The sequence below is a fragment of the Bidens hawaiensis genome, unplaced genomic scaffold, assembly GCF_021521415.1.
Source record: "Bidens hawaiensis isolate Kalapana, Puna unplaced genomic scaffold, B.hawaiensis_p1.1 tig00021509_1, whole genome shotgun sequence".
NCBI classification, from domain to species: domain Eukaryota; kingdom Viridiplantae; phylum Streptophyta; class Magnoliopsida; order Asterales; family Asteraceae; genus Bidens; species Bidens hawaiensis.
In genome coordinates, this window is record NW_027493343.1 from 134,026 (window position 1) to 186,246 (window position 52,221).

Below are 52,221 nucleotides of genomic sequence, written 5' to 3' on the forward strand. Positions count from 1 at the left end.
AAAATTATGCACTACTGTTTGAATCACTGCTTAAAAACAATTAGTAGTTTACCGTACAAATTAAAATTCTTCGACAATAATGCACCTTTATTTTTTTAATTTGCAATTCCTTGTGACTTTCAAATTTTATTCTAACAAGTCTGCAACTTCAATTTTGATATTTCCTTATTTCACCATTAATGCTAATTACTAATTCAGTTATTATTTACATTTAATAAACATAAACTTAGATTCATATATTGAAATAATTTAAAATAAGGATTATATATGAAAATTTGTTGAAAAATGGTGAGGATGACTATGAGCTTGACAAGTGGCAAAAGTTGTATTCTTTTATTAGAATAGATAGATAACTATTTACTGATAGTAATACACTAACATTGTCCATTGAACTCCTAACTTCAAGTTTCACTGCCGATGCAATCCCACATAAAAGTAACTTCATGTGTCAATAATGAATGGTTGGTCGACTGATTCTCATCCAAATTAAAATGATGTAATTTGTTTTGAAACGACATAAGTGAAAGTTTGGAACAAAAAAAGTTACTTTCAACTTAGGGTAAGATTATCAAATAAACTTGGGAGTGTGAATAGATTACTACATTAGTTGTCATACATATTACTATATTAGTATCAGTCAATGATACATAGATTAGATTATTAAACATAATAGTCTGAGATCCTTTGTGATCTCCTTCACTTATTGAAGTCGCACGTTTTCCTTCTTTTGGATCAGATATCAATATAAAGATATAATATTTGTGGATATTAAAATATAGCATGTGACAATGTATTACTGGTTTTCTTCCCATCTACCACTGAACCTTTAATATATGACATTATCAAATTTTGTCAAAGAAAGCAATCATTCATAATAATAAGTGCTTCAATACCTAATTATTACATGATTAACAAAATTAATTAACTCAACTCCGACTTGTAACAAGTCTTATTTAATTAAAACTCATGCCAACAAGAAACTTGAAGCACCGATTAAGTCGATCAAGTCAATTAACCGATGTAGTACATGGGATCGGGCACTTTGAAGGTACGGTCGCCAGTGTTGGTACCAATTAGATCGCTCCATTGATCACCCATGTTACCTCTAATCCTGTATCCAGCCTCTTCTAATTCCTTTCTCTTGCCTGATTTATATTGAACCGCAGTACCATGATCATTAGTTCCCCTACACATATTTTCAAAATTTTAACATTAGGTTAGTTGCAATATCAATGTGAAATATATACTAAAAAAAATTTAACATAATGAATTACCAATTAGTTTTAGACAACATAATCTTAGGCCATTTTCTACTAAAATATATCATTTGACATTTTTATATTTTTAATTAAAAAACTTTTTGATCTAATCAAAAACTTTCACATGACACATATTATTATGTCGGCCATCATATTTTGACTAGCACAACAAATTTCCATCTGGCCTAGCACAATGGATTTGTTGCGTAAATATTGAAATTTGTTACGCCATGATTGAAATATGTTGCGTCAATATTGAAATCGGCTAATGTTCCTTTATATAAAAATAATTGCTTACTTTAGGATGAACTTCTCCCATTTAGTATAACCAATATTCTTCATATTTCTAATACGAGGTTCCGAGACAGCTTGCTTTGTTCCGGTGAGAAACACGATCTTAAATCCCAACTCTATAAGTTGGTTGTCATTCTTCGGTACCATAACGGGATTTGCAACCCAAGTTTGATACAAACTAACGCGTGTAGAACCCAAGTCAAGGAACTTCTTGACGCAGGCATCTTACGCGTTAGTAGATATCAAACTTGGGTTGCAAATCCCGTTATGGTACCGAAGAATGACAAACAATGGCGCATGTGCATAGATTTCAAAGATTTGAACAAAGCATGCCCCAAAGATTGTTATCCGTTACCTGAAATTGATCTTAAGGTGGATTCGTTGGCACCATTCCGCCTTAAATGCTTCCTGGACGCGTATAAGGGATACCATCAAATCCACATGGCCGTTGATGATCAGGACAAAACCGCTTTTCGGACGCCCGATGGCACATTTTGTTATCAAATGATGCCATTCGGACTTAAGAATGCCGGGTCCACATACCAACGCCTGATGGACAAAGAGTTTCATTCCCAAATTGGGAGGAACTTGGAAGTCTACATGGATGACTTGGTCATCAAAAGCCCTGATCCAGAAGCGATGTTGAAAGACATCGAAGAAACTTTCAACACGCTCAGGAAGATAAACATGAAGCTCAACCCGAGCAAGTGTGCCTTTGGAATGGAAGAAGGGAAGTTCTTGGGGGTCATCGTCACTAAAGATGGCTACAGAGCGAACCCTGAAAAGGTCGAAGCCATTATCAAAATGGAATCACCTACTACCATCAAACAGGCTCAGACACTGAATGGACGACTAGTGGCACTTAATCGCTTTTTGGCAAACCACGCGGATAAGTCGTTTCCCTTCGTGTCAACGTTGAGAAACTGTTTGAAGAAAACGCACTTCCGCTGGACACCAGAAGCGGAAGCAGCTTTTCAGGAGATTCGGTCACGCTTGATCGAACTCCCACCACTCACAGCACCAGAAGCGGGAGAGGAGTTAATCCTATACCTTTCCGCAACTGATAGAGCAACCGGGGCAGTCCTGCTAGTAGAGCGAAAAGGCATCCAGATGCCAATCTATTATGTCAGCCGTATCCTAACAGACGTAGAAACCCGGTACTCTACCCTCGAAAAATTAGTCTTAGCACTTTTACACGCCTCACGCAGGTTAAGACGATATTTCCAGGGTCACCCAATCACCATCCTCTCCAACTTTAAACTTGCAAACGTTCTAGGCAAACCCGAGTTATCGGGACGCCTAGCCAAATGGGCAATTGAGTTGGGAGAATACGCGATAAAGTATAAGCCAAGACCAGCCATAAAGGGCCAGGTTCTGGCCGACTTTATTGCAGAAGTGCCTGCATCGCGGGAAAAAGAGTGCCAGGAAGAGGCTCAACCCTCTCCAGCACAAGATATCAAGGATGTCTGGCGACTCTACACTGATGGGGCAGCTAATAACGAGGGTTCAGGCGCAGGGCTAAAGCTAACCAACCCAGCGGGCCAAGAATACACCTACGCTATTCGATTGGATTTTCCAAGTACGAATAACGAAGCCGAGTATGAGGCATTCCTGGCTGGGCTGAGAATTGCGCGTAAGATGGGAGTGAAAAACTTGGAAGCCCACGTGGATTCCATGTTAGTAGCCAATCAAATCAACGGGACGTACACGGCCGTGAACGACACAATGGCCCTGTACCTCGCACAAGCAAAATCCCTTATGCGCGATTTCAATGACTGCAAAGTCATACACGTCAAGCGAAGTGAAAACAAATCTGCGGATGCGTTAAGAAAGCTTGCTTCATTAACCTTTACCCACCTAGGAAAGGATATCCGCATTGAACTCCTCGAGACACCTTCGGTCCCGCACAAGGAAATTTGTGTCATCCAAACCGGCACGGAAACGTGGATGACACCAATAATAAAATACCTTGCGACAGGTACACTACCGGAGTCCAAAACACAGGCAAGAAAACTACGCTGTAAAGCACTGAATTATCAACTCATCGATGACATCCTTTACAGACGTAACTTTCTTGGCCCACTCTTAAGATGCGTGGACAACCAAGATGCTGACTACCTCCTAAGGGAAGTACACGAAGGCATCTGTGGAGTACACGCAGGTCCCCGCGCTGTTGTTGCCAAGCTAAACAACGCGGGATACTTTTGGCCGGGGATGCATACGGATGCGCTGGCATACATCAGAAAATGCAGGTCTTGCCAGCTTTACGCACCCAACACGCACCGCCCGAAGAATGAACTTGTTCCAGTCACTTCTTCATGGCCATTTCAGAAGTGGGCCATCGATGTGACAGGCCCATTTCCTACAGCAGCAGGAAATGTTCAGTTCCTAGTGGTAGCCATCGACTACTTCACCAAGTGGATAGAAGCAAAACCTTTAGCCCAAACAACCGCGAAACATATCAAAAAATTTATTTGGGAATTTATTATTTGTCGTTTTGGACTTCCACAGAATTTGGTGAGCGATAACGGCACCAACTTTGCTGACAAGAAGCTACAACAGTGGCTGAAAGAACTTCAAATCACCCACACCTTTACCTCAGTGGCACACCCGCAAGGTAATGGTGAGGTGGAAAGAGCAAATAAGAGCATCGTCGAAGGCATAAAGAAAAGACTATTGGAACACAGATCCGGCTGGGTGGACGAGCTTCCGCACGTCCTTTGGGCAAACAGAACGCTGAAGAAGGCCAGTACGGGAGAAACCCCGTTCAGCCTCACTTATGGCACTGAAGACATGGTTCCGGTCGAAATTGGTTTACCCTCACCAAGGGTCTTGATTCAGCCAGAAGACAATGATGCGGAAAGACGGTTGGATCTTATGCTAACCGAGGAACGCAGAGACTTAGCCGCAGTGCGTGAAGAGAACTACAAGCGACAAATGCAAAAGTACTACAACACGCGGGTAAAACTCTGCAACTTCAATATAGGAGACTACATACTGCGCAACAACGAGGCTACGAACCAAGAACGCCCAGGAAAGCTGGCCCCGGTCTGGGAAGGGCCATACATTATCAAAGAAGTCCTGGGAAAGGGCGCATACCGGCTCGAAAGGCTCGATGGCACTCCCATCCCAAGAACATGGAATGGAGCTCAATTACGCAAATGTTATATGTAGATCAATTCCAAAACTTGTAAAGAAAAGGCCTAGAGCCACTTCTAATGGAAATGATTCTCCTTTCATAGTGTTAACTTTACCTTTATACTTATGAACTTCCCACACTGGTGCCGGTATTCACCGCATAAATCGGGAAGAAGTAAGTCGTTACGTGTGGAAGGCGGCAAAACCCGCATAAACACAACGTTGAAAATAAGGGAAACCTACACGCAGGTCAGATGTAAGTAAAGTTTAGCCATCCTTGTAAGTGCAAGTGACGGTCTTACCCGCACAATCACGAACAAGGAAGCAAAACTTCAACCTATCATCTACCACGTTCATAGGTTATCCTAAAAAAAAAAAAAAAAAAAAAAAAAGATGAGGAAAACCTACACGCAGGTCAGATATGGGTAAAGTTTAGCCATCCTACTACGTGCAAGTGACGGTCCTACCCGCACAATCACGAAAGAGGAAGCAAAACTTCACACCTATTATCTACCACGTTCAAAGGTTAACTTATCCTCAAAAGATGAGGAAAACCTACACGCAGGTTAGATGGTAAAGTTTAGCCATCCTACTACGTGCAAGTGACGGTCTTACCCGCACAATCACGAAAGAGGAAGCAAAACTTCACACCTATTATCTACCACGTTCAAAGGTTAACTTATCCTCAAAAGATGAGGAAAACCTACACGCAGGTCAGATGGTAAAGTTTAGCCATCCTACTACGTGCAAGTGACGGTCCTACCCGCACAATCACGGAAGAGGAAGCAAAACTTCACACCTATCTACCACGTTCAAAGGTTAACTTATTCTAAACACTTGGAAAATTGCTAATTTAAACTAAAGCCATAACTTTTATAAAGCAAGGAATCCAATGAAAGAAGCGGTCTTAGCCGCACAAAGATTTACATTTCATAAATATTCGTTACAAGAATGGCCGGGTAACTACCCGCCTACAAGAAAGTAAATCTATACAAACTAAATCTATCCTAGCAGCGGGAAGGGATCTTCAGGATCAGGCTTCAGGGCCACTTCCACTTGGACCAGCGCCGTCAGTAGAGCGTGGTTGTTCAAGGAAAGCCTTAAGGATAGCTAGCCCATCATCAGCAGCAGCAACTTCATTCACCTTCTCCACCACCGGATGCGGGAAGGCAGCATACTGATTCACTGCTTGGTCGTAAATAGCTTCAGTATCCACATTATACAAAGGGAAGTTGGAAGGCGGGACGCCTTTCTCAACGAACCCTAGACCAAGCAGGAAGCCGACCCGTTCCCCATCCTCGTGAGAAGCGTTAAGGGCTGCGCTCATAGCATCGTCGTAAGATGTCTCTGAGAAGACCCGATGCACAACCTACATAAGAAAATATACAAGTGTCAACACCCTATTTACAAAGAAGAGCGTAAAGACATGAAAGTTTACCTGAGACAACGCTTCTCGAAGAAGCCATTCCTTGGCAACCAGAGCTTCTTGGAGGGCAGCTTGAGCCTCGTTACGGGCGCGTTCGGCTTCACTCTTGTTAAGGTTGGCAAGCAACACTTCTTTAGCCGCAGCCTCTTCGACGCCCTTTAGCTTCCGCTCAGTATGGTCAAGCACCCCCCCTCTGGTCCAAGATCTCCTGGAGCTTTTTGGCGTCTTCCATCGCCAAGGCATCATGAGCCTGCTGGAGAGCCTCTAATTTGGCTTTAAGTTCTTCATTCTCCACGCGCAGAGGCTCAGCAACAGCTTCAGCCTTGGTGGCCCTCTCGGTTGCGTTCCTCGCAGTTTCCTTAGCCAGCCGAAGCTGTTCATTAACAGCTTGGGCAGCCTTGGAACGGGCCTCGAGTCGAGCCTGAACTTCAACCTCGAGGGCCTTGAAGGCCTTCTCCTTCTCCGCAGCCACTGCGGCAAGTTTTTGGTTCTCCTCCCGGACAGCCCGCGCCTGAGCTACTTCCTTGAGGCGAGCTGCTTTTAACTTGTCGTTTTCACGACAAAGCAGCTCGACGCGCGGCTGCATCCGGGCCAGGAGAACCCGAAGCTCATTGGTTAGCCTACCCTCCTGGTAGCTAGCCATGGCTTGCCCCAACGCACCACTAGGAGCAGCGTGACGAGCCCATTCCACGCACTCCACAGGGGTGCGAAGGGTTGTTCCTCGGCGAATGTTCCATCGTGGAACATACACTTCATTGGAATCCGACACTGCAAAAAACACAAAGCAGTTAGGAAAAGATGATAAAATATGTATATAAAATGGGCCAGAAGAACCCTACGCACCTGTAGGGTCAATAACAGGCCGATAGCCGCCGAACCCATCACCTGAACCCAAAGGAAATCCATCCAAGAGGTCAGGCAGATGGGAAGGTAGCAAAGATTGGCGGGAAGCCCCATGCGTACCTGATGGACCGGCCGTTGTTGCCGATGGCGGGGGCATGGTAGCAGCCGCCGTGGTCGCCGCCGCGGTCGCTGCCGCAGAATCCGCAGCAATAGTAACCGCCGGCTCTGTGAAGGATGCTGTAAAAATCGCACTCACAGCCGGCGGTGACGTCATCTCGGCTGGAACAGTCGGCTCAGAGTGAGCAACTGAACCAGCGGAAGCAGGCGCAGGCGCCTGGGTCGACGCCTCAGGTAGGCTGACCAAGCCTACCGTCATTGGCGGAGAGGTACTACTCGGCGCCTCACCCTGGAATGCGTGAACATCCACGCCTGCGTAAAGAAGAAAAGTGTTAAAAGATCAAGCTATGAAGATAAAAGCTAAAGGAAAATTGTACTTACGGGTTTTCTTGAGCCTAAAGGTACGGAGAGGCGGGGACGGACCCGATGGAGCCGGCCTCTTCGCGCCGGTCACCGTCGTCTTCTTTGGCTCTCCGGAGGTGACAGTCGCAACCTCCGGAGCGGTGGTCTTATCACCACCGGGATTCCCCGCCACCTCTTCGCTCCCGGTCTCCGAATCAGACCGAGGCGCTGGATCGGCAGTGGAGGCCTTCTCTTTCCCCTTCCCGCCGGCAGCCTTTTTCTTCCGCACCAACGGAGGACCATCTGCGGATTCCTCATCAGAACATACGATTAGAGGAATTCCAGCAGAGGTTTCAACATTGAGGGGTCGAGGGTCGAATAACGCCTTACCTGGCCGACGGGCACTGAGGATCTCATGGCCTAGCGGATAGACCTCCACGAACCGATCCGCCGTTTGTTCTAGGACGGGCAACTCGTTCTCGTCTAGAGCGCGAGTACCCATCCGGGCGGGACCGTCAGCCTCCCGCGGATTAAGGAGCGACTGCAGGTCGTTCCCCTCTGAAATAAACAGGAAAAAAGTTAGAAGAAACTCAAAATCAACAAAAGGGAAAAAGGCATACCGTAAGGAACAGAGTTCGAACCGTATTCGAGGACGATCGGAATCTTGCGCGCATCAGCCTCCTTCCACACCCGGCTCATCCCCAGCATCACCATCCCGGACTCCGCAAACCGGTAAACCGGAGATTGGACCCGAGATATCTTTGCAAACCATTCCGCCTCCTGGTAGCTGGAGGCGTGAAGGCTGGGAAGGGCCTGCCCGTTCTTGAATTTCATAGCAATGGGGATGGCGCGAGCGGATATGAAGAAAAACTCCCGCTTCCACGAGCGAAGACTGCGCTCGGTCGCGCAGATCTTTAAACCCTTGATTCGGGTTGTCAAGGTGTACCACCCCTGGATGCACCTCCAAGTGTAGAAGGTCATCAGGCGGTCAACATAGGGCTCAACGCCCAAAATCCGGCACACCCACTCGAAGTGGCGAATCTTGGCGATCGCCATGGGGTGCAACTCGGTCAAATGAACACCGTGCCTCTCAAGGACACGGTAAACAAACTTTGTCAATGGGAACCTAAGATTCCCATAAACAAAGAATGCTGCATAAACCCCGATCTTGCCTCTGGGGGCATCGTACACAGTATCATGGGGTTCAGGAAACTCAGGCTCGAGAGACTCGAGCATGAACTTCCTGATGACATACCGGTACAGATCGCCGGGCAGAGCACACTGGCACTCGCCAGCAGTACTCTTGTCATCAGCTGTAGAATCGATATCACGAGACATCTTGTAAAAGAAGAAGAAAACGATTTCGGGAGAATGCTTGCCTGAAAAGGATAAGTATTCGCCGGAAATCGCAAAGAAGATGAAGAGAAGAGTGAAAGTGTGGATTACAAATAACCCTCTCCCCCTTTATATACTAATCGCAATTAATGCGATGAAATTAATGCGGAAGAGAGAGAAAACGAAGGTGCAATGAAACTACGACACGTGGCAAAAAGCAAGCTGGCAACAGCTGTTGACAGGACGCATACCATTAATTTCGCGGCCACGCGCCCGAAAAATCGCGCCCACGTGCCTGAAAAAGCGTCTGGAATGACCATGTACTGTCACGTCACCATAACTTCCTGCACGTCCTGACACAGTCAGAAGAAACCATCGCACGACGTTTCAGATGTTTGGACTGTTCCTATCTTTCCACCAACTCTTCGAATTTCAAAATTCAAAATTCAAAACGATTCAAAAGTGAGCGGGAAAGTACCCCTTACCTTGGCAACCAAGTAACCGTAAGACGGATGCGGGTACAGTGTTAAGTCAAAACCCTTCACATACCTAGCACCCGCAGGGAATTGAAGCCAAGAATAACTTGGCAACCAAGTAACCGTCAGACGGATGCGTGTACAGTGTCAAGGCAAAACCCTTCACATACTTAGCACCCGCAGGGAATTGACGCCAGGAAAACCTTAGAAGTAAAGTAACCGTAAGACGAGTGCGGTTACAGTGTCAAGGCAAAACCCTTCACGTACTTAGCACTCTGCAGGGAATTCAAACCAAGAAGGATCTTCTGGGCCATGCTTGCGGAAACGTGAATAACATTCCCGCACGACGGGAACGTCGAGAACTATATTGTTTGAAACTCCAAGATGGAATTGGTGGTTTTAGCATAAATGATCACTATGTCCAAAACCACCAAGACCCCATGGAGAATCAACACAAGTGGGACTCAACGCTCCTGACGTGCGAGGAGGTTACAAACCTACCCGCTTCACACCCAAAGATCAAGCAGAAAAGTCGGGAATTTCTGCGTGACATCAGGAAAACCGCGGGATGAATCACCACGGAAAACCGAAAAACTATACCCTTTTCAAAACCCCTTGCTAAGTCCAAAAGTTCACCTCACTTTATTAAACATTCATGAGAAGAACATTGGACTGGGGGGACTTGAAGAGGTAGGTCCCAGCAGAGCCCAGTTGGACCCGCAAGACTCACCTTGAACAGGGACGTTTGCGCAATGACCAACTGCTCCAGCAGGACACACCATGCTCAAAGAACCTTACGCGCAGTACGCCAGCTGTACCCGCAGGGAAAGCCTCCCAATGGTGAAGTACCCCGCCTGTTCCCGCAGCTGCGGATACAAGCCATCAGGGAAGGCTACCCGCACTAACAGCAAGGCTACACGCACAATGCATTCGTTCAGTAGTCACATGAAGGAATGAGCAAGGCGGAAACACTCCCGCCTAAATGAGCCAGTCCGTATGCTTCTGGAAGGTCTTTCGTACTATACCTACTAAGGTATGGGCGGAACAGACAGTTTGACCAGAGCAGCCCATGAACTAATCACAGGGTGACAGCTCACCGACAACAATACGAGGATGAGCACCCTCTAGTACTGTTTGTCACTATTAGCCGCTGCCTACTCACCAACCCTTACGATGGGACGTGCGCAGCCTACAGTTGGTGGAACAGTGCGTAGCCGGCAGTAAAAGGAACAGTATACGGCCGACCTTATTACTGTTGGCCGTAACCTATCCACCAACCAGCATGGCCTGTGCGTAATCCACTGTTGGTAGAACAGGAATACTATTCAGCCGGCTGTACCTGCTTGGAAACCTACCTTCGGCTATAAATACTCCAACACCTTGGAATGGTAAGGACATCATCTGATATCTCAATCTTATCTAGCAATCTCTTAATATACACTTATATTCAGAGCAATCTAGTCTGATTCTCACGCCGGAGGGTGGTCACAAGGAGGAACCCCCCATTCTCAGTGACGAGCTTACGGTGTCTGTTTTGCAGGTCCCCTGAAGAACAACCTTCTCTGCTGGGCCTCATTCGTGGGAAACATTACTTAACCCCCAGATTATCTATAATCTGCCTGTGGGTTCACTTAGTGTTTCTTCACTTATTGAAGTCGCACGTTTTCCTTCTTTTGGATCAGATATCAATATAAAGATATAATATTTGTGGATATTAAAATATAGCATGTGACAATGTATTACTGGTTTTCTTCCCATCTACCACTGAACCTTTAATATATGACAATCAAATTTTGTCAAAGAAAGCAATCATTCATAATAATAAGTGCTTCAATACCTAATTATTACATGATTAACAAAATTAATTAACTCAACTCCGACTTGTAACAAGTCTTATTTAATTAAAACTCATGCCAACAAGAAACTTGAAGCACCGATTAAGTCGATCAAGTCAATTAACCGATGTAGTACATGGGATCGGGCACTTTGAAGGTACGGTCGCCAGTGTTGGTACCAATTAGATCGCTCCATTGATCACCCATGTTACCTCTAATCCTGTATCCAGCCTCTTCTAATTCCTTTCTCTTGCCTGATTTATATTGAACCGCAGTACCATGATCATTAGTTCCCCTACACATATTTTCAAAATTTTAACATTAGGTTAGTTGCAATATCAATGTGAAATATATACTAAAAAAAATTTAACATAATGAATTACCAATTAGTTTTAGACAACATAATCTTAGGCCATTTTCTACTAAAATATATCATTTGACATTTTTATATTTTTAATTAAAAAACTTTTTGATCTAATCAAAAACTTTCACATGACACATATTATTATGTCGGCCATCATATTTTGACTAGCACAACAAATTTCCATCTGGCCTAGCACAATGGATTTGTTGCGTAAATATTGAAATTTGTTACGCCATGATTGAAATATGTTGCGTCAATATTGAAATCGGCTAATGTTCCTTTATATAAAAATAATTGCTTACTTTAGGATGAACTTCTCCCATTTAGTATAACCAATATTCTTCATATTTCTAATACGAGGTTCCGAGACAGCTTGCTTTGTTCCGGTGAGAAACACGATCTTAAATCCCAACTCTATAAGTTGGTTGTACAGTTTAAGAGACCCCGGTATGGCCACCCCTGCTGCTTCCGCCACCCATAGGTCAAACGCCGTCGAATTATACGGTAAAGCCCTGAATAATAATAATTCATTAAAATAAACTCATTAAACCACATATATACATATGCAAGGGCTAGATAATGTACAAATAACATTTACCGTACAAACAATATAAAGTACACAAAAAAAATTGTGTTTGTGGCATTTTTTAATTAAACTACAGCAAAAATAAAAACAAATAATAATAATTACGCTACACTTTACAGGTTGAGTAATTATTATTAATCCACTTTTATTTTGATGTAGTGTAACTACTCTGTTCATAATAATTACAAAAATATCATTGCGTCCATTTTTTTCTTTGATACATATTTTCCTGCATATGTCTATATAAATTATTTTTAACATGGTATCACGTACCCAAAAGCGACCGAATTTCTAGCATAATAAGGGAGATTAGAGAGTGTGGTTTCATCAATATCAAAAATCCAAATGTCCTTGCCATCACCAGTGAGGTTAAGGCTTTTGGCATACTTATAGGCTTCGTTCGCAACAAAATCGCAGTCCGCACGGTATTGTTTACCGAGCATGTAATGACCAACATAGTCCGCACATTCGTCTGGAACTAAGGTCCAGTCTTTGAGGTTGCTAGTCTCAACGGCTAGTCGCCAACTATTGCAGTTAAGGTCGGGGTGTTTGAGCCCGCCTGAGCCCGAATGCGGCATTAGTAGGTGGATTTGGTTAGGGGTTTGAGATGCAAAGGTGGTTGCAAGGGTTGCCATGAGGATAAGAAACGTGAAACCCATGTTTGGTTTTGAATAATGTTGTTGTGTTGTGTTAAGGTGTCGTGTGTTTTGGTTATATAAGTGAAGGTTTGGTAAAATGGGCTTTATGTTGTGATATATTACGAGTCTACCACTTCAAGTGTGTGTACGTGGTTAGCTACTTATTTTTTGTGAATGAAAAAAAGAAACAAAGCTTTATTGGTTGGTTGTTTGTTTGAACAAAATATGTGCACAAGTATATAGGTGATTTAAAAGAAGTGTTACCAATGTAAAAGTGCATAGTAGTCGGTTAGATTATGTGGCATGGACTAAAATTCATTAGTTTTCAAATAATGACACGTTAATGTTATATCATATCTTACTTTATTTCACTTTTTTTCTTCAATATTTAAAAAATACTTTCCAATTCACCGATTACTTTCTTTTACAAATAAAATAATACTCTCTATATATATATAATTAAAATTTAATGTAACTAAAGTTAATACAACATAAAACATTACCACTTAGAAAACATTAATTTATAACTAATATATATAAACATAAAATTAAAAATTTATATAAATTTGAGTCTTATCACCGTCGAGTAGTTCGAAAAACGTAAATATATTTAACTAAGTTTACTGGTTCAAAGTTCAAACACATGTCAAAGTTGTTTACGAGACCAAAATATTTGTTCTTTCGAAAAAAATTCGCGTTCGTTAAAATTTATTCCGGGATTTTCAAATATTTTTTTTTGCACAAACCTATGTATTTTTTTAGCTTTAACAAATGCAAATTATTAACCAAAAATTATTAATATACATACTTATTTTAAAAAGATGAAGATTTGTGAAATGGTTAGGAAAATTTCCCAAAACTTTTGCCAATTCACCAAACACAAACAGTTGAGGTGGTGTTCCCCAATATGCCATATAGCACACCAATTGGTGAATTGATGTCTATACCACATAGCACAACAATCGTATTATTGAGTTCACTCAATTAGATGTAAGATTTATTAGTGAAGCATGTATTTTGAACTACAAACTGTCATTTTTATATGTAATTTTTCTATAACCACAATGAATATTTTGTAAATGATAGTTTACGGGACCGTGTTACAATTAAATAAGCCATTGAATTCAGCATATGCTTTGTCCTATATCTACATAAGAATAGGGATGTTCATAGTTCGATTTAACTAGTTTAATGGAAAATTTAGTAATGCACTGCTAAAATACGATTTTGAAAAAAAGACAAATAAAGTTGCCGAGTTGGTTGGTCGACTGATTTGGTCGGTTTTCACGGTCCTGCGGTTTTACATTTGTTTTTTTGACGTTTAGAAGTTTTAAACTAAAGTAATATTTTTTTAAAAGCATAAATTTATAATAAATCATTTTTTAATAGTCAAAATTTTCATCTTTTATTTACAATTTTAACCACCTAAATATTACAATTACTTCATGACTCGAACATGGGTTCCCACCAAGAAGGATTGCCTCCTAACACTATGCCAAAGCCTAAGTGGCATAAATGTTCAATTTTTTTTGAACGACCAACTAAGTAACGCCGGGTACTCCGTACGCAACCCCCATTGGCTAATGGTAACCTGAGCCGGCCACTAGTCCGGACGGACGGAGCCCCTAGCGGTCCACCTATTGAGAGATTCACCGGATAAAACCCGACCCCACGCCCGCCAAACGGCACGACAGCGAGGAGCCGGTAAAACCGGGTGAGATCAGGACTCGAACCCTGACAAGCCAGGGTCATCCCTCATATCTCCCATATAAATTGGTGGTAGTGAGGTTTGAACTCCCTACCTCTTACTAGTAAAGTGAGTGCTCTACCATTAAGCCACAACCAATTTATGGCATAAATGTTCAATGTTAATAAATTACATACTCTTCACTTCATATTTCATGTTTCCCAATCGGATTTGAATTTTTGTGTCATCCTTCTCATGATGGATTAGGTAAGGATAATGGTTGGTATTATTTGTATAAAAAAATGCTTCACTCATTTAAGTAGATATATTTCTTTTTCCTCTTGTGGCAGCTTTCCTAATAATCCATATGGTTGTGATGTTGATGTTGTTTATTTTAAATTTCATTTAAATAAATGATAAAACAATATAAGTATCAACTATTAGAGTTCACCTATACATGAATACGAATATTGTAGCCAGATAATTTGCTGAAATAAAAACTCAAAATATTTACGTATTAATCTTTTATAATAACTCAAGGTTACTGAATTATTTTCACGATATTTGAACTATTATTAACCCGAAAGTCTTTTTAAACAAGCATTCCTTCAATATTTTCTACGGTAAGTTATTATTAATGAGAATTTATATTCAAAACTATAATTTTAATTAGAACACTGTTTAATATAAAAAAAACTAGTATATAAATATTCTAACCCGCAATTTTCTTTTTATCAAAATATAATTACTAATTATCAGGAAAAAGAAAGATTCAAAGCTAATATAAGAGCATCTCCAAGGCTCGTTTTCATACATTTTGAGCTCATATAGAGATAAAGGAGATGTAGATAATGTGAAGAAAAGAGATTAAGGAAACGTTTGGAGTAAAAACAAAGATACAATCAATCAGGTGTATGTGTGAAGACGACTTAAGCTATCTTCTAAATAACCGATTAAAGATTTTATCAGGGGTGTGTTATTATTACTCGGACAATAATCTAATGATAAATAAATAAAAAAAACAGATGTAAATTTTGTTCACATATTTTCAGAAAACTAGAATTTCAATTGTAAATATTGTGATCGAAATAATGTGAAGTATAAAATAATTCAGAACAACACGAGTACGATGGACAGTTCAATAAAAGGAGTATAATCCAATTTTATACCATGTGCTTGAATGTGACATGGGATTTTTTAGCATGTTAATATGTTATAAAAATGGTTTGTTACTTTGTATTTTTTTAGTTTATGTTTCTTGAACTTGTGGCTTCAATTGAGTTCATAATATGTAACAAATAAATCAGTTTATAAAAAATGTTATAATATTTCCTATTTTAAATACCGAAATGCAATAACTTTTATTTTTTTGGTACTTTAGTTTAACAAACAAAAATGTAAAAATATGGTACACCAAATACAACTTCTCAAAGCATAATATAACATAAGAAGCCTAAAGTACAAAGCTGTAAAGAGTTGCAAATAATATATATACTAATATGGGCACGAGTTATTGAAAAGATCACTACTTCGATCATGGTTTTTTCGGGTTTCGGGTTTTGACCGGGTAAAAGTGGAATCGGTTCCGGCAGGTCCGGTTCTGGGTGCATGTCATGGGAGACACCCAATACCAGGTTGTATCTGCGAGTTGGGTTTGAATAGGAACCGGTTTTGGGTCAGGTCCCAAACCGGATATTTTGTGCACCTCTCTAATTGGGCTAAGCTTGTGATTAATTGGGCCAGAAAACAAAGCTGGTAACAAAAACAAAAACACACAAAAAGCGAGGCCCAAACCCAGAAGCCTTACTACTTGTTATTTCGATATTAATACCCCATGTTCTTCATTTCCACTTGTTAGATTATTTGATTGTTTTTTATAGCTACCCTTTTTGTATTTTTTTTCAATGACCATCAAAGTCCAACCTTCGGGTATATTCATTGGCAAAAGTCTGTCCACACCTGTGATCACAGACAGCACTAGTGACCTAGCCGACCACCAATTCCAGAGAAACCCACCACCAGTTTGTTTGGCATAACCCCATACTCGCACATGACATTTTGTTGAGCAAGACTTGAACCGACAAATTTTAATAGAAAAAGTCACTGTGATACCACTAAGACACCGTTCATTTGTTCAGGGCCGACCCAAGAGCCAGCAAAAATAAGTTAGGGCTTTAGGCCCATAATTAATTAAGGCATTCAAGTCTAAAAAGGTATTATATTAAATATATTATAATGGTTAAAGTAAATATAATGTATTGGTATGGTGATAGGCTTGCTTGTGACAATAAGTTATTGTTTTCTTTCCCTACCCACTTTGGTACCTAGAACCATGCCCAATGCATGTTTTTTTAAAACGTTAAAATAACGGATTATGTGAAGGAGAGTTTAAACTAAGTTTGGTTTATTCAACTTAGAACAAGTCTTATTAGTACAAACTGACTCATAACAACAAGCAACTTGAAGCCCAAAGTTGTCGAGTCTACGACTAGGCGATGTAATAAATAGGATCGGGCAGCTTGAAGGTGCGGTCTCCAGGGTTGCTACCGAGTAAATCGCTCCATTGATCACCCATGTTACCTCTAATCCGGTATCCACCCTTTTCTAACTCTCTTCTTTTGCTTGATTTGTACACCGCCGAATTGCCATGATCATTGTCCCCCCTACACATATTTTCAAATTGTGTACATTATTAAAAACATGAGTTTTGATAGAACTCAAATTAAATTAGCGTGCTAACTATGAGAATCAGGTAGTGTAATTATATATACAACATACATAATTACACTACCTTTATATATAATTACACTACTTGATTTTCACAGTTAACACTTTAACTTAATTTGTACGTTAACTTTCCACTTAAATACATACTCCAAAGTCTAAATAATTAGTTAAAAAAATAAGTAAATGAATTGCTAACTACTTTAGGATGAGCTTCATCCATTGAGTATAACCAACTGCCTTTAGATTTTTGATACGAGGTTGTCTGAAAGCTTCCCTTGTTCCTGAGAGAAACACAATCTTATATCCCATCTTTATAAGTTGTTTGTAGAGTCTAAGAGACCCTGGTATCGCAGGAGCCGCCGCTTTCTTCACCCATTGATCAAACTTTGTTCCATTAAATGGCATGTACCTTAATATTCAACCCATGCAAAACTCATTATAACACTTAAGTAATAACACGAATGGACGATGAAATAAAAAATAAAACATGTTAACATGTCCTTAACGAGACATCCTGATGGTTAAGTTGTGTATCTTACAACCAAAATATTTTTAACGATTATTAGTTATACCCAACAGAGACATCGTCACGAGCATAATAAGGGATATTTGAAAGTGTAGTTTCACCAATATCGAAAATCCAAACGTCCTTGCCATCACCCGTGAGGTTAAGACCTCTCGCATACTTATAGGCTTCGGCCACCACCATATCATGGTCCTTGCGGTATTGGTCTCCTAGTATGTATTGCCTGACATAGTCTACGCATGAAGCGGGAACATGGGTCCATTCTTTGAGGTTGTTGGTCTCAACAGCCACCCGCCAGCTCAAGCAGTTGACGTCCGAATGTTTGTGGCCGGCAGAACCGGAGATTTGGTTGTTGTCTGAAGATGCAACCACGGATGTGATGGTTACCAATATAAGTATGAGATACGAGGAACCCATGTTTTGAAGTGTACTTGTGTTGTGAAGTGGTACAATAATAAATCTTGGTTAAATAGGTTATGTTTTTGTCAAAAAGGTCTCACTTTTTGAAATATTACGTGTTTACCACTTTAGTCATTTTTCTCATAGAATGTTATAGTAAGTAATAATTTCAAATTCGATAAAAAATCATAGTCACACTTTACATCATTTCTCTGACAATATTACACGTAAAACATCAATTATAACAAGGTGTTTTTTCTTTGTCATCTTTTATTGAGACATCATGAAAAGAATTTTACTAAAGTATAATTATACAAGGTATGTAAACCGAAGTAAAAAAGACTGAGTGTTATGGTTGTGGTGGGGGGCGTCATTCATGTTCACATTAAATTTTTTTATCATTACGAGTTTTAGTAAGGGTGTCATTGGTGGGGAAGCGCCACTAAGAGCGGCGAGTGCCAAAGGAAAGCGGTGCGGGGCCACCTAATTTATAATTAACAAATCATTTTCCATAACTTTTAAATATAAAATATATTAAATAATAATTGGGGTGTTGGTTAGTGTGATATGACAATTTAACTAACCAAATCAAAATCGTTATTCCTAGAACGTGTAAGGCTGAGGGGTGTGGGGCGCTAATCTAGGCGCGAGAGCCCCTCCGCTCGCGCCCCCAGGCGCTAACCCCACACCACCGGGGCGCGAACCGGGGCGTGAACGGGGCGCGAGCGCGAGCCCCCAGGCAGGCGTGAGTGTGGTCGCGGGAGAAGAGAGAGAAAAAGCTGGTGGGTTCCCCAAAAAGAGCCGTTGAGCTCCGAATTTTTTTAAAAAAATTCCTTAAAACCTCTATATAATACCTCAAATTACTCCCATTTCAACCATATCAAAACACAATTTCACCTTACAAACCCTTATATAATATCCCAAACTCCTATATAATACCCCATTTCATCTATAAAATACCCCATTTCACCCATATCAATCACCACAACTTCAAAATAAAACCCAAAATCAACCCATCTTCCCAATTTTTTTTTTTAAAATAATGTCGTCGTACTCGTCTGATTCCGACTCCTCCGAAGAGGATGATTTGCTTCTTCATGTAGGGGGAGTTTTGACCGCAACCGTGGTCGATCTCTTGCAAAATCAAGCCCATCAACCTCGACTCCCGAGGGTTAGAGCACCACCTCGTGATCGTGATCGATCGGGTGCTAACGATACTTTGTTTAGGCATTATTTTAGCCCTCAACCGGTATATGAGGAGTCGGATTTTCGAACTCGTTTCCGAATGAGCAGACAATTGTTCATGCGTATAGCAAGTGATTTAGAGGCACGGTATCCCTTTTTTCAACAAAGGGAGGATGCTAGGGGTCTCCCCGGTTTTACCCCGCTTCAAAAATGCACGACTGCTATCCGTCAATTAGCGTACGGCATCTCGTCGGACGCTTTGGATGAGTATTTACAGATGTCGAAAATGGTTGCACGTGAATCCCTTCATTTTTTCTGCCAAGGTAAAAAACATTAATTTTACTTTATATTAAATATTTATTACATTTTGTAATATATATTATACGTAGGAGTCATATCGACTTACGCTCGGAGATATCTGCGTAAACCCACAATGTATGACATCCAACGCATATATGAGGTGCACGCAGAAAAACATGGTTTTCCTGGGATGCTAGGTAGCATCGATTGTACGCATGTTGGATGGGCTATGTGTCCAACGGCCTGGCGAGGTCAGTTCCACCGTGGTGATCATGAAGGGCCGACCCTTATACTTGAGGCGGCGGTGTCACAGGATCTTTGGTTTTGGCATGCTTTTTTTGGTGTTGCTGGGTCAAATAACGACCTTAATGTTATCGATCAGTCAAATTTGATCAACGACCTTATCGATGGGGTTGAACCACCTCAATCTTTTATTGCAAATGGAGAACTCTTCAAGTACGGGTACTATCTGGTCGATGGTATTTACAACGAATGGGCTTTGTTAGTTCAAGCTTTTACAGATCCAATCGCCGACAAACGGAAGTATTTTACGAAGAAGCAAGAGTCTGCTAGAAAAGATATTGAAAGAGCTTTTGGAGCTATAAAAAAACAATATTATGTTCTGGCGAACCCGATACGTTATTGAACTTGGGAGAGGATAACGGACGTCGTCTACACGTGTCTGATCCTACACAACATGACGTTAGAAGACGAGGGCAAAGCTATCTGCCAAAACTACCAAGGTGACATTCCGCCACAACTGTCCACAATCAGTGATCAACAAAGACTTCATAACATAGCAAATATCAAGAGCCGTGAGATACACGGGGATCTTCGACATGAGTTGGTTGAACATTTGTGGGCGAGGCGACCCGATGATCTTGTATTAGATTAGTGTTATTATTAAGTATTATTGTTTGTTTAATTTTTAGTATGTTTTTTTTTGTAATTTGAATTTTAAAAAAAAATGTGTGTTTTTTAATAATTTATGAGTTTTTTTAATAATACGTTTTTTGAATATATTTATAAAAAAATAAAAAAAAAAATCCGCTGGAGCCCCTGCTGGAGCCCCTCCACACCAGGGCCAGGGGCTCCAGCGGGGGCTCCAACACCCCCCTTATCCAGTTTCTCTCTCTGCTACACGTCACAATATTATTGGCTGGAGCCCCCACTCGCGCCCCCGTTAGAGCCCCCCACACCCCTCAGCCTAACAAGGAGAAGACATGTGCAACTTGTTTATCTAAATAAATCAAAGGGTTGACAGGTTACGGTGTTATGCTTGACATATAGTAATTATATAAATAATAAAATTAAAATCATATGTAAAAATAAATAACTAATAGAAGACATTGGTTTGAATCATCTTCGTTTATGTAACGTTTAAATTACATTATTTGTAATTCTTTTTTATATAGATTTGTATTACAATTCACTACTAGAAAACAAGTCATTTTCACACAAAAACTTCATACAAATTTCCTACGACATGTAGTTTCAACAGATTTTCAACAAAAAAAATAAGCTCAAACTTTGCTACAATATTATCTATAAACATTATGAATAGTTTTTGTAGGAAAGTTGTAGGAAGTTTACAACCACATGTTTTTGTAGTAATTTTGTAAGAAAAGCTGTTTAAAAACGGTTGAAAACGACTTTAAGCATGTGTTTTTCCAACAACTTTTTTGTTAGAAAATTGTTAGAAACTGAATTTTTCCAACAAATTTCCTACAATTCGGTTGTAGAAATTCATCACTTTTTCTAGTAGTGATTTTTCATACGGATAGAAAGAGGATCTTTGCAATAATGTTATTACGAGTATTATTTTAATAAAAAAAAAGTGATACATTTTCTCTACGTCTTCTCAAGAGTGTGTTCATTTTTTTAACAAGCTCAACTTTTAACACTCTATACTTTCAGATTCGGTTTTCAGATTCGGTTTACGGGTTTAATTTTACCATTCATCAAATCATCTACGGTTTCACCATCATCAATATGCATTGGATTCATATGACTCACGTTGTGTTCGTATGACTCATGTCTTCTAACCGAAAAACACACGAAAAAAACATATTGTGTGACAATGTATAGAAGCATACAAAGTGCATGCATGTAACAAAACTACATAGTCTAGTGGTCCAAAGTAAAATACATGAATCCAACCACATATACAAAAACCCAAATATGTGTAAGAAACATTCTTGGTACACATTCTGCTATATTATATAAACTTACAAAGCATCCTGGTTCAACACCCTTAAAGCTTATAAACATAAACGGACGTACGTATTAAATTCTCATCAATTGAAATGTAAGGCAAAACTGTTTTGCTAATTTACTATTACTATTTTGTACTTAACTGACTTTATAAATCCACCACTAACATGTAAGATGTATCATATTTGATAAGTTTCGTTACAGTAAATACAAACAAATGAGTTCATAAAAAGTTACTAAAGTTGTTCTCTATGGTGAGAGTCATCGAAATCCCTCACACAGTGTCACGTCAGCGTCACATGAGCACTGGGGCTTCGAAGCCCCAACCTATAACATCCCGTTGTGGTTTAATGCCCCTTGAGCGCCCCAATATTATTGAGATATTAATTCAAAGTATTATTAATTATCTTTTTATTATCTTGTCCCGTAAGTTAAGTAGTTTGATATTTATCTTGTTATTAGAATTAAGGTTTTCGTGTTTTTTGTATTTGAGTAGGTTTGGTATTGGCTTCCCTATTTAAAGGGTTTGTTGATTAATGAAAGTTTAATTTTGTTTTGTTATTCTCCTGGTGTTCTTGATTTCCATATTCCAACATTGTGGTATCAGAGCTTCTAGGTTGAAGTCCAATGTGTCAATCGTATCTTTGACAATGGCAGGGAAAGAAACAAACTCGGTGCCTATTCCCGTATTCAAAGGAGACGGGTATGATTTATGGCAGATTCGAATGAAGACGTTGTTGATTTCTCAAGACTTATGGGAGTTTGTGGATTTCGGTTATGATGTTGCGGATCGTGATGCTGATCGATTGAGATTGAACCGAAGAAAAGATGCCAGAGCTCTTGCTATAATTCAGCAAGGAGTCCATGATGAGTTCTTCTCTCGGATCGCTGGTGTTACCACATCTAAACAGGCGTGGGTATTACTAAGGAATGAGTACCAGGTTATAACAAGGTTAAGGCAGTCAGACTTCAGGGACTTCGTCGGGAATTCGAGACAATTCAGATGAAGGATGGAGAAGCTGTTGGAGACTACCTTTCAAAGGTTATGAAACGAGCTTATGGTGATGATGTGTAAGATCAAATTGTGGTGGAGAAGGTTCTTAGAAGTCTTCCATCTAGATGGGATCATATTGCTGCTGCCATTGAGGAGTCCAAGGATCTCTCTACACTGTCTTTTGATCAACTTATGGGATTTCAATCCCATGAGGTTCGACTCAATAGGAATGTGCACCCTGTTGAAGAAGAACAAGCCTTTCAGGCAAAAGAAGATGACACAGGTTCATCTTATCGAAGAAGAGGACGAGGTACAAATCGCAGTCGCGTAAGAGGTCGAGGACGAGTTTTTGGTAGAGGAAGAGGTGTGCAATGTTATAATTGCAACCGTTTCGGTCACGTTCGATCGGAATGCTGGAATGAACCTCAAGCAAACCCAGCAGTCGAAGGAGAAGACGTAGATGAAGAGGGCCGGCTCTTCATGGCGGTATCGGGCCGCAACGAACAAGGAGAGGTTCTCATGACAACCGATAGCAAAGGTACGACGGAAAATAATGTATGGTTTTTGGACAGTGGTTGGTCGAACCACATGACAGGGAAAAAGAAACTATTTAAAAAACTTGATGATACAAAAAGGGTGATGGTTAGAATGGGGAATGGAAAAGGTATCCAAGTTGAAGGAAAAGGTGATGTTAAAGTCAAAGTCATCACTGGTGAATATAAAACCATCCAAGAGGTTCAATATGCACCAGAGTTGAGTTTTAATCTTCTAAGTGTGGGGCAATTGATGAGATCAGGAAATTCTATTTTATTTGATAATGGTACATGCACTATCACAAACAAGAAGAGATGTGAAGTCTTGTTCAAAGTTCCCATTGCAGCCAACAACACGTTTCCAGTTAACATTACTCAAGTACAAGCTGTGTTATCTACAATTGATGAAGAGTCTCTGTTATGGAACCTCAGGTATGGTCATCTCAACGAATAAAGTTGTAACAAGCAGCCTATGTTCTGTATGCGCGGGGTGTTGTTTTGGAAAACAAACTAGACACACCTTTCCCCCATGAAGCTTCTAGGGCAATACGTGTTATGCAATTAATACACACCGATGTTGTCGGGCCTATGCCAATAGCTTCATTAGGGGGTAACCGATATTTTGTACTATTCACCGATGATTATAGCAGGATGAATTGGGTATTTTTCTTAAAACAAAAGTCAGAAGTGTTTGAGAAATTCAAAATTCTCAAAGCAAAGGTGGAAACTGAGACGAGAGAAAAGATCAAAGCCATTTGATCGGATAATGGTGGAGAGTACTGTTCAAGAGAGTTCAACAATTTTTGCAAAACCAAAGGGATACGTCATGATCTTACAGCTCCATACACACCAGAGCAAAACGGTGTGTCTGAAAGAAAAAATCGAACGATATACGAGATGGCTATGAGTATGTTGCACGGAAGGGGCTGAGCAAACAGTTCTGGGGAGAAGCGGTAGCAACAGCTGTATATCTACGAAATTTATCACCAACCAGAGCTATTAATAACCAAACGCCTTATGAGGTATATTATGGGAAGAAACCCTCGGTCCATCATCTAAAAGTTTTTGGATGCGTGGCATACGGTCTAACACCAGCACAACAAAGAAGGAAACCAGATCCCAAGTCAGTTAAGTGTATATTTATCGAATATGCTCCAACATCCAAAGCCTATAGGCTGTTTGATCCAACCAAAAGAAGCATAATCACTAGTCGTGATGTTGTTTTAGAAGAGATGGCGGTTTGGCATGTAGATAAAGAAGGAAAACATGTGTTGCCATCAGAACTTGTTCAACCAATAGGCACTACAGATGATGAAAATACTGAAAGTTCTAATGAGCAAGAAGTTGATACTGAAGAAGAAGAAGAAGAAAAAGAACAAGAGGGAAGACCAGGACCCACTATAGAGAATCCAGAAACAAGGAGTAATCGAGTCAAAAGGCCTTTTACACGGATGAATGATTATGTTGCAGGTATAGCAGCTTGTCAGAATAATAAGTGGGAAGATATAAGCACGTGTCAACTCGCGCTCACCATGATGGAGCCTACCAACTTTAATGAAGCAATTCAACATAAAGAGTGGTTAAAGACCATGAAAGAGGAGTTAAGATCGTTGGAAAGTCACAAGACCTGGTCATTAGCAAGTCTACCTGATGGAAAAAAGGCTATTGGCCTGAAGTGGGTTTATAAATTAAAGGTTGGAGCAGATGGTAATATTCAAAAGTATAAGGCAAGATTAGTGGCCAAAGGGTATTCTCAGGAATATGGAATCGATTATGAGGAGACGTTCTCTCCAGTAGCTCGATTTGAAACCATTCGGGTAATACTTTCAGTAGCAGCCCAACAAGGATGGAATATACATCAATTGGATGTGAAATCGGCCTTTCTTAATATCCCGCTTCAAGAGGAGGTTTATGTCGTTCAACCTCCTGGATTTGAAATCGAGGATCAAGAAGATAAAGTATACAAGCTGCATAAGGCTTTGTATGGGTTGAAGCAGGCCCCTCGGGCATGGTATGAATGGATTGATGGGTATTTACAAATGAAAAAGTATTTGAGGACTCAAAGTGAACCAACAATATATGTCAAGAAAGCTGGCAAAGAACTCATAATCGTATGCATATATGTCGATGACATAATCTATACGAGTTCGTCTGAAACCCTACTGTTGGAGTTCAAAACCTTAATGCAAAAGGAGTTTGAGATGTCTGATCTAGGTAATCTGTCATAATTCCTTGGCCTAGAAGTAATACCAAGAAACGGTGGGATATTGGTATCTCAAAGACGGTATGCTATGGGCATGCTTACCAAGTTTGGAATGAACAATTGCACACCATCGCTAACTCCAATGAATTGTGGTGAAAAGTTCAAGGTAAATGATGTTGATGATTTAGCAGATCCTCGAGTATTCAGAAGTATTGTTGGTGGACTATTGTATCTTTCACACACAAGTCCTGATCTCGCATTTGTAGTTGGTATAATTTCTCGGTATATGCAGAACCCTACTGTATATCATCTCGGTGCAGCAAAGTGTATACTTAGGTATGTAGCTGGTACAATGGAGTATGGACTATGTGTAACATCCCGAAATTTCCAAGAATAATATTTAATGTATTATTCGTTGACGATTGAAAAGTTTACTAAAATTGGTAGAGAAATGATGACGTAATAATAAGATGGTTCAAGTAGGCTAAGTAGATGGAATTAATTATGGACCAAAAAGGAAAGACGGGCCTTAGGCCCATGGGCTTAAGGGAGTATAAATACCCCTTAAACCCTAATCCTTTCCATTATTATCTATCACAACACCATAGCCTACACCTTGAGAAACACACACACCATCCTTTAACCCGAGCCTAGATTCAAAGTTAAAAACCCGAGCTTGTTGGTGCTAGATCATCGTGTCAAACCTAAACAACATCAAGACCAGCTCGTGTTCGTAGAACGACTCGTTTAAGGTGCGTTTATATTTAGAAATCGTTCATATAGGTTCGGTTTGGTTTGGGAAATCATAGATCTGTGTTAGTATGGTAAAAACGAATCCAACAAAGCTAAACTTACTGAAATCGATTACAGTTTGATAGGTTAATTGTTGGAATGAAAAACCCATAGGTGTATACATAAATCGCACCGTGGAAACTCAGATATTTGGATGATTGGACCCTTGGGGTTTGTAGGCGCTGCATAGACGATTCCAATGATACCAAAATCATGATATTTCGTTAAGAATTGAAGGTTTAATTGCAGATCTAAGATATGTTGACTGTTATTGTTCTTGACGATTTTGACTTTGACCCTTGAGTCAAAGTCTGGATAAGAACTAGATGATTCGTTATAATTAAGATAACGAATCAGGTAGTTCGTTACTCGCCCATTCATTCTGTCAAGATAACGAATTAGCTACCCAGTTCATTATGATTCAAATAACGAATCAAGCGATTCGTTACTCACCATTCGTCATAATTCAGATAACGAATTAAGTTGTGCCTGGGTAATGAATCAGATGAAGATAAGGTAACGAATCAGACTCAATTCGCTATAATTGAGATAACGAACTAGGCCATTCGTTATAGCGAATGAAGGAGGATTTAGCTCGACCCCAGCCAGGGGCTCTGCCCCTTGGACCCTGCTAGCCCCGCTGCCAGGGGCGCTGCACCCGGACCCCCGTTCGTTGAGGGTAATAATTTAACTAGAAACGCGATATGAAAAGTGATAGTAATCAATACGCCTAATTGTTATACAGCTAGCCGTGCACAACCAAAGAAAGGAGTAACCATTAACGGAAGAAGTAACCGAGTTCAGATGAGTTTCTAGCCTCATTTCCTTGTTATGTTTTCGAGGCTGGGTGCATACTCAATGTGACAGTTAATACACTTAACTTAAATGGTAAGTGTATGCCATGTATGATATATGTGTTAGATATGATTGATTGCTTGTTGGTACGTGAACGATCTTCGGATATTGCATGTACCGTTAGGTTATAAATAAAGATATGGATATTGTATGTAATGCAGGGATGATTACTTGACTGTACGTGAACGATCTTCGGATATTGCATGTATTGCCAAGAATAGCGATGATTGTCTCCTTATATGGATATTAAATGATAACTTATATATAGAGTTCCCTCTACGGATAATATATAAAGTGTTCCTTAAATGGAAAGCCTAGTGTTCCTTTAATGGAAAGCCCAGTGTTCCTTTGATGGAAAGCATAGTGTTCCTTTAATGGAAAGCATAGTGTTCCTTCTATGGAAGTATATAGGAGGTTCCTTCTATGGAGAATATATATAGAGAGTGTCATTCTATGGAGAATATAGATAGTAGGGTAATAGTAATAGTTCTTTTAATAGATATTATGTGACGTCCTCTTATGGATATTTATACAAGGTTAAGATATGTATGTATGTAGGATATGTGTATGTATTGTCTGTCGCCTGATTAACAGAACTCACTTAGCGTAGCTGACTTTTAGTATGCACGCAGGTATATATGTTTATCGAGAAGGCATGAGGATGACACATGGCATGGATTGAACGGCAGGCATATGAAGATAGAAGAAACGATGTTTTAACTATGATGTCTTATGTTATGGATTTAAAGAAAAGATTAAATGTTTTGTAACGAATGATTAATGTTTTATATTCCGCGAAAGTTTTAATTAACTCTGATTGTAAGAACTGTGTTTATAAGTAAATCCGACGCTAAAGTAGGGCTACCGGTAACGGGGCCTTACACTATGGTATGAGTATGGAAAGAATATAAAGCTAGAAGGATATACGGATAGCGACTGGGCTAACTCGTTAGAAGATAGAAAAAGTGTTTCTGCAAGTGTGTTCTCATTAGGTACAGGGGCTGTATCGTGGATTTCAAAGAAGCAACCGATTGTTGCTCTTTCCTCAATCAAGGCTGAATATGTGGCTGCAAAAGCTGCAGGCTGTCAAGCGGTATAGCTAAGAAAGTTGCTTGGAGAATTAGGATGTGAACAAAGGGAGCCAACGACAATTTTTTGTGATAATAAATCTGCAGTATTTCTTTCTAAAAATGTTGCTTTACACAATAGGAGTAAGCATATAGATGTTAAGTATCATTATCTTAAAAGTTTGGTGGAAACAAAACAAGTGAAGGTGTTGTCATGTTACACTGAGGAGCAAGTTGTTGATATGCTTACAAAGGCTTTGGGCAATGAGTAATTTTGTTATTTGAGAAGTCTGATGGGAGTTACAAAGCTTTGAATTAAGAGGGGGTATTGAGATATTAATTCAAAGTATTATTAATTATCTTTTTATTATCTTGTCCCGTAAGTTAAGTAGTTGGATATTTATCTTGTTAGAATTAAGGTTTTTGTGTCTTTTGTATTTGAGTAGGTTTGGTATTGGCTTCCCTATTTAAAGGGTTTGTTGATTAATGAAAGTTTAGTTTAGTTTTGTTATTCTCCTGGTGTTCTTGATTTCCATTTTCCAATATATATATATATATATATATATATATATATATACATATGTATGTATATGTGTGTATGAGAGAGAGAGAGAGTAAAAAGCTTGATGACGTCGGTCGTTCCAAAGCCACCCTGCCCAATACTCCCACCCCCAAAAGACGCCCCTCTATGGTATTCCCCTCCAATAATGCCCCTAAAAGCCCCCCCAAAGACGCCCATAGCGTGAAGCCTAACTGATTTTTATCATAGTGCGCTTTATATACGATTTATTTATGTTATTATATTGTAAACGTGTCGATATCATTATAAGTATAACACTTTAACTTGTTTTGCTACATTTGTGAGTTGATTTTTGTGCGCTATGATTTATTTAAATCGTGTCTAGTTCAGAGGTTATATTTTGTTGTTAGTTGTGCTCGATGATTTTTCATTCAATTTCATTTGTAATAGTTTTAATGATAATCAAAACCGATTAAGGAAGTTATTGCACAAAAACGGATTTTGGGCCAAAACAACAAAAACAACCAAACCCAGAAAATCCCACAAATAACAATGTTATTGGTAGAGTCTCCCATAAGTAGGTTGCTTCCAGAGAAACCCTCAGCTCAAAAAATTAAATAAATAAAATAAGACATAAGATATAAAAAAAAACATGAAGTGTGTTAGACAGCTACCAATAAAACTATATGCGGTGAAAGACTGATTGGTAAAGAGACATAAAACATTAGAAACACAATTTAACATAGGTATAACGAGATAATAACATAAAAAATCCACATAGCGTTTAGGAAAAAAGTAAGCCCTACGACCCTCCCCCATTGTACATTTCTCTCAAAATCTCTTATCCTAATCATACGTCTCAACAAAATCCTATCATGAACTATGTCCTCGGAGAGATGCAACCCTATTAGATCTTGCCTAACCCGCTTGTCCCGGGTCTAATAAGGTCTACTAGCCTCCACTCCTCTTCCCCTTTACATTGAGAGTTTCCACCACTCTGACTGGCTCTGTCACCTGCCTCCTCTTCAGATATCCAAACCATCACAATCTCTCATATTTTATCTTATCTGATATACTTACTACTCCCAACCTTTCCTAAAAAACCTCATTTTTTTTATCCTGTCTACCATTCTGTTCCCACATATCCACCTTAACATTTTCATCTCCGCTGCCTCCATCTTGCGTTCTTTCCTTTTCTTAATGGCCAACAGTCGATCCCATATAACATAGCAGGTCTAATGACCACTCTATAAAATTTCCCCTTTAATTTAGTTGGAAACCTTCTATCACATAAAACCCTAGTGAATGCTCTCCATCAACACCATCCCGTCTGAATGCGGTGGGCTACGTGCTAGCCTTGTTCCCGTTTAGTAAAAAAAGAAGAAGACTAGAATGAAAAAAAAACGACACATTTAGTGAAAACCACCACTTTGCATTTGCATCTTATAACTGAAAAATACTTATAATAGTATTATAGTAATCACATTATACTCGTGAATATGATAATAACATAAACATATTTTATGAAAAATATATCATATAGTTATTAGTTATTACCATGTGAATACGATGTCATGATCTATAAATCTATAAAAAATAACTTAAAATAAAAGTTAGGTATTCGTTTGCTACCTACTTATGTCCTTAAGCATCCCAATACACGTCTCTGACTCATGTGGATAAAATGCATTATTATTTTTTATTTTTTGTGATAATAAATTATTGTTTTCTACTTGTATTTTCTTACCTCTTTTGTACCTTTCATACATGTACAAGCATATGTGATCGGTGCATACCTTTTAAGATTATTTAAAAAGCGTTTATGAGGTTTGTTTAGCTGGTTTTGGTGATGAGTAAGCCGTAAAACCTTAACATAAGTGAGCATGGATGACGTAACTATGCTTTTATTGTCAAGAATTTGTCAAAGAAAACAATCATTCATAATAAATACTCCACTTCCTAATTATTACATAAATTAAGTTTGGTTTTCTCAATTCTGGACAAGCCTTATTAATACAAACTTATACCAACAAGCAACTTGAGACACCCATAGACGTATAGTCGTGTCAACAACTAACCAATGTAATACATAGGATCGGGCATCTTGAAGGTGCGATCTCCAGGGTTGCTACCGAGCAAATCGCTCCATTGATCACCCATATTACCTCTAATCCTGTATCCACCCTCTTCTATCTCTTTTCTTTTGGTTGATTTGTATGCCACCGCATTACTATGATCATTGTCTCCCCTACACATATTTCCAAACAGTATACATTACTTTAATAACACGAAATGCATGCATGGAAGTAGGTGACAACAATGATTTATTCAAGATAACTTTAAATAAAGAGTTTAATAAAAAAAATGAATTACTCACTTTAGGATGAGCTTTAGCCATTGAGTATAACCAACTGCCTTTAGATTTTTGGCACGAGGTTGTTTAAATTCTTCCTTTGTTCCGGTGAGAAACACGATCTTAAATCCAAGCTTTACAAGTTTTTTGTACAGTTTAAGAGACCCTGGGATCGCTGGCGCTGCCGCTTTCTCCACCCACTGGTTAAACTTTGTCCCGTTAAATGGTATGTACCTTAATATTCAACACCAAGCTCGTTAAAATTAATGCAGAACACTATAAAAATGAAAACAGGAAGGAGATAAATAAATCCTTATGTCATTCTAATATAAATAAAAGAAGAATAGTTTTTCAGTTATTTAGCTTTCACATGTCATTCTAATTTATACTCTAGGATCTAAAATATCTAATATACATAATAGAGAGAAATAAATGTTTGTAAGTAAGATACAATAAAATGCATGAGATAATAGATGTTTTTAAAATAAAACATAAAATTTAAAGAAAAATAATGTTTTTAGTTAAAATATATAGATATAGATGAAGAATATGAGTACTCTTATACCCGAAAGCAACGTCGACACGAGCGTAATAAGGTATATTAGAGAGTGTGGTTTCATCGATATCAAAAACCCAAACGTCCTTGCCGTCACCTGTGAGGTTAAGGCCTTTGGCATATTTATAGGCTTCGGCCGCAACTATATCACAGTCCTTGCGGTATTGTTTCCCGAGCATGTAATGCCCGACATAGTCTACACATGACTCGGGGATTTGGGTCCAATCCCTAAGGTTGTTAGCTTCGACGGCCACACGCCAACTCATGCAGTCGAGGTCAGGATGTTTGTGGCCGGCGGAGCCGGAATGCGGTGTTAGGAAGTGAATTTGGCTGTTGACCGTTGATGCAACGGCTGTTGTGATGGTCAACATAAGAATAAGATATGAGAAACCCATGTTTTGAATGGTAATTGTGTTGTTATGGGTACCTTAATCGTTGTTATATAAGTCAAGCTTTGGATAACAAGGTCTCTCTTTGTGATATATTACGAGTTTACCACTTTAATCATTTCACATAAAATGATAAAATTAATGTTATACAACATGTTTCTAATTAAATTTATATAAAAACCATCATATCATAAATATATAAAGGAATCTTTATTTTATTTTATTAATTGATCTTCCAGCATTTCCATGCACATGTGTGATCATGTTGAAGTCCGCTTAGTGTATAAAAAGTTAAAAACACTTGGAACACATTGACTTTTTTTTTTTTTTGGAATGAGGTGGTCTAGGAAAATAGTAATAGATAGTAGGTAACTGGCATGATTTGTTTTGTGAACGAAGAGCGTCACTAGTGTATCATATTTGTTTTTGTTTTAAACTTTCAACACATACCGCATCAGATTATAAAAATATTTATTTTTTCTTCGATGTTTATTACTCATTTTTGTATCAAACCACCAACCCATCAAGTCATCAAGTGTGAACGGGGGCATACTCAGTATTTGTTGTCGTTTTTACTCACAAACTAATATAAGCGGTTATCATTTTATCCCTTCTAGTGGCATCACATATAAAAAAATGCGACCTAAGAAAAAACTTGAACTTTTAATAAAATGTATATAATTACTAAAATGGGTATAACTAAAAACAATAATAGTAAATATATTTATTTTGGAAGGTTATTTAACTAAATTAGAATATTAAAAGTTTGTAGTTCTTTCTAAACGTTACCAGTAGAAGCTTTAAGCTTTTTCTTCTGACCTAAAAGCTTCAAGCTTCTTGAATCAAACAACGCTTTAATTATGTTGGCAAAACTAGCTACTAGTTGAAGCTGGTGGCTTGAAGCTAGTGGCTGTAGATGATAGTTGTAGATTTTTAAATATATTTAGATGTTTGACATAATAGCTGGAGCTTTAATAAAATATATAAAATTACTAAAATGGACATAACTAAAAACAATAATAGTAAATATATTTATTTTGAAAGGTTATTTAAGTAAATTAAAATACTAAAAGTTTGTACCTATTTATAAACGTTACTAATAGAAGCTTTAAGTTTTAAACTTTTTATTCTGACCTAAAAGCTTCAAACTCCTTGAACCAAACAAGACTTTTAATTGAGTATGAGTTTTTTCTTAAAAGCTTGAAGATCTCAAGCTTCTAAAAGCTTCTTGCCAAAAACATAGATAGATGTTGCTTCTATTCTCACATTTTGATCCCTTTAAACTTTGTTTTAATACACATTATATAGTTTCATATGCATAAAATAGTGAGTATCTTCAATTAACTTCCATTGTTGTGATCCTTATATTGAATAAACGGTAGAGGTTTTATCAAAAAAACACGGATTTTGGCAAGAAGCCGAAATCAAAACAAACAACCTACATCAAGAGGAGATGGTTTTTTAACAATCCGTCACAAGAAAATAAAACATTACTGTTCCTTTGAGTATATCATAAATAAAATAATGTAATATATAATAGAAAATCTCTCAGTTCCTTAGCTTGGATTGTTAAAAGATAGACGTTTAATTTATGTATCTTCAAAACATCCACCATGTAAAGAAAATTCATGCATAGTTGTATCTTTATTTTATTTTATTTTTGGTTATGGTCATGGGTAGGGTGTGTAAGATCGACTATGCTAAATTCCTTTCTTATACTTGTATAAAAGTTTCTTATATTGTCGATTAAACATTTATTTTCTACCTAAGTTCAGTACGTTCAATATTTAAAAAAAGCATTTTGCATTTATATATAACTGAAAGATACATATAATATCAACCAAAAACCATTTTTCATTTGCGTTATGTAACTAAAAATATACTTTTAATATTAATCATAACATACTCGTGAATATGATATTAATATTATAACTAGATTTTAACCCGGCGCAATTGGTAAAACCTCAACATTGAAACCCGGGTGTTGGCAAAACCGAAGCACTACGTCGGTGAATTGACACGAATTCAGTCAGTATCGTTTGCGTTGTTTACGGTATAGACATCATTGGTAAAGCATTAGCGTTCAAAAAATATATATTCATCAAATTAACATACAAAAATAAAATATCTAAAACGACATTTTTTTGGTCGTAAACCTAGGCGGTGCAAGCGTTGCCGGTCCCAAACATTAACTGGACACGAATTCGGTCGGTTTTGGCTACTACGATACCGAAGCTAAAGAAAGGAAAAAATATATATATAAATTGAGTGGACCAATGTGGTGGTGTCGGTCGGTAAACTCGGTCGTTGGTAAAACTAAGCGTTGAGACGTTGAGTCTATGCAATTAGGTTGGTTTTCGTCACATTTGTTATGATTCATAATTAAAAAAACAAAAGAAAAAAGAAAATTATCATTCAGCAAGCTTCCGTTATGCTCGTTACGGTGTCAGAACGGGAAAAAACAAAATGCTTTGGACAAGTAGGTTTCATGTCCGTTGATGGTGTAGTGAATTAAAAAAATAAATTCGTCACCGTAAAGAAATCAGTCGGTATCGAACTACAATACTAAAACTAAAATAAAACAGCAACAAAACCTCGCGGCAAACAGAAAAAAACACCATGCTCGTTGCGGCTACGTAACGACGCAAATTCTATCAATATAGAAAGCGATAACATTAATAAGGGGTGAAACACAACAAATAATAATAACCAACGTTTAGCGGCCGCTAACCGATGTGAATTCGGCCGATATCAACACGAATTTGGTCGGTATCAATTTACGGTACCGAAAGTAATAGAATAAAAAAATAATTGACAACAAAACTCGCAGCAAAAGAAAAAAACTTGCGCATTACGACTACGAACAAGCACAAATTTGATTGATGTCGGTTACGTTCGTTACGGTTTCAACAAGTTATAAAATAGCAAGAACACACAAAATATAAATAATAATAAAAAATGTAATTCATGTGCAGCTCTAGCGTGTACAATGTACTTTGATGTTTGTAGAAAGCATTGGACACTAATAATCAGAAATAAGTGACTTATACCTTCACATTAAGCATATGGCTGGAAAAGAATACCAAAAAAAATCAAATAAATAATATGTGTAAAAAGGTCCTTACAGGAATTGAACCTGAGCTGAGGTCAAAACTTGGTTTTCCACATTCTACTCATAACCACTAGAGCAATGCATCATAATTGTTTGTTTTTCACTATTATTAAATATACCCTTTTTAACACTATCATGGCAGAATTGTGGCACCGACATTGCAATTTTAATCTATAGTATAATACCGTGTGAAAATACGAGTATAACATATCGTGACTACCATGTGAATATGGTATCATGATCTATAAACAATACTTGTTTGATATTGTTTTCTAAGAAAAACATTATAATTTTTCTTTCGCTACCTAATGCACGTCTTCTAATGTGGATGAAAATATAGTTTTTGTTTTTTCTAGCTGTTAATTTGGTGGTGAGAGGGCCACGAACCCTAGAAAATATTTTTATAGATATTCATAGATTTTCGAGTCGAAATTCAGTTATATAACACAAAACTTTTGGTTTGGCTCGGCCGTTCGGGTCGGGTTATATCTTTGTATAATTATTCTTGGTTCAGTTCGGTCATTTTGATCGGGTAGCATCATGTCAGGTCATAAAAAAACATGATCAAACAAAATATTATATAATAAAAAAAAATGTATGTGAAACAAATTGATAATTAAAATAAAATAAATCTAATGTGGACAGGAGTTTGGATGATATAGACGCTGGAACGGACGATCAGGCAGCGGGCAGTCGACAACCAACAGATCGCAGCGTAAGCGATTGATCGGTGAGGTCAGAAGTCAGGTCGACGGTCGAACGCTTACCCGCTTCACACAAATTAGAATTCGGACCTCACTTATTTTTTTAATTAGGTTAAATGTGTATTGGGTTGAGTATTGAATTAAAAATTTTGATAGAGATTGATTGAGTTAAGCAATAAGCTTTGAAAATTGGGTGATTCGGTTGGGTAATATTTGACTTAAAATTTGGGCATTAAACTCAAATTTAATTATAACTAGTGGATGCCCCAGCGCGAAGGTTTCAATCGGTTGCGTTTCCGGCTCGTATGCTTAAGTTACAATCGTGCATTATAGTACGCATTATAATAGTAACTGTTAGCATGTTTTTACAAAAGTCTCACCTATTTAAATAACACTTGCTTGCATATCATAGTTGCATCTTAGATTCACATTTACATACAAGGTTCCTTACATCAACCAGCTACAAAAGCTATGCCAATCATATCTATTTTTGCAAAACCACTACCTGTTGCTAGCTATTTTGTTTTAATAGGTAGTTGTTGACTATAAAAGCTTGGTTTGTTGAAACTGCAATCTTGGTTTTTTTACTTTTGGGTGGGATGCTAGTCCAAATATATGGACTTCTTTGTGTCACTTACACTTGTAATACTCGTAAGCGACTGCCGACGTTTTATTATGGCTTCCAACTATCCTCAATAAAAGGTCATTGCAAAATAAGCAACAGTTAATATTCAGAATCCATTTAACACTAATCGGTTTGCATCAGACAACGAAAACGCTAGTTTAACTCATCAATCTTACCTCTTTTTAGGCTTCTTAAATCTCAATCGAACACCTACATCTTCTTTATTAGATGACCCGTAGCTCCTAATTTTCACCCCTGCAAACAACCATAAATACGCATCAAAATAGCTTTTAACCTTTTACTTTCCTCTGGTACACAATTAACTAAACTTACCCAATTTTTCAGCCGGAAACCAACCATCAAAATCATTCTGACATTCTTCCAAAACATTGTAAGTATCGTTTAAAAGAATAATTATAATTGTCATTATTCGATAGGTTTTGAATTAGAGCAATTATTTCTCATTTTAGTTTTCGTAGTGTAATAAAATTAAAGAAGACAAAACAAATGAATCAGACAAAACATTAAGATTAACATATATCTGCTGATAGTTATTAGTCACTTAATTTACAAAACTAAACATAAAATTACAGAAAAACTTAGCGCCCAATAATGAGCCTCACTAATGTTCCATCCTTTGTATTCATTAAACTCATCAAGTGAAATTTCTTGCTAATTTATGAGCCAAAATAGGGGATAAATTCATACCATAATGTTCATCAGCAAGTAACCTTTTATCCCTCAAACTTTCCAGTAACTCATATTGTTCATTCATATTCTCTAATTACTTAAAAAGACATAGTTGACCACTAAATGAGAAAATTAGCATGATCTTAAAGCTATTGATATCTAATGCTAATTACATTATTAGTTATAATATCTGCAAGGTGTTTAATGAGATTTCGCAGCAACTGATATTGAATTTCCAAATCTCTGCTACAACAACTAAATCACGTCATGTGCCTGTAACTAAATGATAAACAAAACCGAAGAATCTGATTTCAAATTGAATTTATACACAAAGATTACCGACGTAGAAAACAAACCTAATGCAAAAAAGAAGGAAGCAGTAGCACCACTACAATTGCCCTCACCACCCCTTCCCGTCGCATACTCACGTATTTTGTATTCCACCCACTCTCACCACCGCCAATTACGAACCTTAATCCTCCTCCTCTGTTTGGGGGTGACGGAATCAACCCATATGCCGACGGTGTTGATTCATTGTTGATTTGTTGGCCGGCTCTAATCAGACTCAAACACAATCTCAAGTATACTATATCCAAAACACCCTCCAGTACTGTAGACTGCTACACTATATCTTAGGTTTTCTTTAATATTTAGAGTAATTATATTTGTAGAGATTTCCGTTTTATTTTTTTTATTAGGGTCGGTCTCAAACTTTCATGGAAGTCGTCTCGAAATATCATAGGGGTCGATTTCAAAATTTCACATTGGTCGGTCGGGATTTTTTAGACTATCATCATCATCGTATTCAATATATCCCGCCAATAGCAAAGCTATGGTAGGGTCTGAGGAGGGTAAGATGTAGACAGCCTTACCTCTACCCCATAGGGATAGAGAGGCTGCTTCCGGTGAGACCCTCGGCTCGATAGTAGTTTTGCATCAAGCCTTGGATATAAGGCACATATCACTCAATCATCGGGACACCGGCTGATTGGTGCATGTACTCTTGTCTTTCGGCTATCAACGCCACCACATGATGCCTGATTAACCTTCCGTCACTTTTAACGTTATTTTCATGAGATTATTAAAATAACGTCAAAATTCGTGCAATTTCACTTTTGCCCACCCGTGGGTTCACACATATATACATTATATGCGCGCACCGCAAGCAAGGCGTGGGATTTTTTTTTTAGACTATATTAATACTAAATTTTTCTTTTTCATACTATCCTATGAGTAGGTCCGCCAAAGCCGCAAAACCTTAGCATAAGTAAGCATGGATGACGTGGCTACGTTTTTATTATCAACATTTTGTCGAAGAAAACAGTCATTCAAAATTAAGTGTTACATAAATTAAGTTTGGTTCTCAACTTTGAACTAGTCTTATTGTACAAACAAATACCAAGCAAGCAATTACTCGAATCACCAATCAACGTATGCTCTTGTCAACGGCTAAGCGACATAATACATAGGATCGGGCATCTTGAAGGTGCGATCTCCAGGATTGTTACCGAGTAAATCGCTCCATTGATCACTCATGTTACCTCTAATCTTGTACCCAGCCTCTTCTATCTCCTTTCTTTTGCCAGATTTGTATGCCACCGCGTTACTTTGATCATTGTCTCCCCTATATATTTTCAAACAATAAATACATTTAAAAAAAACACATGAAATGCATGGAAGTAGGTAACAATGATTTATTCAAAAAACAAAACATTAAATAAATAGTTTTATTATTTTACAATAAAAAAAAGAATTGGTGACCTTAGGATTAGCTTCATCCATTGAGTATAACCAACTGCCTTTAGATTTCTGATACGAGGTTGTCTTGAAGCTTCTCTTGATCCAGTAATAAACACGATCTTAAATCCCAAATTTACCAGTTTTTTGTACAGTTTAAGAGACCCTGGGATCGCTGGCGCCACGTTCTTCTCCGCCCACTGGCTAAACTTCGTCCAATACATTGGTACAAATCTTAACATTCAATACAAACTCATTAGAACGCAAGAGCACGATAAAAAATACGAAGAAGAACAATAAATAAACTTTTTAACGAGTTTGTTGTTGTTATTATTATTATTTTTATTTTTATTTTTATTATTATTATTGTCACTTCTCATGTGATTTGATACCTTACCATTTGAAAAGACAGTAAGTAAATAAATAAGGGTTTAAGAAGTTATTATACCCGAAAGCAACATCGTCACGAGCGAAATAAGGGATATTAGAGAGTGTGGTTTCATCGATGTCGAAAACCCACACGTCCTTGCCGTCACCGCTGATGTTAAGACCTTTTGCATACTTATAGGCTTCGGCCGCAACAATATCGCAGTCCTTGCGATATTGTTTACCGAGCATGTAATGCCCGACATAGTCTACGCATGATTCGGGAATATGGGTCCAATCCCTGAGGTTGTTGGCTTCGACGGCCACACGCCAACTCAAGCAGTCGAGGTATGGATGTTTGTGGTCGGCGGAGCCGGAATGTGGTGTTAGGAAGTGGATTTGGTTGTTGACCGGTGATGCAACGGCTGTTGTGATGGTCAACATAAGAATAAGATATGAGGAACCCATGTTTTGAAGGTAATTGTGTTGTTAAGTGGTAGTAAGTAGTAACATAATCGTGGTTTAATAAGTCATGTTTTTTGTAATAAGGTCTCTCTTTGTGATATATTACAAGTTTACCACTTTGATCATTTCACATTAAATTATGTTATATATAGCATGTTTTGATTAAACTTATTAAAATAATATATAAAATGAATATTTTAATTGTATTTTTAATTTTTTAGTGTACACATGCATGCAAAAGTATGAATCGAATCCTTTGTGAAGGTCAAAGTAACACACCACCTGATTTACTCAAGACATGTGATTTAAGTATTTAATCCATTAGTGCTGCTTGTGGGACGGGTCTTGGGTTCAAACTCCGACATCACTCGATTGAAGTTCGCTTAGTGTAAAAACATACTATGTATATCATCATAGTTTAAAGGTCATCAAAATTTTAATATACATATTAGCTACTATTCTCACAATTTGCATCGCTTTAAACATAGCTTTAACACACATTTATTTTATTCACCAACATTCATAAAAATGGAACATTTTGATAGTTTAGCTATTAAAATGTAAAATTAATCGTTACATAATTTCATGATTTAATTTTCATTACAAAATAAGTATATTATATATATATATTAAAAACTTAAATTTCCCTCACATTTCTCACTATTCATCAAATGCGCATACTTTTTGAAAGTCTCTACATTCATTTGTTAACTTTAGTTTATTAAGTTTTGTCACACAAGTTTAATGAATATATTTATTAGCCATTTACTTTAATTAATCAAATTTAGTTAGCTAAACTTTTGCCATGCAAGTTTGGTAAGTATGATTTTTTGCCTCTCTGCTGTAGTTTTAAACTTTGGTTTATTAAACTTCTTCCACAAAAATTTCAAATATATATATATATATATATATATATATATATATGATCTCTTAACTTTGGTAATATATAACTTTCACCATTTCAGCTTAAATCTTTACTTTTTGGACCCTCGGCTTTGATACTAAAACTTTTGCCACAATACTTTTTATATAATAAACCGAACTGATTTCGATCAACTTTACGATGCGTACTGTAACATCCCAAATTTCAAATAATAATATTTTATATATTATTTCTTATAAGGGAAAAATTTGCTTGAGTTAGTAAATAAATAAAATAAAGAGGGAAAGATAAGTAGGCTAATTAATGGATTAATCATGGATTAAAAAGGAAATATGAGCATTAGGTCCATGGGCTTAAGGGAGTATAAATACCCCTTCAAACCCTAAATCTTTCCATTTTCTTCCATTTTATTCTCTCTACACCACAAAACACACACACTCTTAAACACACCCAACGGCCGCAAGAGAGAAGGTGAGATCCGAGATCAAACGGGCAAAGGTCTTTGATTAATCCTTGATAACCAAGCAAGATACACGATTCAAGTCCACAACCAAAGCTAGCCGTGACCTAAAAACCCTATAAGGTATGTTCTTGATCTTAAATGTTACGTTTTTATGAACGAATAATCATGAAACTCAAACCTAAAGTAGATCGGGTCTAGATAAATCATAAAGTTGCAAACTTGATGATTAGAATGAACTTAACAAACTTACGGTTATGAACGGTTCATCAAGAAAACCCTAGGTTTAGCTTAATGGACGTTTTATGCTTAAAGGTTTATGCTTTATACTTAAAACATATTAGATCGTGGTGAAAGGACGCCAAAGAACGTAAAACGGTTAGGATGAGTAGAAAGGATGTTTAAGGTTCATGGTATGAACCATAAAACTGTTAACCGAGCTAGGTACACGTTATAAAAATAGAAAGATGGGCTGAGCACACCTAACCTGAGGGTTCTCGGCCAAGACTAGGGGTTCTCGGCCAAGACTGAGGGTTCTCGGCCAACCCATGTTCTCGGCCAAATATGGGATTTCGATCAACACGAGATCTCGGTCAACACGGGATCTCGGTCAAACAGGGGATTTCGGTCAAGAATGGGTTCTCGGCCAATATGGTTCTCTACCAAGAGTTCTCGGCCACTTGGTTTTTGTATGGTTTGGGCCTGAGTTCAGGTGGGTCCAAACAGTGGACAGTTGGGCCTGAATTAGTTAAGCTCGTATGGTGCTAAGCCCACATTCCAAGTTAAAACAAAGTTAGCCCATTATCATGAACTAAACAAGAAAGCCCAGCTTAGAAAAGTGTTGGTTAATTAAAATACCAACTTAAATAATTATACGGTTAATTAATATATATAAATATTTAACAGTTAGCCGTGCACAACTAAAGAAGGGGATAACAATTAACGGTGAACGCAACATGATCCAGGTGAGTTTCTAGCCCCACTTCCTTGTTATGTTTTCGGGGCTGTGTGCATACTCGATGTAATTTGTTAATACACTTACCTTAAGTGATAAGTGTATGTCTTATATGATTTATGTATGAATGAATGTTTGATGATGCGTGAACGATATTCGGATATTGCATGCATCGTCATGGGATAGTTTAAAGATATGATTGATATATATATATATATATATATATATATATATATATATATATATATGAGATATATATGGAAGGTATGGTTAGGAAGGGAACGAACCCTAATAATATCCGAGAATGTAGGGAACGGACCCTAATAATATCCGCGAATGTAGGGAACGAAGCCTAATAATATCCGCGAATGTAGGGAACAGACCCTAATAATATATGCGAATGTTTTAGGACAAAGTATATGTATATGTGTATGTATAAAAGGAAAGAAGGAAAGTATGATAGTATGAACGTACGAAGAAAGGTAAGGAACTATGTATGTATATGTACCTTCGGGTGCGTGTTTAAGAATGTGTATGGACGTATTGTATGTTACTTAATTAACTAGAACTCACTCAACGTAGCTAACTTTTAGTATGCACGCAGGTGAGTAGGATGAGGCAGTTCGCTAGAAGGGAGCACGTGACATTGAATAAGAGGCTGGCATCGGAAGACTCAAGACGTTTAAGTTATTAGATTATGTTTAATTAGAAAGACAAAGATGTTTATTAAGACAAGTTATGAATTGATATGTAATGTTTTTGAAAGTTTAAATGTTCCGCGTATGTTTTATTAACTCTGATGATTAGACCAATATGAATGAGTAAATCCAACGCCCAATTGTAAGACACCGGTAACAGGGCCTTACACGTACCGCCACAACGCATGGTAGTTTTTGAACATGTATTACAATTAATCTGTTCCACCGCAACGTGGGATAAAAATACTTATTGTTAAAAACAAGAAAAAAAAGTATGTATACTTGTGTATAAAACAAAATAATATAATGTAGAGGAAAAACATACGATTTTGCCACGTTACTTATTTTAAGCAATTACAATAATTGAAAAAATTACATGGTCTCTTCAACTAAGAAAAATTCAACTTACTCATGTGGGTTTTGTTTGATGTGGATGGGTGTTGAAAATGTCATGTTAAATAAAGATGATTAAATATTAAAAGGATTTTGATGGATTTTAAACAATACATATTTTAGTTTCTTGAAGAGGTAGGTTCTCGCAAAGCCTAGTTGGACCCACAAGACTCACCTTGAAGAGGTACGTCTACGTAAAGACCAACTGGATCCGCAGGAGCCACCATGCTCAGAGAGATGAAGACCTTACACGCAGTAAGCCGGCTGTCCCCGCAGGAAAGTCTCCCTTGGTACAGTACCTTGCCTGTCCCCGCAGCTGTGGGTACAAGCCAAGAAGGAAGGCTACCCGCATTAACAGTAAGGCTACACGTATAAGGCACTAACTCTTATACTTCAGTAATGTCACCTGAAGAAGGAATGAGCAGAGCGGGAATATTCCCGCCCAAAAGAGCCAGTCCGTACGCTTCTAGAAGATCTTTTGTACTATACCTACCAAGGTATGGACAAATAGACAAGATCTGACAAAAGCAACCCATGAACCAATCACAGGGTGACAGCTCACTGACAATAGTACGAGGAGGAGCACGCTCCAGTACAAAATGTCACTATCAGCCGCTGCCTACCCACCAACTCCCATCATGGCACGAACGTAGCCCATAGTTGGTGGAAAAGGAATATTATATACAGCTGGCCGTACCTGCTTGAAAACCTACCTTCGGCTATAAATACTCCAACACCTTGGAACGGTATCATTATCTTCTCTCTAGCTATTTCTCTCTATATACACTTATATTTAGAGCAACCTAGTTTGATTCTCACGCCGGAGGGTGGTCACAAGGAGGAACCCCCCCCTCTCAGTGACGAGCTTACGGTGTCTGTTTTGCAGGTGGAGAAGAATGCCATCTTTGCCGGACCTAACCCTCGTGGGAAACATCTACTTAACCCTAAGATTATCCTTAATCTGTCGGGGTCACTTAGTGTTTCTTCATTGGCGCCATCCGTGCATTAAGCTAGAACTTACTCTTCTTTTTCTCAGTTTTTTCAAACTTCTGGAAAGATGGTTAAGGTTACTCCGATGCCAAAGCAACCGGGTAACCAAGAAACTCCGGTAACCACAACCACAGCTACTGGGGGGAACACCGGTGAATACACGATTGTTACGAACACTACCCCGGTTACCCAAGTCAGGGCAAGTGCAGTAAACAATCCTCTCCTGGGATTCATTGATACCCAGTTGGGGAAACAACAGACGAGACTTCCCCGACAAACCCCAGAACAAGTTAAAGCTTGGGCGGAAGCACGTCAAAAAAAATTCCAAGCCGAGTTGGACGAACGTTTACGTTCACTCCAACAGGCCAATGACAAATTCGATAAGCACTCGACAACAGCTCAACATGAGCAATGATTGCGAGTATGTGGATGATGAAGATTGGGAAGAATCTGACAGTGACGTAAACCCACGTCATAAGGCGAAAGGGAAGCGTAAAGAAGCAGACTTCCACTCGAGAAGAAATTTCGAAGAAACTTTCAAACCAAAGAACACGGGGGGAAACCCACGTGACTTCTCCAAAACTTTCAGACCAACTGTTGCGAATGCGGGAACGTCCAAATTTGCAAGGGACATTGCGGAAGAATCGCTCCAAAGAGTGCCAAACAGATGTCCAACATAGGCACTTACGATGACATATCTAACCCGGACGATCACATGAACAAATTTATAGCGGGGGCAACCGTCAGTGATTGGACGGCACCCACATGGTGTTACATGTTCCAAATGACGCTCGTCGGGGCAGCCAGAGCGTGGTTTGATCGTCTACCGGTCCACCACATCTACGATTGGGCAGACTTCCAGCACAAATTCAGCCAGCACTTCAGTCAACAAAGAAAATATACTGAAGAACAATGGACGATCCTCAACTGCATCCGAGAAGAAGACGAATCTTTGCTAGACTTCATCACTCGCTTCAACTCAAAGAAGCAAAGTATGGGCACTATTAGCGAAGATCTGTTCGCGCCGCTTTCATCCAAAGATGGCTTCAGAGCGAACCCCGAAAAGGTTGAAGCCATTATGAAAATGGAATCGCCTACTACCATCAAACAAGCTCAGACACTGAATGGACGACTAGTCGCACTTAACCGCTATTTGGCAAACTATGCGGAAAAGTCGTTCCCATTCGTGTCAACATTGAGAAATTGTTTGAAGAAAACGCACTTCCGCTGGACACCAGAAGCGGAAGCAGCCTTTCAAGAAATTCGGTCATGCTTGATCGAACTCCCAACACTCACAGCACCAGAAGTAGGGGAGGAATTAATTCTCTACCTCTCCACCACAGACAGAGCAACTGGGGCAGTCTTACTAGTAGAACGAAAGGGCATCCAGATGCCCATCTACTATGTAAGCCGCGTCTTAACAGACGTGGAAACCCGGTACTCCACTCTGGAAAAATTAGTCTTAGCGCTTGTACAGGCTTCACGTAGGCTAAGACGATATTTCCAAGGCCACCCAATCACCATTCTCACCAACTTCAAACTCGCAAACGTTCTAGGCAAACCCAAGTTGTCAGGGCGCCTAGCCAAATGGGCAATTGAGTTGGGAGAATACGTGATAAAGTACAAGCCAAGCCAGCCATAAAAGGCCAGGTCTTGGCCGACTTTATTGCAGAAGTCCCCGCTTCGCGGGAAAAAGAGTGCCAGGAAGAGGCTCAACCTACTCCAGCACAAGACATTAACGATGTCTGGCGACTCTATACTGATGGAGCAGCCAACAACGAAGGTTCAGGCGCAGGGTTGAAACTAACAACCCAGCAGGCCAAGAATACACTTACGCTATTTGGCTGGATTTCCCAAGTACGAATAACGAAGCGGAGTACGAAGCATTCTTGGCCGGATTAAGAATTGCGCGTAAAATGGGGGTAAAAAACTCGGAAGCCCACGTGGATTCCATGCTAGTAGCCAACCAGATAAACGGGACGTACACGGCCGTTAACGACACAATGGCCCTATACCTCGCACAAGCAAAAACCCTTATGCGCGATTTCAACGATTGCAAAGTTGTGCACATCAAGCAAGCTTGCATCGTTAGCCTTCACCCACTTGGGAAAGGACATCCGCGTTGAACTTCTTGGAGCACCATCAGTCCCGCACAAGGAAATTTGTGTCATCCAAACCAGCACGGAAACATGGATGACGCCAATCATAAATTACCTTGCGACAAGTGTACTACCAGAGTCAAAGACACAGGCAAGAAAGATATGCTATAAATCACTAAACTATCAACTTGTTGATGACATACTTTACAGGCGTAATTTCCTTGGCCCACTCCTCAGATGCGTTGACGACCAAGATTCCGACTACCTCCTAAGGGAAGTACACGAAGGCATCTGTGGAGTACACGCAGGTCCACGCGCAGTTGTAGCTAAGCTAAACAACGCGGGATACTTTTGGCCGGGGATGCACACGGATGCGCTGGCCTACATCAGAAAATGTAGGTCCTGCCAGCTCTACGTACCCAACACGCATCGCCCGAAGAACGAACTTGTTCCAGTCACTTCTTCATGGCCATTCCAGAAGTGGGCCATCGATGTTACAGGCCCATTTCCCACAGCAGCAGGGAACGTTCAGTTCCTAGTGGTAGCCATCGACTACTTCACCAAGTGGATAGAAGCAAAACCCCTAGCCCAAACAACCGCAAAACATATCAAAAAATTTATTTGGGAATTTATTATTTGTCGTTTTGGACTTTCACAGAATTTGGTGAGTGATAACGGCACCAACTTTGCTGACCATAAGCTACAAAAGTGGCTGAAAGAGCTTCAAATCACCCACACCTTTACCTCAGTGGCACACCCACAGGGTAATGGTGAGGTGGAAAGAGCAAACAAGAGCATCGTCGACGGCATAAAGAAAAGACTCTTGGAGCATAGATCCGGCTGGGTGGACGAAGTTCCACATGTCCTTTGGGCAAACAAAACGCTGAAAAAAGCAAGCACTGGCGAAACCCCATTCAGCCTCACCTATGGCACTGAAGCCATGGTTCCAGTCGAGATCGGTCTACCCTCACCAAGAGTCATAACTCAACCAGAAGACAATGATGCAGAAATACGGTTAGACCTTATGCTAACCGAAGAGCGCAGAGACTTAGCCGCAGCGCGTGAAGAGAACTACAAGCGACAAATGCAAAAGCGCTACAACACGCGGGTGAAACTCTGCAACTTCAATGTCGGAGACTACATACTGCATAACAACGAGGCTTCGAACCAGGAGCGCTCAGGAAAGCTGGCCCCGGTCTGGGAAGGGCCATACATTATTAAAGAAGTTCTGGGAAAGGGCGCATACCGGCTCGAAAGGCTCGATGGCACCCCCATCCCAAGAACATGGAATGGAGCTCAATTACACAGATGCTACATGTAGATTAATTTCAAACTTGTAACGAACAGGCCTAGAGCCACTTCTAATGGAAATGATTCTCCTTATCACATTGATGCTGATAGCCTTAACTTTATACTTATGATCTGACCACATTGATATCCCGGTATTCACCGCATAAATAAGTGAGGGAGGAAGTAAGTCGTTGCGTGTGGAAAGCGACACAACCCTCATAAACACAAATAAACAGTAAAAATTTCTAAGGAAAAGATGAGGAAAACCTTCACGCATGTCAGATATAGATGAAGTTTTGTCATCCTACTAAGTGAAAGTGACGGTCCTACCCGCACAATCATGATAGAGGAAACAGAACATTAACCTATTATCTGACACGTGTCGAAAGGTTAACTTATTCAAAACACATAGAAAATTGCTAAGATAAACTAAAATATACATGAGCAAATCATATAATGTTTATAAGGCAAGGCATTAACAAAACATTTATATTCACGATAAAAGCTGTCCAAACATTACAAAATGCCCAGTTATCTACCCGCCTACAAAAAGTGCAAATCTATCCTAACGGCTTGGAGGAATCTCAAGATTCAGGCTTCGGGACCACTCCCTCCAAACCCACTTGAACCCGCACCATCAGTTGGCTGCGGCTGTTCAAGGAAAGCTTTGAGAACAGCTAGCCCGTCATCAGCAACAACAACTTCATTCACCTTTTCCACGACCGGATGAGAGAAAGCAGCATACTGGTTCACAGCTTGGTCATAGGCAGCCTCAGTATCAACATCGTGTAGAGGAAATCTGGAAGGCGAGATACCTTTCTCTGCAAATCCTAGGCCAAATAAGAAACCAACTTTCTCTCCATCCTCATGAGAAGCGTTGAGGGCTGTGCTCATGGCATCATCATAGGATGTGTTCGCGAAAATCCGATGCACAACCTACAAAAAAAAAAAAAAAAACTTTTCTAAGTATAAAAAGCAAAAGGCAAAGAATAATTGAGCTATGCGTACCTGTGGCAACGCTTCTCGTAGAAGCCAATCCTTATTGGACAGAGCCTCTTGAAGGGTAGCTTGAGCTTGATCGCGTGCGCGTTCGGCCTCATTCTTATTTTGGTTGGCAAGCAACACTTCCTTGGCAGTAGCCTCCTCAACGCCTTTAAGCTTGCGCTCAGTGCGATCAAGCACACCCCTCTGATCTCCTGTAGCTTCTTGGCGTCCTCCAAAGCCAAAGCCTCCTGAGCCTGCTGAAGCTTCTCCAGTTTAGCTTTCAGTTCTTCATTCTCAGTGCGTAGAGGCTCAGCAACAGCTTCAGCTTTTGTGGCCCTTTCAGTCGCATTACGCTCAGTTTCCTTAGCCAACCTAAGCTGTTCATTAACAACTTGAGAAGCCTTGGAACGGGCCTCATGTCTAGCTTGCATTTCGGCCTCAAGATCCTTGAAGGCCTTTTCTCTCTCAGTAGCGGTGGCGGCAAGCTTCTTGTTTTCTTCCCTCAGCGATCGCACCTGAGACCCCTCCAAGCTACGCGCAGTCCTTAATTTATCGTTTTCACGACAAAGTAATTCGACACGCGGCTGCATCCGGGCGAGTAGAATTCGGAGCTCGGTGGACAACCTGCCTTCCTGGTAACTAACCATTGCCTCCCCCAATGCACCACTTGGAGCGGCATGGCGCGTCCAATCGACGCAATCTGCAGCCGTCCTGAGAGTTGTTCCTCGGCGGATATTCCACCTTGGGGCATAAACCTCATTGGAATCCGAAACTGCAACAACAAAAAACAGTCAAGAAAAAATGACTAAGGATGAATAACATGCCAAAGTAACCCCACGCACCTGTAGGGTCGATAACAGGCCGATAGCCGCTAAACCCATCACCCGAACCTAAAGGATATCCATCCAAGAGGTCAAGGAGATGGGAAGGAGGTAGAGATCGGACCCCCTCATCAACAGAGGTAAGTATAGAGGTCCCAACTCTAAACATACCTGAAAAACTGGCCAAGGACGAAGTAGTCGTTGACGCCGAATGTGACATCGTAGAAGTCACAGAGGTAGAGACCATTGGAGATGAACTCATTTGAGATGAACTCATAACCGTTGCAGTCGCTGCGGATGAGCTCATCGCAGATGAGCTCATGGAAAAAGTCACCGCCGGTCCGGTGAATGACGTGGTAAATATGGCACTAACGGCTGGCGAAGAAGTTGAACTGCTCAACGCAGTAACGAAAGTGGACGCCATCGTCGGCACAGCAGCCATGACAGACGACGTCATAACCGGAACAGTTGCTTCAACAGTAAAAGCAACAGAACCAGTACCAGAAACAGACGCAGCCGCCTGGGTCATCGCCTCGGATAGGTTGACCAAACCTATCGTCGTGGGTCCTGAACCAACTCCTCCCGCACCACTCTCCTCAAAAACAGATAAGTCAATTTCTGCATAAAGAAAAACCTTAAGATATCAAAAATGAAGGCGGAAGGAGATGCGGAAAATGTACACAAAAAGTACACTTACTGGTTTTCTTGATCTTGAAAGCCCTGCTAGGCGGAGATGGACCCGATGAAAATGGCCTCTTCACGCCAGTTACCTTCGCAATGCTTAGCGGCTCGGAAGTGACAGTCGTTGTCTCAACCTCTGAGACAATGATCTCGTCACCACCACCAAGGTTCCTCGCCGCCTCCTCACTCTCAGTCTCGGAATCAGACTGATCCCCCAAGTCAACGAAGGTAGCAACCTTCGTTGTGCCCTTCACGCTAGCCGCCTTCTTTTTCCTTACAACAAAAGGCCCATCTGCGGATCCCTCATCAGAAGATGACAAGATCAGAAGAATTCCAGCAGAAGTGTGAGCATGAAGAGGACGAGGATTAAAGAACTCATTACCTGGCCGAGTGGCGCTTAAAATCTCATGGCCTGGCGGGTAGACCTCTACGAACCTATCCGCAGTTTTCTCCAAAACGGTCAACTCGTTCTCATCAAGATCACGAGTACCCAACCGCGTTGGACCACCAGTATCCCGCGGGCGCAAAAGCGACTGTAAGTCGTTCCCTTCTGAAATAAAAATGATAACAATGTTAGAAGGAAAACCCTAAACCAACACAAAAGACGGGGCGTACCATAAGGAATATAGTTCAAACCGTATTCAAGAACGATGGGTATTTGCGGCGTCCCAGACCCGGCGTCCTTCCACAGGCGACTCATCCCAAGCATGACCATCCCAGATTCTGAGAAGCGATAAACAGGAGTCTGAATATGGGAAATCTTGGTGAACCACTCTGTCTCCTGTTAATTGGAAGCCGGAAGATTAGGAGGTGCCCTCCCATTCTTGAACGTCATCGCAATGGGAACGACACGAGCGGAAATATAGAAAAATTCACGCTTCTAAGAACGAAGACTACGCTCAGTAGTACAGATCTTCAAACCCTTGATCCGAGTGACAAGGGTATACCAACCCTGGATGCACCTCCTAGTATAGAAGGTCATCAGGCGGTCGACTCGAGGCTCGATATCCAAAATACGGCACTCCCATTCGAAATGGCGAACTTTAGCAATTGCCATTGGGTGCACCTCTGTCAAATGAACACCGTGTTTCTCCAAAACACGGTATACGAACTTCGTTAATGGGAATCTTAGATTCCCATATATGAAGAACGAAGCGTAAACCCCTATCTTGCCCTTAGGGGCGTCGTATACCGTCTGGTTGGTTTCCGGCAACTCCGGCTCATAGGGCTCCAGCATGAATTTCTTGACGATGTAATTGTATACATCGAGAGAAAGAGTACACTGACACTCGCCAGCAGTACTCTTATCGTCCTTATCGGACGTTGACGTCGGGTTCTCGGGGAAAACGTCGGACTCTTCGACGTTAACCTCTGGGTCATGAGAAGAAGAAGACATTTTTTAATGTTAAGGATGAAAGAAAGCGGTTTCAGAAGAATGCTCGCCGGAAAAGATGAGAATTCGCCTGAAATCGCTTAAAAGAAAAAGAAGAGTGAAGTGAAGATAATGGACGAAATACATCCTTTCCACCTTATATACTCATCGCAAAGAATGCGATGAATTTAATGCGAATGAGAGAGAAAGCGTAGGAGCAATGACACGGCGACACGTGTGGATAAAGCAAGCTGGCAACAGATGTCAGAATGGCGCGTGCCATGAAACTCGCGCCCACGCGCCTGAAAAAGCGTTCAGATTGACCACATGCTGTCACGTCGTCACAACTTCCTGCACATCCTGAAACCGTCAGAAGACGCCAACGTCCTTTCAACCGATTGGACTGTCCTTATCCTTTCACCAACCCTCCGAATTTCAAAAAGATTCAAAAAGATTCAAAAATAAGAGGGAATATACCCCCTTACCTTGGAAAGCAAGAAACCATAAGACAAGTAAGGCTACACGTATAAGGCACTAACTCTTATACTTCAGTAATGTCACCTGAAGAAGGAATGAGTAGGGCGGGAATATTCCTGCCCAAAAGAGCCAGTCCGTACGCTTCTAGAAGATCTTTTGTACTATACCTACCAAGGTATGGACAAATAGACAAGATCTGACAAAACCAACCCATGAACCAATCACAGGGTGACAGCTCACTGACAATAGTACGAGGAGGAGCACGCTCCAGTACAAAATGTCACTATCAGCCGCTGCCTACCCACCAACTCCCGTCATGGCACGAACGTAGCCCGTAGTTGGTGGAAAAGGAATATTATATACAGCTGACCGTACCTGCTTGGAAACCTACCTTCGGCTATAAATACTCCAACACCTTGGAACGGTATCATTATCTTCTCTCTAGCTATTTCTCTCTATATACACT

At 39.6% G+C, this 52,221-nt stretch overlaps 4 protein-coding genes and 1 long non-coding RNA gene across 5 annotated transcripts; all 5 read right to left on the reverse strand.

The window, feature by feature from the left end:
- Positions 1-847: 847 nt before the first annotated feature.
- Positions 848-1,684, reverse strand: LOC143563694 (uncharacterized). The gene is made up of 2 exons (XR_013140711.1): positions 1,558-1,684; positions 848-1,186 (listed from the first exon to the last, which is right to left on the reverse strand). It is a non-coding gene; the product is annotated as an uncharacterized LOC143563694 (long non-coding RNA).
- A 9,337-nt stretch (positions 1,685-11,021) lies between these two features.
- On the reverse strand, positions 11,022-12,722 carry LOC143563695 (acid phosphatase 1-like). The gene is made up of 3 exons (XM_077051183.1): positions 12,289-12,722; positions 11,732-11,941; positions 11,022-11,360 (listed from the first exon to the last, which is right to left on the reverse strand). The coding sequence occupies exons 1-3, from the start codon at positions 12,672-12,674 to the stop codon at positions 11,186-11,188; spliced, it is 771 nt and encodes a 256-aa protein (XP_076907298.1). The 5' UTR covers positions 12,675-12,722; the 3' UTR covers positions 11,022-11,185.
- Positions 12,723-16,705: 3,983 nt separating this feature from the next.
- Positions 16,706-18,109, reverse strand: LOC143563696 (acid phosphatase 1-like). The gene is made up of 3 exons (XM_077051184.1): positions 17,640-18,109; positions 17,267-17,476; positions 16,706-17,003 (listed from the first exon to the last, which is right to left on the reverse strand). The coding sequence occupies exons 1-3, from the start codon at positions 18,008-18,010 to the stop codon at positions 16,829-16,831; spliced, it is 756 nt and encodes a 251-aa protein (XP_076907299.1). The 5' UTR covers positions 18,011-18,109; the 3' UTR covers positions 16,706-16,828.
- Positions 18,110-30,615: 12,506 nt separating this feature from the next.
- LOC143563697 (acid phosphatase 1-like) lies at positions 30,616-32,053 on the reverse strand. The gene is made up of 3 exons (XM_077051185.1): positions 31,574-32,053; positions 31,033-31,242; positions 30,616-30,903 (listed from the first exon to the last, which is right to left on the reverse strand). The coding sequence occupies exons 1-3, from the start codon at positions 31,957-31,959 to the stop codon at positions 30,729-30,731; spliced, it is 771 nt and encodes a 256-aa protein (XP_076907300.1). The 5' UTR covers positions 31,960-32,053; the 3' UTR covers positions 30,616-30,728.
- Positions 32,054-38,303: 6,250 nt separating this feature from the next.
- Positions 38,304-39,679, reverse strand: LOC143563698 (acid phosphatase 1-like). Its single transcript, XM_077051186.1, has 3 exons — positions 39,270-39,679; positions 38,846-39,055; positions 38,304-38,708 (listed from the first exon to the last, which is right to left on the reverse strand). The coding sequence occupies exons 1-3, from the start codon at positions 39,653-39,655 to the stop codon at positions 38,534-38,536; spliced, it is 771 nt and encodes a 256-aa protein (XP_076907301.1). The 5' UTR covers positions 39,656-39,679; the 3' UTR covers positions 38,304-38,533.
- Between the last annotated feature and the right edge of the window lie 12,542 nt (positions 39,680-52,221).

What these genes read in the sequence shown, in the direction of transcription:
- LOC143563695 (XM_077051183.1), bottom strand. Translation starts at nt 12,674, where the DNA reads ATGGGTTTCACGTTTCTTATCCTCATGGCAACCCTTGCAACCACCTTT. An exon ending in AGAAATTCGGTCGCTTTTGG is followed by an intron (nt 11,942 to 12,288) that starts GTACGTGATACC and finishes ATTATTATTCAG; the next exon opens with GGCTTTACCGTATAATTCGA. An exon ending in TGGGAGAAGTTCATCCTAAA is followed by an intron (nt 11,361 to 11,731) that starts GTAAGCAATTAT and finishes AAATATGTGTAG; the next exon opens with GGGAACTAATGATCATGGTA.
- LOC143563698 (XM_077051186.1), bottom strand. Translation starts at nt 39,655, where the DNA reads ATGGGTTCCTCATATCTTATTCTTATGTTGACCATCACAACAGCCGTT. An exon ending in CGTGACGATGTTGCTTTCGG is followed by an intron (nt 39,056 to 39,269) that starts GTATAATAACTT and finishes TTGAATGTTAAG; the next exon opens with ATTTGTACCAATGTATTGGA. An exon ending in TGGATGAAGCTAATCCTAAG is followed by an intron (nt 38,709 to 38,845) that starts GTCACCAATTCT and finishes GAAAATATATAG; the next exon opens with GGGAGACAATGATCAAAGTA.
- LOC143563696 (XM_077051184.1), bottom strand. Translation starts at nt 18,010, where the DNA reads ATGGGTTCCTCGTATCTCATACTTATATTGGTAACCATCACATCCGTG. An exon ending in CGTGACGATGTCTCTGTTGG is followed by an intron (nt 17,477 to 17,639) that starts GTATAACTAATA and finishes TTGAATATTAAG; the next exon opens with GTACATGCCATTTAATGGAA. An exon ending in TGGATGAAGCTCATCCTAAA is followed by an intron (nt 17,004 to 17,266) that starts GTAGTTAGCAAT and finishes AAATATGTGTAG; the next exon opens with GGGGGACAATGATCATGGCA.
- LOC143563697 (XM_077051185.1), bottom strand. Translation starts at nt 31,959, where the DNA reads ATGGGTTTCTCATATCTTATTCTTATGTTGACCATCACAACAGCCGTT. An exon ending in CGTGTCGACGTTGCTTTCGG is followed by an intron (nt 31,243 to 31,573) that starts GTATAAGAGTAC and finishes TTGAATATTAAG; the next exon opens with GTACATACCATTTAACGGGA. An exon ending in TGGCTAAAGCTCATCCTAAA is followed by an intron (nt 30,904 to 31,032) that starts GTGAGTAATTCA and finishes AAATATGTGTAG; the next exon opens with GGGAGACAATGATCATAGTA.